A 62,579-nucleotide genomic window follows, 5' to 3' on the forward strand; every position below is an offset into this window, starting at 1 on the left:
AGGTGACTTAGTTTGGGGTAGTGTGTGATCTGTTTGTGTGTGAAGGTTACTTTAGAAGGAAACATGCTTGCTCCATAAACTCCAAGCCAGCTCTTATCCCTTTGTGTTTTTTTATTTCACTAGGCAAGTCAGCTAAGAACAAATTCTTATTTTCAATGACGGCCTACGAAATTCAAAAGGCACTGGCACATCTGAGCAATCTTATTGCAGGTGCATGGCAACAGTTGAAACAGGATGAAGGAAACCGCACACTGCTCTTGATAGTATCACTGATATTTAATCGGCCTTCGTCAGAGCTTTTGTGAATTTTCTGAAAACAGCACCTCTATGTAGACCTAGCCCCACCCACATCCGTTCCACACATGGAAAGGGTGGGGCTAGGTCTACATAGAGGTGCTGTTTTCACAAAAGCTCTGACGAAGGCCGTTAGGCCGATACGTAAGCTTATTAAATATCAGTGATATGAAATGTATGCATTCACTACTGTAAGTCGCTCTGGATAAAAGCGTCTGCTAAATTAATAAAATGTAAAATCAAGAGCAGTGTGCAGTTTCCTTTTTCCTTCATCCAATGACAGCCTATGAACAGTGGGTTAACTGCCTTGTTCAGGGGCAGAACGACAGAGTTTACCTTACCTCGGGGGATTCGATCTTGCAATCTTTCGGTTACTAGTCCAATGCTCTAACCACTAGGCTACCTGCCACCCCGTGTTTGCAGCTCTAAAGTAGTAGTAGTACTATAGTAAAGGATATGGTTTTCAGGCAGTTAAAATGTCAGCATATGGACATAAGTGGTCCAGTTGGTTCTGTTATCCATTACATGAGAGCTCCATGTGGGGGAAGTTTGTTGCCAGATCCAAATGGCTCCCTATACAGTGCACTACTCTAAACCAAGGCCATAGACGCTGGTCAAAAGTAGTGCCCTTTCAGATGCAGCCTTGTTTCATAGAGAAAGTGTTCTCCCCGTTTCCCCACACATCTGGCCCGCAGTAACTTCCTGGAACACTAAACTCCCAGGAATGCAGCTGCAGTGTCAAAGTGACTCAATCAACAGCACTGTCCTCCCTACTTCCCTAGAACTAGATTAGTATTCCCTAATCTCAACACCAGGCAGAGATGTCAACTATCTGCTTAGCAGCTGATCCTCTCCGGGGTTACAGAACATACCTTGGGCCCCTAAAGGACCACTGCATTAGGAGTTGAGGAAATAAGTTGCACCAATGTTACATGATGTTTCCAGCATTGTCAACCAGAGATGCCTTGCAAAAGGATGGTTAATCTCACTGTGGCTGGCTGGCTGCTGAAACTAACATCGTCCCCTCTTCAAGGCATCTCAGGTTGAAAACAATGTTCTTTGACTGCTTGACAAGGCGACAAACATTCCGTGTCTGTCTCTGGGAATGAGCCTTTACCAGTCTAGCAGAGAGCCAAAAATACACAGACAGAAGCGGTATGACACGGGACGAAGGTTTAAATTAATTTATATATATATATATAAAAAGAAAAAAAAAAAGCATTTTACTGAAGCCAAACATCTATCACTTGTTTTTCCTCATGGAAACATAGAATAACATCTGAACAGAACAGAAACAGCCATTGATGACGAGGGAAAGAAATAACTGAAATGAAGAGGGTAAGTGCAGCACTGTTCAGAATCATACAGTATAGCATTGATTCAGTCTTATTTTCTTCAGTTATCTGCTCATGTACATTCTCTAAATTCGGTAACATGCAAGCATTGATGAAGCATACAGTCAAACACGCATGGAAATATACTTTTATCTTATAGGATATTTTGTTAAAATATGAAAAATCTAGATGTACAGCGATAAAGAAACGTAAGAGTTTGACAACAGAAAAACAATTCACTCCATAGTGTTTTCTTGAAGGAAAAGTGGACTACATTCATTTCACTGAACAAAGAGTCCACGCCCCCCCAAAGAATACAGGATTCCACAATATCAGGCGACGTAAGATGTTTTTGACCCCACTTCTAGTTTTTAGTATGGTTATTACTAAATAAATGTGTGTGCCTTGGGAAACGGGTGGTACTCTCAAAGATCCTAGGATTCACGTGTACAACAAAATACGGTGTATCTAGTCACGACTGCATTAGATAGGTTGACATGAAGGCTAGCTGCCAGAGATATAGGGAATGGTTCCCCACACACACTTTCTTTTACAGAATACACTACTGTTAACTGTCTTTTAAGTAATTTCTTCCCAAAAATTAAGCGCTTGCCTATAATGCTGCCGGGATGATGCCATTGGCTACTTCCCTCTCTTGGGGTTGTGTCCTGTGTAAAAAAAGAAAAAGAAAAAAAGAGGAACTTTCCAATCAGCAGTGGAAGGCTTGGTGATTCTGGTGGTCAAAGTCCAGAGGTCTGTTTTGATCTCATTTACATTTGAACTTTATCAAGACTTACTGTGCTTCCCTTAAGGTTTAGTTGTCGTTTGTATCTCCAAAACAGGGTCACGTCTAACAACTTCTAATTTTCTAATTTTGTTGTTGCTTGTCCTTGTTTTGGTCTTTAAGTTTTGCATCATATTTTCTGCTTTTTATACCAATGGGTGGGTGGTGGTCTGTCTACTGCTCACACATACTGTAGTCCGGAGGTGGATCCATACCTCATTTTCTTTTGGCACCTTGGAGTAGAGGATTAACGTGGTTTCGAGTGGGAGTCAGGTCGTGGGGGTGAGAACAGAGGGGGCGGGATAGTAGAATAGTAGAGCTCATTGAGGAGAGGGGTCAGAACCTCTACTTATCGCCGGCCTTTTCACTAACCCCATTGTCCCCGTCTCCGCTTGTGCACGAGTTGGTTACAGCGGGGGCTATGCTCTCGCCCCCCTCAGTTTTGACCCTCTTGGGTTCGGGGTGGTCGGCCAGCTCCCCGTTTTGCCTCTTGGTGGGCAGCGATGCAGAGGCCGAGGCATGGGCTGCCAACAGGTGGAGGGGGTTCACCACTGCTGAGAGAGGGGATAGAGAGGGAGTTTCACTACTGGATTCCTGGCAGGCCTGACATAAACAAGCACTGCGGAGTGAAAAGGCTGGTAAAGTAATTCGAATCATCTGCCATTTTTAAAGCTTCATGGGTGTTGGGTGCCATTTTGAATGTGTCTCACCTGTGTTAGCAGCAGTAGTGATGGGGACCAGGTGAGTCCCGTTCTGTGTGATGGTCTTGATAGGAAGCCGATGCTGGCCCAGGGGAGGTTGTTGCACGATGGTAACTGTTGTTAGGGGTGTGGCCTGGGAGGTCTGGATTATGCGATTGGCCCCGCCTATAGAGGAAGTAGTGATGGCTGGGACCGACTCCACTTTGACTGGGAAAGAGCGACAAATACTTTGCAATATAAGACTTCAATTTTTCATTTACAAAAGGACTGTTACAGCAAAGAATGGAAAAATGTACTGTGAATCTATACGCCAAACTCAGTCTCCCCACCTTTGACCCCATTGTGGTCTCCCCCTCCGTTCTCCTGCGGTTCTGTTTTCAGCGTAACAACGGAGTTCTGTGTGGCAGCGACGGTAGCCATGGTGACCATCGGAATCTGTTGGAGTACGTGCACCGTCTGCATGATGGGGGCAGAGCTTACTGCTGTTGTCATGACGGGCGTTGCCATGGTGTAGGTAACAGACTTCATTGTCGTCTGGGGCAACTGTCGCTGCATGGCGATCAGCACCGGCTGGCTGTTCAGAGCGGAGCCTGTCAGAAACAAGTGTCAGAGGTCAGACAGGAAATGGAGTGGTTTACCACCCACCACCAGAGTTGAAAAAACTACTTCCAACATAACTCACCAGTAGCACTCTTAGCGAATTGGGCCTCCTGGATGACAGCTAGTTTGGGCTGTAGGGCAGTTGCCATGGTGGGAGCTGTGGCCCGAGCTGGCTCTGGGTCCATGGGGACAGGGGAGCCCTCCCTGGATAGGCTTTCTGGGGTCTGCACACCACTGGAGTGGGCCGACAGCCCTCCTGTGTGGCTAGGAGAGGCCGGGGCACTCCTGAAGGGAAGACAGCAGGAAGACTATTAGAATGATGCAAACGTGAAAGTGTGTGCTGTCATCTGTGTGCGCATACCAATAAGAAACATCCTCCCCAGAGCCCATTGACTCATTTAGAGCTCAGAAGCCTTTGCAGATTCCCAAAAAACCTGATGTTCTGGTTTTCAGGGGAAATGGAAAGAGCCTTGCGCTTTTGGAGTTAACAAGGCGACACTACATATTTTTGTAAGAGCTGGTTTCAAATGTTCATTTTACACCTGGTATGTTAGGTTAAGAGCTCAGTGTCCCAGACAAGACAAATCATTTAATCTACCTGCAGTGCCTAACTGAGCCCACAGGGGGCATGCCATTTCAAACTACAGTATATATACACAGTGCATTTGTAAAGTATTCAGAACCCTTGACTTTTTCCACATTTTGTTACATTACAGCGTTATTCTAAAATGGATTAAATAGTTTCCCCCCCTCAATCTACACACAATTCTTTAATGAGTCGGACGGGAAGGATATACTCAACACCCGAACAGGCCCTCATCCCCGTCATTCGCTGGAGAAAGAAACAGATTTCGCAGAAAGAGATCGGGGTGCCTTGTGAGGATCAGGCGATGAGTGGCTGTAGGGCAGTGGCCTTTACCATCCGTACTGTCAGCTAACATTCAATTGCTGGAAAATAAATGGGATGAACTGAAAGCGCGTATATCCTACCAACGGGACATCAACTGTAAATCTTTTATGTTTCACAGAGTCGTTGCTGAACGACGACATGAAGAACATACAGCTGGAGGGTTATACACTCCATCAGCAGGACAGAACTGCAGCCTCTGGTATATTTGTAAACAACTGCTGGTGCACGATATCTAAGGAAGTCTCGAGGTTTTGCTCACCTGAGGTAGAGTATCTCATGAAAGTGTGGTCTACAGCTTATCTACCTAGAGAGTTTATCTGTATTTTTCGTAGCTGTCTACATACCGATGCTGGCACTAAAACCGCACTCAATAAGCAAACAGGAAAATACTCATCCAGAGGCGGCGCTCCTAGTGGCTGGGGACTTTAAATACATTTTACCCAATTTCTATCAGCATGTTAAATGTGCAAGCAGAGGGGGGGAATATATAACCTCTAGACCACCTTTACTCCACACACAGAGACACGTACGAAGCTCTCCATCCGCCCTCCATTTGGCAAATCTGACCATAATTCTATCCTCCTGATTCCTGTTTACAAGCAAAAATTAAAGCAGGAAGCACCAGTGACTCGGTCTATAAAAAAAGTGGTCAGTCTATAAAAAAAAAAAGTGGTCAGATGAAGCAGATGCTAAACTACAGGACTGTTTTGCTAGCACAGACTGGAATATGTTCCAAGGTCTTCCGATGGCATTGAGGAGTACACCACGTCAGTCACTGGCTTCATCAATAAGTGCGTCGATGATCGTACGTACATATCCCAACCAGAAGCCATGTATTACAGGAAATAGTCGCACTGTGCTAAAAGGGTAGAGCTGCCGCTTTCAAGGAGCTTATAAGAAATCCCACTATAGCCTCCGACGAACCAAACAGGCAAAGCATTAATACAGGACCAAGATCGAATGGTACTACACCGGCTCCGACGCTCGTCGGATGTGGCAAACTGTTACAGACTACAAAGGGAAGCACAGCTAAGAGCTGCCCAGTGACATGAGCCTACCAGACGAGCAAAATAACTTCTATGCTCACTTCGAGGCAAGTAACACAGAAACATGCATGAGAGCATCAGCTGTTCCGGACGACTGTGATCACGTTCTCCGCAGCTGGTGTGAGTAAGACCTTTAAACAGGTCAACATTCACAAGGCCGCAGGGCCAGGCGGATTACCAGGACGTGTACTCCAAGCGGGTCTTCACTGACATTTGTAACCTCTCTCTGTCTGAGTCTAATACCAACATGTTTCAAACAGACCACCATTGTCCCTGTGCCCAAGAACACTAAGGTCACCTGCCTAAATGAGTACCAACCTGTAGCACTCACTTCTGTAGCCATGAAATGCTTTGAAAGGCTGGTTATGGCTCACATCAACAACATTATCCCAGAAACCCTAGACCCACTCCAATTTGCATACCGCCCCAACAGATCCACAGATGATGCAATCTCTATTGCACTCCACACTGCCCTTTCCCACCTGGACAAAAGGAACACCTATGTGAGAATGCTATACATTGACTACAGCTCAGCGTTCAACACCCTAGTGCCCCCAAAGCTAAGGACCCCGGGACTAAACACCTCCCTCTGCAACTGGATCCTATATGTCTTGACGTGCCACCCCCAGGTGGTAAGGGTAGGTAACAACACTCTGATCCTCAACACGGGGGTGCGTGCTCAGTCCCCTCCTGTACTCCCTGTTCACTCATTACTGCATGGCCAGGTACAACTCCAACACCATCATTAAGTTTGCCGATGACAACAGTGGTAGGCCTGAACACCGACAACGATGAGACAGCCTATAGGGAGGAGGTCAAAGACCTGACAGTGTGGTGCAAGGACAACAACCTCTCCCTCAACGTGATCAAGACAAAGGAGATGATTGTGGACTACAGGAAAACGAGGACAGAGCACGCCCCCATTCTCATTGACGGGGCTGTAGTGGAGCAGGTTGAGAGCTTCAAGTTCCTTGGCGTCCACATCACCAACAAACTAACATGGTCCAAGCACACCAAGACAGTCGTGAAGAGGGCACAACAAAACCTATTCCCCCTCAGGAGACTGAAAAGATTTGGCATGGGTCCTCAGAAGGTTTTACAGCTGCACCATTGAGAGCATCCTGACAGGTTGTATAAGTGGCTGGTATGCCTACGACTGACAGGCACTACAGAGGGTAGTGCGTACGGCCCAGTCCATCACCAGGGCCAGGCTTCCTAACATCCAGAACCTCTATACCAGGCGGTGTCAGAGGAAGGACCTAAACATTGTCAAAGACTCCAGCCACCCTAGACATAGACTGTTCTCTCTGCTACCGCACAGCAAGCGGTACCGGAGTGCCAAGTCCAGGTCCATGAGGCTTCTAAACAGCTTCTACCCCCAAGCCATTAGACTCCTGAACATCTAATCAAATGGCTACCCAAACTACTTGCATTACCACCCCCCCCTCTTCTACTCTCTTATTATCTATGCATAGTCACTTTAATAAACTACTTACATGTACAGTTGAAGTCGGAAGTTTACATACACCTCAGCCAAATACATTTAAACTCAGTTTTTCACAATTCCTGACATTTAATCCTAGTAAACATTCCCTGTCTTAGGTCAGTTAGGATCACCACTATTTTAAGAATGTGAAATGTCAGAATAATAGTAGAGAGAATGATTTATTTCAGATGTTATTTCTTTCATCACATTCCCAGTTGGTCAGAAGTTTACATACACTCAATTAGTATTTGGTAGCATTGCCTTTAAATTGTTTAACTTGGGTCAAATGTTTTGGGTAATCTTCCACAAGCTTCCCACAATAAGTTGGGTGAATTTTGTCCCATTCCTCATGACAGAGCTGGTGTCAGGTTTGTAGGCCTCCTTGCTCGCACACACTTTTTCAGTTGTGCTCACAAATGTTTTAGGACTGAGGTCATGGCTTTGGAATGGCCACTCCAATACCTTGACTTTGTTGTCCAAATGCCATTTTGCTACAACTTTGGAAGTATGCTTGGGGTCATTGTTCATTTGGAAGACCCATTAGCGACCAAGCTTTAACTTCCTGACTGATGTCTTGAGATTAGAGGTCGACCGATTAATCGGAATGGCTGATTTATTTAACTAGGTAAGTCAGTTAAGAACACATTCTTACTTTCAATGACGGCCTAGGAACGGTGGGTTAACTGCCTTGTTCAGGGGCAGAAGGACAGATTTTTACCATGTCAGCTCGGGGATTCAATCTTGCAACCTTACGGTTAACTAGTCCAACGCTCTAACCACCTGCTTTACATTGCACTCCACGAGGAGCCTGCCTGTTATGCGAATGCAGTAAGAAGCCAAGGTAAGTTGCTAGCTAGCATTAAACTTATCTTATAAAAAACAATCAATCATAAATCACTAGTTAACTACACATGGTTGATGATATTACTAGTTTATCTAGCCTGTCCTGCGTTGCATATAATCGCTTAGGTACACATTGCTCCAACCATAAACATCAATGCCTTTCTTAAAATCAATACACAAGTATATATTTTTTAAACCTGCATATTTAGTTAATATTGCCTGCTAACATGAATTTCTTTTAACTAGGGAAAATGTGTCACTTCTCTTGCAACAGAGTCAGGGTATATGCAGCAGTTTGGGCCGCCTGGCTCGTTGCGAACTGTGAAGACTATTTCTTCCTAACAAAGACTTCGCCAAACGGGGGATGATTTAACAAAAGCGCATTTGCGAAAAAAGCACAATCGTTGCACGACTGTACCTAACCTGTACCTAACCATAAACATCAATGCCTTAAAATCAATACACAGGAGTATATATTTTTAAACCTGCATATTTAGCTAAAAGAAATGAAGGTTAGCAGGCAATATTGAAATTGTGTCATTTCTCTTGCGTTCATTGCACGCAGAGTCAGGGTATATGCAACAGTTTGGGCCGTCTGGCTCGTTGCAAACTAATTTGCCAGAATTTTACGTAATTATGACATACCATTGAAGGTTGTGCAATGTAACAGGAATATTTAGACTTAGGGATGCCACCCGTTAGATAAAATACGGAACGGTTCCGTATTTCACTGAAAGGAAAAACGTTTTGTTTTCGAGATGATAGTTTCCGGATTCGACCATATTAATGACCAAAGGTTCGTATTTCTGTGTGTTATTATGTTATAATTAAGTCTATGATTTGATAGAGCAGTCTGACTGAGCGGTGGTAGGCGGCAGCAGCAGGCTCGTAAGCATTCATTCAAACAGCACTTTCGTGCATTTTGCCAGCAGCTCTTCGCTGTGCTTCAAGCATTGCGCTGTTTATGACTTCAAGCCTGTCAACTCCCAAGATTAGGCTGGTGTAACCGATGTGAAATGGCTAGCTAGTTAGCGGGTGCGCGCTAATAGCATTTCAAATGTCACTCGCTCTGAGACTTGGAGTAGTTGTTCCCCTTGCTCTGCATGGGTAACGCTGCTTCGAGGGTGGCTGTTGTCGATGTGTTCCTGGTTCGAGCCCAGGTAGGAGCGAGGAGAGGGACGTAAGCTATACTGTTACACTGGCAATAATAAAGTGCCTATAAGAACATCCAATAGTCAAAGGTATATGAAATACAAATCGTACAGAGAGAATTGGTCCTATAATTCCTATAATAACTACAACCTAAAACTTCTTACCTGGGAATATTGAAGACTCATGTTAAAAGGAACCACCAGCTTTCAAATGTTTCATGTTCTGAGCAAGGCACTTAAAATGTTAGCTTTCTTACATGGCACATATTGCACTTTTACTTTCTTCTCCAACACTTTGTTTTTGCATTATTTAAACCAAATTGAACATGTTTCATTTATTGATGTATTGTATTAAGTTAAAATATTTGTTAATTCAGTATTGTTGTAATTGTCATTATTACAAATAAATAAAATAAATATATATAAAAAAATATATATAATAAAAAAATACAAAAAATTAAAAATATTTTTAAAAATTCGGCCGATTAATCGGTATCGGCCCTCCAATAATCGGCATCGGTGTTATTTTTTTCCTTCTTTCATAAATCGGTCGACCTCTACTTAAGATGTTGCTTAAAAAAAAATCCACAATTTTCCTGCCTCATGATGCCATCTATTTTGTGAAGTGCACCAGTCCCTCCTGCAGCAAAGCACCCCAACAACATGATGCTGCCACCCAGGTGCTTCACGGTTGGGATGGTGTTCTTCGGCTTGCAAGCCAAAGAGTTGTATTTTTGTTTCATCAGACCAGAGGACATTTCTCCAAAAAGTACAATCTTTGTCCCCATGTGCAGTTGTAAACCGTAGTCAGGCTATTTTATGGTGGTTTTGGAGCAGTGGCTTCTTCCTTGCTGAGCGGCCTTTCAGGTTATGTAGATATAGGACTTGTTTTACTGTGGATATAGATACTTTTGTACCCGTTTCCTCCAGCCTCTTCACATGGTCCTTTGCTGTTGTTCTGGGATTGATTTGCATTTCTTGCACCAAAGTATGTTCATCTCTAGGGGACAGAACGCGTCTCCTTCCTGAGCTGTATGACGGCTGCGTGGTCCCATGGCGTTCATACTTGCGTACTATTGTTTGTACAGATGAACGTGGTATCTTCAGGCATTTGGAAATTGCTCCCAAGGATGAAGCAGACTTGTGAAGGTCTCCAATTTTTTTTTCTGAGGTCTTGGCTGATTTCTTTTGATTTTTCCATGATGTCAAGCAAAGAGGCACTGAGTTTGAAAGTAGGCCTTGAAATACATCCACAGGTACACCTCCAATTGACTGAAATGATGTCAATTAGCCTATCAGAAGCTTCTAAAGCCATGCAATCATTTTCTGGAAATTTCCAAGCTGTTTAAAGGCAGTCAACTTAGTGTATGTAAACTTCTGACCCACTGGAATTGTGATACAGTGAATTATAAGTTAAATAATCTGTCTGTAAACAACTGTTGGAAAAATTACTTGCGTCATGCACAAAGTAGATGTCCTAACCGACTTGCCAAAACTATAGTTTGTTAACAAGAAATTTGTGGAGTGGTTGAAAAACGAGTTTTGATGACTCCAACCTAAGTGTATGTAAACTTCCAACTTCAACTGTACATATTACCTCAATTACCTTGACACCGGTACCCCCTGTACATAGCCCCGCTATTGTTATTTACTGCTGCTCTTTAATTATTCGTTATTCTTCTTTTTTTAATAGGTATTTTCTTAACTACATTGTTGGTTAAGGGCTTGTAAGTAAACATTTCACTGAAATGTATACACCTGTTGTATTCATCGCATGTGACAAATCAAATTTGATTTGAAAATACCCCATAATGAGAAAGCAAAAACAGGTTTAGCCATTTTTGCAAATGTATAAAAAAAATAAAAGACCCTTTACTCAGTACTTTGCTGAAGCACCTTTGGCAGAGATTACAGCCTTGAGTCTTCTTGGGTATGATGCTACAAGCTTGGCATACCTGTATTTGGGGAGTTTCTCGCATTGTTCTCTGCAGATCCTCAAGCTCTGTCAGGTTGGATGGGGATCGTTGCTGTGCAGCTATTTTCAGGTCGCTGGAGCTCTGTCAAAGTGACCATTGGGTTCTTAGTTACCCCCTTCACCAAGGCCCTACTCCCCCGATTGCTCAGTTTGAGCAATATGCACAACTTCTTCCATTAAAGAATGATGGAGGCCTCTGTTCTTGGGGACCTTCAATGCTGTAGACATGTGTTGGTAACCTTCCCCAGATCTGTGCCTCGACTCAATCCTGTCTCAGGGCTCTACGGACAATTCCTTTGACCTCATGGCTTTTCTTTTTCTCTGACATGCACTGTCAACTGTGGGACATATAGACAGGTGTGTGCCTTTCCAAATCACGTCCAATCAAATGAATTTACCACAGGTGGACTCCAAGTTGTAAAAACATCTCAAAGATGATCAATGGAAACAGCATGCACCTGAGCTTAATTTCGAGTCTCATGGCAAAGGGTCTGAATACTTATGTAAATAAGGTATGTTTTTTTTATTTTTATATATAAATTTGCATACATTTCTAAAAACCTGGTTTTCGCTTTGTCATTACGGGGTATTGTATGTAGATTGAGGAAACATATATTTAATCCATTTTAGAATAACGCTGTAACGTAACAAAATGTGGAAAAAGTGAAGGGGTCTGAATACTTTCCGAATGCACTGTATGAGGGAAAAATACACAGTGTATAGAACATTAGGAACACCTTCCTAATATTGAGTTGCACCCCTTTTTGCCCTCAGAACAGCCTCAATGTCAGGGCATGGACTCTATAAGGTGTTGAAAGCATTCCACAGGGATGCTGGCCCATGTTGACTCGAATGCTTTCCACAGCTGTGTCCAGTTGGCTGGATGTCCTTTGGGTGGTGGACCATTCTTGATACACATGGGAAACTGTTGAGCGTGAAAAACCCAAATGCGCTGCAGTTCTTCACACTCAAAATGGTAGGCCTGGCACCTACTACCATACCCCATTTAAAGGCACTTAAATATTTTGTCTTGCTCATTCACCCTCTGAATGGCACATGTGCACTATCCATGTCTCAAGGCTTAAAAATCCTTCTTTAAACTTGTCTCCTTCCCTTCATCTACACTGTCTGAAGTGGATTTAACAGGTGACAATGAACAAGGGGTCATAGACTGACCAGGTGAAGGCAATGTCATGGAAAGAGCAGGTGTTCCTAATGTTTTGTACACTTAGTGTACATGGAAATATAGGAGTATCTGAGTTATAGTGAGTATTACCTAGATGAGAGGGGCCCTAGCGGGGTCCTGAAGCAGGGTACCCCCCTGGCCCTGCGTTTCCTGAACGCCTGTTCACACAACTTGCCCTCTGATGAGGGGTCGATCCTCCAGAACGATCCCTTACCCGGTTCCTCCTGAGACCGAGCCACTTTGATGAAGTAGCGGTTCAGAGACAAGTTGTGACGGATTGAGTTCTAGAACACAAAAGAGAGAGACAGTACTCATTACTATGGAAAGGTTATGGCGGATTGAGATTCTGGGACAAGACAGAAGGGAGAATGATGGAATTGTAGAACACCAGGAAGAGAGACAGAAAGGGGGGGGGGCAGGAGACAGAAGGGGGGAAGCGGGAGAAACAATGGATCAGTTTCTAGAACACAAGGGAGGAAGATGTAAGCAATAGAGTTCAGTTCAGAAACACATGAACGAAAGAATGTGATGGATAAAGTGAGACAGGATAACTTAAAAAGAAGCTGTTTACTTAGATGTCAGTTTGTCTCTCATTCTAAGAGAAATACCACAGCAGCATGAAATACAGCGTGGATTCACCAACCTGCCAGCCTTTGTCTGCGGTCCTGTAGTAGGGGTAGTTCTTGGTGATGTGTGTGTAAATCCCATTCAGAGTCAGCTGCTTGTCGGGGGCCATGGTGATGGCCTGGACTATTAGTTGGGCATAGGAATACGGTGGCTTGGAGTCATCCTGAGGACAGAACAAATGGCGAAATGGGCTTTATTTCATGCTACAGACATGGCAGCATTTAGATTGTCGCAATAATTGCATGTGCTTATCTGGGTCAAAAGAAAAAGAGAAAAAGAAAAGGGTTTGGTTTTGTGGGAACTTGTGTGAGGAACATGAAACTGAAAACATGTTGGAAAACAAGTAGAGCCCCACCCTCCCCCTATTTTACTAGCGTTCACCAGGGTTCCTCACTCAAGTTTATATTTCCCCAGAACGTTTCAACGGACTTCAATGAGTAACCCACCCCAGAGAACCAAAACAAATCCAATGTGTTCCGTCACCCTGGGCTCAGGGATGTATTCAACAGGGTGCAACAGAACGTTGAGACAGAAACGTATTGTGTCGAACAGATACCACTGTCTGTCAGATAGAACAGGGAATACTTGAGCTCTTTTAGTCTCATTTCTATTCGCAACGTTCTGAACGCTTCACTTTGCCGACTCACCCCAGGACTAGGAGTGCATTTCAACAGTCTACTGAGGAATCCTCTTCTCATATACTTTCCTTCATCTGTACTGGTCTGTCAGACGTGGCCTGGTCTCTCATTTAGCTTCCATTACACTACCTTGACTGAGCTCTTTTTCATATCAGTGTAAAGGAAAGGAGACAAGGAGAGGAAGCCACTTCAGATGCATCCCTGGGTTGCTGGTGTCTCACCTTGGGGCTGTCTCCTCCCGAGCCGTCCTTGTCGTCAGTTTGGGAGTTCTCGTTGACGAGGTCAGCGGTCAGCACGCGGCCCATCCTATAGCCAGACAGCCCCGCCCCTCGGGGACTTGACGGACAGGAGTTTGGACAGGAGTTGGCGGCACTGTGGGGGACGAGAAACAATTTAACAGTGGGAGAGAGCATGGTAATCCTGTGATGGCAAAAAAATTAAATTATATATATAAATACACACACACACACACACACACACACACACACACACACACACACACCAGGAGTATTCAAATCTAAGCCTGGGGGTCCGGCACTGCTGGTTCTGTTCTACCTGATAATTAATTGCACCCACCAAGTGAGAAAGGTCTAAATCCATCCCTGATTAAAGGGGAAGAATAAAAATCAGCATCGGAACTCGCTTCGAGGTCCAGATTTGAATAACCATGCTATCTACTCTGACCGTTTCATGGCTCCAACTTCACTCCAGTCTCACCTGATGGTGCCAGTGGGTGAGGGCAGCGGGCTTATGAGGTGGGCGATGTTGTCTGGAATGTTGATGGTCAGCGGCGCCATCTGGTGCTGGACGGGCTTGACCGGTGACTCCGACACGTTCCTACGCTCCTTCTTATCGCTGGACAGGGCTGTGAACGTGATCTTGATGTTGGTGCTGGGGAACCGGAAACAGCACCTAGAGAACAAAGAGAGGGAGGGAGTCAGATAATATTAGGACATGACAAGTGCAGGCCACCCAGACTCACTCAACAATTGTGAGAATGTCTCTTTCATTATGCATACTGACTGCTACACACCAGCAGTGTTGCTATGGGCATCTTTGCACATCGTCAAAACAAGCAGAGCAGCTCTAATAAAACAGTATGGGCCAGAAGAGTTAGCCATTAAACTGGGTTTATAAATGGATGGCCATCATGACACTTACATAACAGGTCTTATTATTACACGGGGGTATATTTGGACCATATCATCTGCTCTGGGACCAGCTGACTGGCCTGCTGTGACATAGGCCTATTTGATATTTCAGACCTCATAGAATCAGAGTTGTAAACAGGTCTACTAATCAAGACTATTTCCAACCCCGTACTTCTATTGGCCATTTCATACAGGTAACATTTGGAAAAGTTAGCAATTCCACTTGATCTACAAACCATGCTGACGATAAAGCACGGGGTAGGTTAGTTTGTTTCTACATGATGCTGCGCAAACATTGCAACACATCCGACTTAAAATAATGCTGAGATTGAGCCAAAGCACGGCCCATCACAAAAGTACATGCAACTACCTGAAGTGCCTTTAGAAAGTATTCAAACCCCTTGACTTATTCCTCATGGTGTTGTGTTACAGCTTGAATTCCAGATAGATTATTATCCATCTACACACAATACCCCATAATGGCAAAGTGAAAACATGTTTAGACATTTTTGAAAATTAAACAGATTTACATAAGTATTCACACCCCTTTGCTATGACACTAACTTGAGCTCAGGTTCAAGTCCACCTGTGGCCAATTCAATTGTTTGGACACGATTTAGAAAACAACACACCTGTCAATGTAAGGTCCCACAGTTGATAGTGCATGTCAGAGCAGAAAATATACCATTAAGTCCAAGGAACTGGCCGTAGAAAGATTTGTGATGTGGCATATATCTGGGGAAGGGTATAAAACTATTTATTGAGTGTTGAAAGTTTCCAAGAGCACAGTGGTCTCCATCATTGGGAAATGGAAAAAATATGGAACTACTCAGACTCTGCCTAGAGCTGGCTGTCTGACCAAACTGAGTAACCAGGCAAGAAGGACCTTGGTCAGGGAGGTGACCAAGAACTCAATGATCCCTCTGACAGAACTACAGAGTTCCTTGGTTGAGATGGGATAACCTGCCAGAAGGACAACTGTCTCTACAGCACTTTACCAATCTGGGCTTTATGGGAGAGTGGCCACTCCCAAGCTGAGAAAAAGGCACATGGCCGCATGTAATGGGTTTGCAAAAAGGTACGTGAAAGACTCAGAGCATAAGGCAAAAGATTCTGTGGTCTGATGAGACAAATGTAACGCTTTGGTCTGAATGCAAAGCTCTACATCTGGAGAAAAAAAACAGGCACAGCTCATCACCCATCTTACACCATCCCTCCCGTGAAGCATGGTGGTGGCGGCATCATGCTATGGGGATGCTTTTCAGCGGTATGGCCTGGGAGACTGGTAAGGATAGAAGGAACAATGAATGGAGCCAAACAAATGCATGTCCTTGATGAGAACCTGCATCAGTGCAAATTACATTTCACTGGGGTGAAGATTTACATTCCAACAGGACAGTGACCCCAAGCATACAGCTAAAGCAAAGCTAGAATGGCTTCAGAACAAGAATGTGTAAGTCCTTGAGTGGCCCAGCCAAAGCCCAGACTTTAATCCCATTAAATACGTTGAAAGACTTGACGATTGCTGTTCAAAACCACTCCCCATCTAATTTAACAGTGCTTGAGAACCTCTGCAAGAAAGAATGGGAGAAAATCCCCAAATCCAGATGCAAAGCTAATAGACATACCCAAGACGACTCAAAGCTGTAATCACCACCAAAGGTGCTTTTACAAAGCATTGACTCGGGGGTGTGAATACTTATGTACACGAGATATTTCACTTTCAATACATTTGAAAACATTTTCACTTTGTCATTATCGGGTATCTAGATGGGTGACGGAAAAAAATATTCATTTAATTCAGGATGTAACAACAATGTAGAATAAATCACGGGGTACGAATACGTTCTGAAGGCACGGTACATATTCCCCCAAACACTGTGCTAGCAAGAGATATTCACACACACATATGCACGCTTAGCAATTGTATTAATGTTAAATTACAACATTTTCAGGTTGTTTCGCGAAACCATTCTATGCAAAGAAAACAAGCGTTGCCAGTTAACATTAGCTAGCGGCTCACTAACGTTTGGTGGGGACAGGCGCTGTGTGTTGCTTGACACAACACGTGCGGCGGCCGGGGAACAAAACAATAACAAAGCGGAGGTCAGAATATAGTCACATTTACGTAAGCTAGCAGTTCTACCTCGACATAAAATGTAAAATACTACCCATCTTACATTCGTGGGAGCTGCAGAGGTGGAGCCCCTCGTCTCTGGAACACCCCATCCACAAACACCCCGTTTTTGCCGAGGCATCGGAGGTAGAATTCCCCGCTACCGGTGCCGTCTTCACCAGCGGTGAAAATTTCGAGGTGCCGGCGAGAGATGAAACTGGAGTGGCCCATGCTAACGTCCACCGAGCCCTGCGATGAGTTCCGTCCGATGGTCGCCGACCTCTTCTTCATCAGGTATTCGAATTCTCGGCCCTCAAGCCGGGCGACTGCCGACCCCATCGCCATCTTCTTGGGGGTTCTAATGTTGAGACTGTGTGCGGAAAAATAGAATTAGAGAGCACTTTAAATTTGGCAGAGTTGAGAATTTCAGAGATTTCGTAAAAGGGAATCCAATTTTAAACCGAGAATAATTTGGACAGGAACGTGCCAGATCGGGGACACAGCGGTTCCAACCCACCGCCGCGACAGAGAGAAAGAGAAGGGACAACAGCCAACCAAAGGAGGCCAAATGGGCGGAAAGGAGGTTACTGATGGCTCAACGATCCAATCACTTCAAAGATTGGCTAGGCAAATAAACCGTGCTTACCAATGACAATCACATATAAATACATGGTAAAAACAAGGTTGAATGCACTGTAGGCTGACACGCAAATCTATGGCTGAATGTAAACTATGGTATCCAAAAATTACGGAATGGACTGAAGTTTTGTAAATGGGTAGTTGATATACAGTATTGCTAAAACAAAAGTTATAATAAATTAATAAACGCCAAATTGAATTAAAAAACATATAGTTACAATAAATGATGTTTTAACAACTCAAAATATTGTGGCCACCGTGGATTTGAAATGTATATCCAATTTAACGAACCATTTCATGTCGGTGCTTTGAATTTGTCCTCTGGTGTGACTATCGCATCACTATAAATGTTAATATAAAGGTTTAATTATTCCCAAATAGAAAATACAAAATATTTTCACTCATTATTAGTTACTTCTGTATTTAAAATCGGTCTCACCTGCCCTCCAGGACACCAACAGCACCCAATGTCACAGGAAGGCCTAAAAGATCACCAAGGACAACAACCACTCGAGCCACTGCCTGTTCACCCCGCTACCATCCAGAAGGTGAGGTCAGTACAGGTGCATCAAAGCTGGGACCGAGAGACTGAAAAATAGCTTCTATCTTAAGGCCATCAGACTGTTAAACAGCCATCACTAACACAGAGAGGATGCTGCCTACATGAAGACTTGAAATCATTGGCCACTTTAATAACTGAATCACTAGTCACTTTAATAATGCCACTTTAATAATGTTTACATATTTTGCATTACTCATCCCATATGTACGCTACCATTCAAAAGTTTGGGGTCACTTAGAAATGTCCTTGTTTTTTAAATAAAATCACTTTTTTTGTCCATTAAAATAACATCAAATTGATCAGAAATATAGTGTCGACATTGTTAATGTTGTAAGTGACTATTGTAGCTGGAAATGGCATTTTAGATGGAATGTCTACATAGGCGTACAGAGGTCCATTATCAGCAACCATCACTCCTGTGTTCCAATGGCACGTTGTGTTAGCTAATCCAAGTTTATAATTTTAAAAGGCTAATTGGTCATTAGAAAACCCTTTTGTAATTATGTTAGCACAGCTGAAAACTGTTGTTCTGATTAAATAAGCAATAAAACTGACCTTCTTTAGACTAGTTGAGTATCTGGAGTATCAGCATTTGGGTTCGATTACAGGCTCAGTCTATTCTTGTTCTGAGAAATGAAAGATATTCCATGTGAGAAATTGTCAAGAAACTGAAGATGTCGTACAACGCTGTGTACTACTTCCTTCACAGAACAGAGCAAACTGGCTCTAACCAGAATAGAAAGAGGAGCTGGAGGCCCCAGTGCACAACTGAGCAAGAGGACAAGTGCATTAGAGTGTCTAGTTTGAGAAACAGACGTCTCACAAGTCCTCAACTGGCAGCTTCATTAAATAGTACCCGGAAAACACCAGTCTCAACGGCAACAGTGAAGAAGCGACTCCGGGATGCTGGCTTTATAGGCAGAGTTGCAAAGAAAAAGCCATATCTCAGACTGGCCAATTAAAAGAAAAGATTAAGATGAGCAAAAGAACACAGACACTGGACAGAGGAACTCTGCCTAGAAGGCCAGCTTCCCAAAGTTTCCTCTTAACTATTGATGTTGAGACTGGTGTTTTGCGGGTACTATTTAATGAAGCTGCCAGTTGAGGACTTGTGAGGCGTCTGTAATGTTTTTGTCCATTTGCTTTTCTTTCAAAAACAAGGACATTTCTAAGTGACTCCAAATTTTATACCATCTATTTCATCTTGCCTATGCCACTCGGTCATTGCTCATCCATATATTTATATATATATATTCTTATTCCATCCCTTTACTTAGATTTGTGTGTATTATGTTGTTGTGGAATTGTTAGATTACTTGTTAGATATTGCTGCACTGCTAACCATGTGTATGTGACCAATAAAATTTGATTTGATTTGTAATTTCAATTGAAAAACACATAATTCCCTTGTATGTTGATGATAACCAATTTTTTTATTTACTTGTGTATTATAATCATGTTACCTGCCTCATGCTTAACAATTATTTTTACATTTTGTCCAAGACAACACATTTTGTCCTTTCATTTAATAGCATCACCCCATAGGACATTATGTCACACCGTGGCACAGTACGTAGGCAGTAAAATGTTATGGTTAAAACATCAATTACAATATCAGAGGTTTCTGACCACTGTAAAATGCAACTTTTAAACATTAGCAATGGATCCTTGTCAAATAATTTAATGTGTACTCATTCCAATTACAGGGCCTCGAGAGTCCTGTTTTGTGATTTTTGGTATACCTCCCAGAGTTGGCAGTGGGTAATTTGCGCGCCTGCTGCCTTAATCCTTGTGTACGGTAGCCGTTTCTTAGGCTCCCTCTCCAGGATCAAACCCTGATTCCCCATTACCTGTGGTCACCATGGTAGACACAGAAAGTACCGTCGAAAGTTGATAGGGCATACATTCGAATGAGACATCACCGCCACAAAGGGCGCACAAATGGCTCGAGGTCATCAATGCTCATTAACATGTATTAGCTCTAAAATTGCCACAGTTATTTAGGTAACATTGGAGCGATCAAGGAACCATAACTGATGAGCCATTCACAGTTTCACTGTACTAGTCAATTGTACTTAGACTTGCATGGCCTAATCTTTGAGTCAAGCATATACTACTAGGAGGATCAACCAGGTAGCCCCCAACAACATTGCGGTTAACCTGGCTGCACAGCGAGGCGCAGGGGCACAGACCCCCAGTGGGCGGCACCGACCTACCTCCAGTTGAAGCTGCAGGAGCCGAGACGCCCTGCAAGAGGTGTTCTGTTTGAGAGTTGGTAAAGCAGTATACCACACTATGGAGCCAATGACTAGGTTTGGCAAACACAACATGTCTCTGACACCATGGCACTGCCTAGGCGTGCCATGCCCCGCACAGAAATACCATCGGAAGACGGGTCGACTGCATCTCACTCGGAGTGAGGTCAGCCGGGGTTATTGGAAAATTGCTAAATAATACAAATAGGTATCATGAGTGTTATTTGACGATAAATAAGCCGTAAAAGGAAATTCTAATAGTGTATTAATGGATTATGTCCCCCGGAGTGACAGCTATTTCCTCTGGTGTGACTCCTATATTAATCTTAGTCTGTTCAGACCATGTGCTCCATCAATGGCTTTTGTACTTCCCAGTGGCAACCCGTCATTCAGGGCAGGTGGGGGCAGAGCCCCACCTGTTTTGAGCCCCACCTTTTTAGCAAAAAAAACAAAAAACAATAACATATTTTTTAAACAATGTAAAAAATATATAAAAATCATTGAGTTAACAAAGCTGCATACAAACTTGGTCTCTGTTTTGCTTTCTTGGGTAAGTCAGCTCCAAAATGCAGGTGTTTCAGCCTAGCCTATTGGTTAACTATTTAACTAACTATTTAGCAGTCTTATAGCTTGGTGGTAGAAGCTGTTCAGGGTCCTGTTGGTTTCAGATTTGGTGCATCAGTACCGCTTGCCATGCGGTAGCAGAGAGAACCGTCTCTGACTTGGGTAGCTGGAGTCTTTGACAATCTTTAGGGCCTTCCTCTGACACTGCCTGGTATAGAGGTTCTGGATGGCAGGAGGCTTGGCCCCAGTGATGTACTGGGCCGCACGCAGTACCCTCTGTAGCGCCTTGCGGTCGGATGCCAAGCAGTTGCAATACCAAGCAGTGATGCAGCCAGTCAAGATATTCTCAATGGTGCAGCTGTAGAATTCCGTTCTGTGGGTGTGCCGTGATGCGGCTTGAAGTGACTGGTGACATATTTAATGGACAGCGGTGGATTTTGAACACACAACTCAACCCTTCCCCGTTTTTCCCAGTTTGGGTTTGGTAAAGTTGAATGGGGTGAGGTAGGTCCTGATCAAAGTGCTCCTTCTTGGAACGGGGGATTCTGTTGTTGGGTCACATGATTCAAATTCAAACAGTCCATCCTGCCGACAGTCGATCCTGCCGTGTCTTCTATGCAGCCGAGCAGCCTTTTAGTTTACAAATCGTAGTACCCACAATGCTCCAGGCGACTCGAAATGTTATGGAGGTCAAATACAAAGGTGTGGATATTAGAAATTAACTTCGATAGTCCATATTTAATAGCCTATTAATTCACAAGACGTGTAAATGGCCAACGTGACAAGGTGTCATCGTTGAATGTCCGGTGCTTAACTCTATGATTGCAACATGAACAAGCGTGGCGCATAGAGAACATTCCATGTGGCATGTATGCGCGTTCGTTTATCGATGACATCATCACATAGTGGAGTTGCATTCAAGATCAAATCTGTCTGAACGTTTTACTGAAATGTACAAGTTGGGGAAACCAGCTGACTACCTTCTTTTGAATTTCACCTTTAGAAATCTCTAGATAAACATGATGTGGAGTCGAGTCAGTTTGCCCTTTTTATGTCACTGAAAATATTTGTACACGGGTATATGTGTGTGCAGAGACTGGTACTTGTTCATGAATAATGACAGCTCACTGTTCACATTTCTCCATAATTGTCTCTGCACTGCTGTGATCAAGACTAGATAGCTTGGGGGTGCATGCATCTCAATAGTCTACTAAAGTAGTTGCTGTTTATAATCCCCTACTTCCTTTGCACTGATTTGAAAACAAAGGCGTGAAAGCAGAACGTTTGATGCTCTTTCAGTTCTGCGCAAGTGAAGGAAGGGTCATCAGGTGCAAGCAAGCAGCTAGATGTTGTTCATTGCAGCAACTTGTCTGTTTTAGAGACAACACTGCCATCTAGTGTTTATAATATATATATAGAGTAGTGCATGTGGTGTCACTAAAGTCTACTTTCTCTGAGGGCCAAACATGGAAAAAGACTGAACAAAGTATTTTATAGTGTGGAATAATTAACCCCTTATTTGTTAATATTATTCAGAACCATAAATTGTGTTTATAATGCAGTAAAGCATAAGCCAGGTGCTTGGCATGGATCAATGAAACGGCATCACCACAGGGGACACCAGAGGGCCACAGAAGTGTCAACTGTTGGCAGAGTGATGGGCTGTCTGTAGTCAGGTAGAACTGAATCCCAGCTTTCTTTGTTAACACGGACGTGCAACACGGTGTTAAGTTCTCTTGCCGCAGTGTGTTAGCACTTCATTCAGTGGTTGTTGGCACCGGATATTGGAAAGACTCTGCGGTATACACATGCTTGGTGTGAACTGGAAACTTAACCCCAGGGGAACAATAGAGGCATTTCAACACCCGAGTGACATGTCAACTGCAGCCTTGATTCTGTGTAACTAGCCTCCAGAGATGAATTAGTAAGGCATGCCTGACACATTTACAAATTGCAGTTCAGCTAAACACAATGACTAAGTGTCCTATGGCCATTATAAGCAAGCTGGGCCTTTATGGCACAGGATGTAGAGGTATGTTGTCTTTGGCACACTGTTAGGCTGAAGTGAAATACTTGTCTTTTTTTCTCTCTTTCAGATGACAATCCCAAATGCCCCCCAAAAATGGTAGGTGATTAGAAATGCTCTGCTTAATATCACCAAAGCAACATTTTCAATCATATAAAATAGCTGAAGGAAACTGAACTAAAAACGACTAGGCCTACATTATTTCCCCCTTTATTAGTTATCTTAAACAATTCCTCTGAGTTGTTGGCAGTGATCATAGGTATTTCTCCAGCCTCCATTGTTCATGTTCAGAGAGAGATTATCACCCAGCACATGGGTGTGTCTGTGTTTGCCACCCTAAACCAGTTGTGTCACATACTACAGTACACGGAAGGTTTACTTTGGTACATGGCTTGCAACATTTATCTGTCCATAAAATCTAGTAAATATTTGATCAGACCAAGGCAGAAGAACTTCCTTGTCATTGTGACTTTTCGTGGTGGGAAACTCCTTTGTTTAAAGGTCATTAGGAAACAGTTCATCCCTTTTTCCATTACACAGACCCATTCACTGCCCCAGTCCAGGCAACGTTACATTTTAGTAATTTAGCAGACGCTCTTATCCAGGGCGATTTACAATTACGGTTACGTGCCTTGCTCAAGGGCACATTGTCACATTTTTCACCTAATTGGCTCAGAAATTGGAACCAGCGACCTTGCGGTTACTGGCCCAACGCTCTTAACTGCTAGGCTACCTGCTACCCTCCTGACAAACTGGACATACCCAGTTGGTTTTTATTGGGCAGAGTAACTGAACTCTCAGATTTCACAATAGGAAAATCACAAGAACAACTTATTTCAAATGTAAAGTAACAGTGCTTTAAAAAAAACATTTATCTAAAAAGTCAAATGCGATTGTACAATTTAATTCAGTGTAATCTTTTTAAAAGTTGATAAACAAACAAAATGCACAGCCTCAAAAACAAAACCGCATCGACATTATACAAAGCGAGGAATCCCAGGAAACCAAAAAACAAGCTCATCTCTCACGTTTAGGTGAAAGTCTTCACCTTGTTGAGTCAGTGTAAACATCCCCTAATGATCCATTATTCAGTACTGCAGTTCCAGCAAAGAATGATCACTTGAAAGAGAACATAATACATTAAAGTATTGAAGTACTTACTCCAAAACAAATGTTTATACATTAAACCAAGAAGTCCTATCGAGATATATTAAGACAGACCTAAATATATTAAGACAGACCTGAGCAGAAGGAAACAGTTAGCAAATCTATAATTCTCTCTTTATGGAACAACAATGTCAGAATAACACACCTAGCTCTAGCAGAGATTGAGTAATTGATGTCCAGGGTGGATCTTCTGTCTTCAAAAGTGCTCTGTTGTAAATACTACATTTTCACTCCATGTCCATTTCTGCCCCACTGGCTAGAATCTCATCACCAGTCCACACCACCCCCACCACCGTCTCTCTCCAATCCCCAGAAGTAAGTCACTTGGGCAGAACGTCGTCCACATCAACCTCCAGGTTGCCTACGTACCAGAAGATCCAGAAGAACAGGCTGAGGAAGATGATGATGGGCCCAGAGAAGACCAAAAAGTCCCAGAAGCTGAAGGGTGCAAAGATGCCCAGGAAGAACAGGATGAGGCCCACAGCATCCAGGAAGATGGCGATGAAGAAGAAGAGAAGGCAGCGGCCCAAGTACTGAGTGTAGCCCATGGTGAAGAGAGTGTCTGTCGTGAAGGTGTTTCTCCTCCTACCACTATGTAAATACCACTTCTAATGATTCTATGGCTGCTAGCTATTTTCCCTTGCATTCACTGTAACAAGACTATTTCAATGTTTACACTAGGATAACTACTCATACATATATCCCTGTACTTTCTCTGCATTGTTCAGGTAATCTACCCTACAGTGCATCTGACTGAATGAGGAAGCAAGGAAGTGGTGTTAAGAAAAAGGCCCGTGTAGGCTACATTCCAGTGAGCTTGACCTATCACACTTCACATCTCACATAGTTCCCATAGCGGGACTGCTGCCAGGGGGAACGTGTGCGTTAGTCTCACTAACGATGACAAAAAGGTTAAATGTTCTTCCTCCAGCTCTGTTGTGGGGGTTTTGGACACGTTTCCAGTTCATAAAACATACCAACACTAGGGGTTGGTTGGGTGCTTATCCTATGCCCTACAGGTGGCTTCAAAAGGTTGGGGAATATTAATGTTTGATAGACATGAGAAACATCTTCGCAAACTAACACTCCAATAACTAACGGAGAGTTCATTTATTTTTTATAGGTAACAAGCCAGTACCCGAAAGGTTGCTAGATCGAATCCCCAAACTGACAAGGTAAAAATCTGTTGTTCTGGCCCTGAACAAGGCAGTTAACCCACTGTTCCTAGGCCGTCATTGTAAATAAGAATTTGTTCTTAGCCGACTTGCCTAGTTAAATAAAGGTTAAATTAAAAATTAAATATGGAATGGAGATGCAGCCCTTGTGCCAGTGTGTATTCCGCAAGGTTCAGAATGTTCCAGATAAAAAAAAAATTAAAAAATTGTTCTACACGATACATTCTCTATCGTCTCTCTCGCTCTCTGTGTGTGTGTGTGAGATATATATCTCACATACATACATACATACATACATACATATAGGGATCTATCAGTATAACCAGTGGCAGACAGCCAGCATAGTGCTATCAACACACCTGCTCTTACACAACACAAACAGAAGTCAAATAGCATATCAATACTACCTACCTAACCAGATACAAACATACACTATACATTAATAAATCATAGGATCTGAGCTTTGGAAGATGTGTTTTGATTTGTTTATGTCCCTCATGGATTTTGAAGTATAATGTTTTTGATGTCTAACTGTGAGCTATCCAGTCAATGATGTCTGATTAACAACTCAGAGATATGACGTTAGAAAAAATAAGAAACTTTATTTAAAGAAAATATCTTCAAAATGAACCATGTAAAATTTAGGACATAATACATTTAATTATTTCGCTAATTACAAGTAAAATTCTGCCATTTCTATCCTCAGTGTAGGGCCCGGCCATTGTGTCAGACGGCCTCTTCCTGAACGAAAATAGTATTCTCTATTGAAAAAGTGTCTTTGGTTCCTATAGGCTAAAAAGGTATTCAGTCGGTTGGGATTTGAAAAGCAGCGCTTGGGGTAGGCATACGTTTTTCAAACTGGAGAATCCGAGATCACCTGCAACAGAGGAAAAATGAGTGAGAATGACAACACCAAGATGACAAAAACATATGTGAGAAAATGTTTGACACCTTTTCTTTATTTCCTAGTATTGTGTTACTTCCACAACATCCTGTGTTGTTATGCAATGTGCTGCAAACTAGTTTCCCTTCTGAGACAATAACGATTTATTCATTGAAATGTTTTAGTCCCTAGAACACGACGTTATACCACATGGGCGGAGGGCATTTGTATTAATGAGCCTGCTATAGCAAGGAAAACCACATGATTTGATTCATCTGGTCTTTTGCAGAGAGAGAATCACAGCAAACCATCAAATCAAGCTTGATTTATACAGCATATTTCAGACATGGAATGCAACACAATGTCCTTCACATGAAAAAAACAAAAAACGAATAAAAACAATGAAAACAAAAGCTGAAATATTTACTACACAACAAACATAAGATAAAAAAAAAAAAGAAGACAGAATGACAAACTGAATGACTAAAAAGCACCCTAAGGAAAAGCAAAGCTAAGAAGATGACCACAGTGTCGGCCCCCCTCAGATTCACTGGCAGGCTATTCCAGACGCTGGGGGCATAATAACTAAAGGCTGCCTCTCCATGCCTCTTTGTCCTAGGCTTTGGGATTGTTAAAAGACCAGTGCCAGAGGACCTGAGGAACCTACTGGGTACATAACTTTAAACCATGTCTGACATGTATTGAGGTGCACAATTGTGGACTGATTTATAAACCAATAGAAGAATCTTAAAATGAATTCTAAAGCTCACAGGCAGCCAGTGCAGAGACCTTAAAACTGGTGTAATGTCTGGTCTTGGTCAGTACCTGTGCTGCAGCATTCTGTATGTTTCGCAGAACAATGGCTTTCCTGGGTAGACCAGACAGGAAAGCATTACAGTAGTCAAGCCTGCTTGTAATAAAAGCATAGATGAGTCTCTGAATCAGCCTGAGAGAGAAACAGCCGCACCTTGGCAATATTCCTCAGGTAGTAAAAAGCTGTGTTGGTCACAATGCCACAGATGTCCTCAAGTTGAGGGAGTGTACAATTGGCATGCTGACTCCAGGAATGTCCAGCAGAACTGTTGCCAGAAAATGTAGTGTTAATTTCTCTACCATAAGCTGCTTCCACATCATTTTAGAGAATTTAGCAGTACGTCCAACCGGCTTCCCAACCTCAGAACACGTGTAACCACGCCAGCCCAGGACCTCCACATCCGGCTCCTTCACCTGCGGGATCGTCTTGAGACCAGCCACCCGGACAGCTGATGAAACTGAAAAATCTTTCAGTACTGAAACGTACCGGACCCAAACATCAAACCTTGTGGAACGCCACATGTGATAGGTTCTCTGAGTTATGTTCACCAAGGGTGACAAAAAAACCTCAACCAGTTAAATAGGTCCTAAACCAATTTAGAAGTGGACCGGAGAGGCCAACCCACCTCTCCAGTCTGTCCAGAAGGACATCATGGTCAGCCGTGTTGAATGCAGCACTTCAATAAGAGTACAAGGACAGAGAGCTGTTTAGCATCTAAGATCATTTACCACTAACTAAGGCGGTCTCTGTGCAGTGGTGGGCACAAAAACCAGATTGGAATTTTTTCAAAATACAGTAGGCACTTTAAAAAATAATTTAGATGTTTGAAAACAAATTTCTCCAGAATTTTGCTTAAGAATAGAAGGTTGGAGATTGGCTGAAAATTGCCAAAAGCTGAAGAATCTAGATTACTTTTCTTTAGAAGGGATTTCACCATTGGTGTTTTTAGTGCAGTGGGGAAAGTGCCTGTGAACAGGGAGGGACTAACAATTGATTGCACTTAAAACTGTTTTGAAGAAGGTGGTGGGGATAGGATCGAGAAGGCAGGTAGAAGGCTTAAGTTGTGATATCCATTTCCCGAGGATGTCGAAGTCAACCGGGGAAAATAAATCCATATTAACGTTGCGTGGTAGGCTAGGGCACATATCAAACTTCTTGTCCGGTCTTGCATGACTGATAACCAACATTAAGCTGGGTATCTTATCCCTGAAATGTGGAGGAAACTTCACATACTGTATGTTTGAGGGGGTAGGATTTATCAGGCCATCAATGGTGGAGAAGAGCACTCTCAAATTATTCTGATTAATAGTAATCAAGTTATAAAAATAAGCCCGTCTGGCATTTCTAATTGCCTTCTTATATATGCCAAGTTCCTCTCTCAGAATACAGTGCATTCGGAAAGTATTCAGAACCCTTCACATTTTGTTATGTTACAGCCTTATTCTAAAATAGATTAAATACATTTTTACATCAATCTACACACAATACCCCATAATTACAAAGCAAAAACAGGTTTCTAGAAATGTTGGCAAACGTAAAAGTATTCAGACCCTTTGCTATGAGACTCAAAATTGAGCTCAGGTGCATCCTGTTCCCATTGATCATCCTTGAGATATTTCTACAACTTGATTCGAGTCCACCTGTGGTAAATTCAATTGATTGGACATGATTTGGAAAGGCACACACACAACCTGTCTATACCATGCCATGAGGTCGAAGGAATTGCCCGTAGAGCCCCGAGACAGGATTGTGTTGAGGCACAGATCTGGGGAAGGGTATCAAAACATTTCTGCAGCATTGAAGGTCCCTAAGAACACAGTGGCATCCATCATTCTTAAATGGATGAAGATTGGAACCACCAAGACTCTTCCTAGAGCTGGCTGCCAGGCCAAACTGAGCATTCAGGGGAGAAGGGTCTTGGTCAGGGAGGTGACCAAGAACCCGAGGGTCACTCTGATAGAGCGCCAGAGTTCCTCTATGGAGATAGGAGAACCTTCCAGACAGACAACCATCTCTGCAGCACTCCACCAATCAGGCCTTTATGTTAGAGTGGCCAGACAGAAGCCACACCTCAGTAAAAGGCACCAAAGTACAGAGAGATCCTTGATGAAAACCTGCTCCAGAGCACTCAGGACCTCAGAATGGGGTGAAGGTTCACCTTCCAATAGGACAATGACCTCAAGCACACAGCCAAGGCTTCGGGACAAGTCTCAATGTCCTTGAGTGGTCCAGACAGAGCCCGGACTTGAACCAGATCGAACATCTGTGAAGAGACCTAAAAAAATAATAATCTGTGCAGCGACGCTCCCCATCCAACCTGACAGAGCTTGAGAGGATCTGCAGAGAAGAATGGGAGAAACTCCACAAATACAGGTGTGCCAAGCTTGTAGCGTCATACCCAATAAGACTCAAGGCTGTAATCGCTGCCAAAGGTGCTTCAACAAAGTACTGAGTAAAGGGTCTGAATACTTACGTAATATTTCAGTTTTTAATTTTGTAATACATTTGCAAATATTTCTAAAAACCTGTTTTTGCTTTGTTATTTAGGGGTAGTGTGTGTAGATTGATGAGCGGGAAAAATGTAATCCATTTTAGAATAAGGCTGTAACATAACTCTTTGGGGGGAAAAAGTCAAGGGGTCTGAATGCACTGTATCATAATGGACCTGCAACTTTGACTTTCTCCACTTCCGCTCTGCCTTTCAGCAATTTCTCTTTAATTGATTAGTTTCCTCACTCATCCAAGGGGCGTTCCGTTTTGAGGTGGCCTATTTCAACTTTATTGGAGCTATGGCATCAATGGTTGCCCTTAATTTGCTATTAAAGTTATTAACTAAATCATCACAAGAAGAAGGCAGAATAGGTGATGGAGTATTGATCATACACAAAATCTGTAGCAACTTCAGAGGTAAGATAGTATTTTTTAATAATGCGTTCAGTATTACCTTGTGCAACAAGGTAGTAAAAAATACACAGTGGTGTGATCAGATAAAGCAACATCAACCATAGAGGATATGCCAATAGAAAGCCCCTTGGTAGTAACCTGGTCCAGAGTATGGCCGCAGTTATGGGTGGGCCCAGCAACATGTTGGATAATATTTAATTCAATGGCCTTAGAGCCACTTTGTCAACATGAATATTAAAATCATCCAACACAATGAGTTTATCATAGTTCTCAAGGACAACAGACAACAGTGAAATCAGTAAAGGAAGTGAGGCAGTGCTTTGGTGGCCTATACAGGGTTATGGCCAGCACTGGTGGCTGACATTTAAACAGTATAGCATGGTGCTCAAAAGAGCCCCTTTTCTGATAGATTATGAAAAGCTGTAGTCCTGGGGGGAGGCTTTTATAAAGAGCTGCACTACAGTCTGATGACTGCATGTTTCTCACTGAAATACAGCTATCAACTTTGAGCTCAGTAATGAGGTAATTCACAAGAAAGGTTTTCCTAGTGATTGCTCTAACATTTTAAAGTGCAATATTCAAATCAGCGTGGGCCACTCTGCCCCTGGGATATCTGCCTGGAGGTAACCAATGGAATAACAACCAAATTATTAACGTTACAACCATGTTTTCTGACAGTCTCCAATCTAACAGAATGGTAGATGACAGTTTGTATAAACTCACTAGAAGGTGGAATTAAAGGCACATAAATTAGGTTACTCACAATAACCATAGTGCCATTTCTACAGGAATTGATATGCTTTCCAAAGTCCTTTGTTGCTTATTCTGACAGGGAGAACTGGAACACTACCAGACCCTGTCCGTCAGTCTGTAAAACAGTTTGTGATGTTGCTGGAAATAATCCTGGAACCCCTGCGGTTAGGGTGAATCCAGTCTCTTTTAAAAAGTGCTGGTTGCTCACACAGAAAATCAAAGTTGTCACAAAAGGAGACATTCCTGCCGTTAAAAAGTTTATTTTCGGTACTCATTCAGGGCAACGAGTTGCCCAAAACTGTTCAAACCCCTTCTGTAGCACGGGAGAGGGCCAGAGATAATAATTCTCTTCCCTGTGCTAGCGAGGATCTTACATTTTTTTGAAGTCCTTCAGTTCCTTAGATCGCCTAAAACGTCAAAGTATACTAGTTTGATTAATGATAGTATGCACCTACATGACTGGTTTCCTAAAGCTACTATATTAAACACTATAGAATGGCAGTCTGCCTCAAAGTGATAAGGTAACAAGCCTAGACTCTCTGTTCCGCTATTCATCTAAGTGGCTAGGAGGATTGCATGAGAACATTTCAATAAAAATCAAGCCAACGTCACTGGATACATACACTGTTGGCAGGACAATGAATGAGACATACTGTGAAGTAATTGGCCCATTGGCAAACATTCCATAATCAAACCTAAAATTGGTTTCTATTGCTCAATACTGCCTGGAATCAGTGAACGTACACTGAGAAAATGGTGTTTGCTTAAAATATCAGCACTGTTATGTTATCCACAGCCAATATTTGTTCGTCATTTGCTGCCAAACATTATCAATAAAAGTCAAACTGTTGGTCATAATTGGTGTGCAACAGGTGGCTTGTTCAATAGCCATGTTGTCCCTTGGTGGTGGCCTGAATGTTCATTGGAGGAATGTATACACTGAGAAAAACAGTTAATCCCTAAAAGTCTAAATGGGATGGGGTGAGGGGGGGTTCCAATCTAACATATGTAATTGTTTTAAGATGGTCATACCAAAGATCATTTAGCTATTTGATTTAGAATTTTAGAACCCCTTTAGGGATCAAAAAAAGAATGTAAAAAAAAGTAGTTAATGAAACATTGAATTTGGCCTTAGTGCTGTTAGGCCATTAAAACACATTGGATAAGTTAATATATGGAATAAGAATTAAAATATATCAAAAGGAAGTTTAAAAACAAAGTGTCTGTCCTATATCTGAGAAATATAAGATCAGGAAATAATTATAATTTTGTACTAATATTTAACCCCTTTTTTTGGCACTAAACTACTTCCATATACAGTACACGGAGTATACAAAACATTAAGAACTCCTGCTCTTTCCATGACAGACTGACCAGGTGAATCCAGGGGGAAGCTAGGATCCCTTATTGATGTCACTTGTTAAATCCACTTAAAATCAGTGCAGATGAAGGGGAGGAGACATGTTAAAAAATGATTTTTAAACCCTGAGACAGATTGTGTGTGTGTGCCATTCAGAGGGTGAACGGGCAAGACAAAAGATTGAAGTGCCTTTTAACAGGGTATGGTAGTAGGTGCCAGGGGCACCGGTTTGTGTCAAGAACGTTTTTGTGAGAAGACCGATTTTCGGGATGTCTCCTGGTCTAACAAACACCCCTGTAGCTCCACCACCTTCCACCGCAGATGGTGGACGTGGTGGATTGAGACACAGATACTGTATCTCCATCTTAAAAACATACATACATATACACACACACACACATATATTTATTAAAAAAAATAATAATAATTTAAAGAAAAATAAAAAATAAAAAAAACGGGATTTTTTATTATGCAAATTTCATTTCAGTGGGAGCACGGACATCGACTCTAGGCATTAATGTTCATATCCTAAAAGTTTATATGAACAATTGTCATTTGTAAGGAATCATGTGACCAGTTCATGGCCTGTATGAGAGTACGACTTTAACATGAATGTTTTCTCTGTTGTCTGTTCAGTGCAATGCAGTTGATTGCCCAGAAAGATGACGATCCATCTCAAAAGTCCTATGGTTTTATATTGTCGCTTTTATTCTAAAATCAATCCCCTATTAGACCATTGAGATAAGATGGTTGTAGGAGTTAAACCGTATAATCTGCATCACGTAGGGTGAATGTACTACGATGGCGCCGGAGGGGAGGGGCTGCCGTCTTATCGGCTCTTAGCCAACCATGCTCTTTTGTTAGTTTTTTCACGTTAGTAATTTGTTTTGTTAATAATGTTGGTGCTACGTCTCTTAAGACCGAAAAGAGCTTCTGGACATCAGAACTGCGATTGCTCACCTCAAACTGGACGAAGAGTTCTTCTTCAATGAGTCGGATACGAGGGATGTACTACTACAGACACCCGACCAGGCCCAGATCCCCGTGATTTGCTGGAGAAGGAAACAGAGGTTTCGTGGAAAAATATCAGGGTGCCTTGTGAGGATCAGGCGACGAGTGGCTAATCTGTCCTTGCCTTCCGTTCTGCTAGCTAATGTTCAATCGCTGGAAAATAAATGGGACGAGCCGAAAGCACATATATCCTACCAACGGGACATTAAAAACTGTAAATCTTATGTTTCATAGAGTCATGGCTGAACGACGACATTAAGAACATACAGTTGGAGGGTTATACGCTCCATCAGCAGGACAGAACTGCAGCCTCTGGTAAGACACGGGGCAGGGACCTATGTATATTTGTAAACAACAGCTGGTGCACGATATCTAAGGAAGTCTCGAGGTTTTGCTCGCTTGAGGTAGAGTATCTCATGATAAGCTGTAGACCACACGATCTACCTAGAGAGTTTATCTGTATTTTTCGTAGCTGTCTACATACCACCACAGACCGATGCTGGCACTAAAACCGCGCTCAATGAGCTGTAAACCGCCATAAGCAAACAGGAAAACGCTCATACAGAGGCGGCGCTCCTAGTGGCCGGGAACTTTAATGCAGGGAAACTTAAATCAGTTTAACATAATTTCTATCAACATGTTAAATGTGCAACCAGTGGAAAAAATAAGAAATTGTATACCACCTTTACTCCACACAGAGATGCATACAAAGCTCTCCCTCACCCTCCATTTGGCAAATCTGACCATAATTCTATCCTCCTGATTTGTGCTTACAAGAAAAAATTTAAAGCAGGAAGCACCAGTGACTCGGTTTATAAAAAAAAGTGGTCAGAGGAAGCAGATGCTAAACTACAGGACGCTTTGCTAGCACAGACTGGAATATGTTACGGGATTCTTCCGATGGCATTGAGGAGTACACCACATCAGTCACCGGCTTTATCAATAAGTGCGTCGAGGACATCGTCTCCACAGTGACTGTACGTACATACCCCCAACCAGAAGCCATGGATTACAGGCAACAGTCGGCACTGAGCTAAAAAGGGTAGAGCTGCCGCTTTCAAGGAGCAGGACTCTAACCCGGATACTTATAAGAAATCCCGCTATGCCCTCCGACAAACCATCAAACAGGCAAAGCGATAATACAGGACTAAGATTGAATCGTACTACACCGGCTCCGACACTCGTCGGATGTGGCAGGGCTTGCAAACTATTAGACTACAAAAGGGATGCACAGCCGAGAGCTGCCCAGTGACACGAGCCTACCAGACGAGCTAAATAACTTTATGCTCGCTTCGAGGCAAGTAACACTGAAACATGCATGAGAGCATCAGCTGTTCTGGACAACTGTGTGATCACGATCTCCGCAGCCGATGTGAGTAAGACCTTCAAACAGGTCAACATTCACAAGGACACAGGGCCAGACGGATTACCAGCATGTGTACTCCGAGCATGAGCTGACCAACTGGCAAGTGTCTTTCACTGACATTTTTAACCTCTCCCTGTCTGAGTCTGTAATACCAACATGTTTCAAGCAGACCACCATAGTCCCTGTGCCCAAGAACACTAAGGTCACCTGCTTGAATGACTACCGACCCGTAGGACTCACATCTGTAGCCATGAAATGCTTTAAAAGGCTGGTCATGGCTCACATCAACACCATTATCCCAGAAACTCTAGACCCACTCCAATTTGCATACTGCACCAACAGATCTGCAGATGATGCAATCTCTATTACACTCCACACAGCCCTTTCCCACCTGGACAAAAGGAACACCTATGTGAGAATGCTATTCATTGACTACAGCTCAGCATTCAACATCCTAGTGCCCCCAAAGCTCATCACTAAGATAAGGACCCTGGGACTAAACACCTCCCTCTGCAACTGGATCCTGGACTTCCTGACGGGCCGCCCCCAGCTGGTAAGGGTAGGTAACAACACATCCGCCACGCTGATCCTCAACACGGGGGCCCCTCAGGGGTGCGTGCTCAGCCCCCTCGTGTACTCCCGGTTCACTGCACGGCCAGGCACAACTCAAACGCCATCATTAAGTTTGCTGATGACACAACAGTGGTAGGCCTGATCACCAACAACGATGAGACAGCCTATAGGGAGGGCAGAGACCTGACCGTGTGGTGCCAGGACAACAACCTCTCCCTCAACGTGATCAAGATTAAGGAGATGATTGTGGACTACAGGAAAAGGAGGACCGAGCACACCCCCATTCTCATTGACGGGGCTATAGTGGAGCAGGTTGAGAGCTTCAAGTTCCTTGGCGTACACATCACCAACAAACTAACATGGTCCAAGCACACCAAGACAGTTGTGAAGAGGGCACAACAAAACCTATTTCCCCTCAGGAGACTGAAAAGATTTGGCATGGGTCCTCAGATCCTCAAAAGGTTTAACAGCTGCACCATCGAGAGATTCCTGACGGGTTGCATCACTGCCTGGTATGGCAACTGCTCGGCCTCTGACCGCAGGGCACAACAGAGGGTAGCGTGTACGGCCCAGTACATCACTGGGGCCTAGCTTCCTGCCATCCAGGACCTCAATACCAGGCGGTGTCAGAGGAAGGCCCTAAAAATTGTCAAAGACTCCAGCCACCCTAGTCAGACGGCAAGCGGTCCCGGAGCCCCAAGTCTAGATCCAAGAGGCTCATAAATAGCTTCCACCCCCAAGCCATAAGACTCCTGAACAGCTAATCAAATTGCTACCAAGACTATTTGCATTGCCCCCCCCCCGAACATTGCTGCTACTCTGTTATTATCTTTGCAGTCACTTTAATAACTCTACCTACATGTACACATTACCTTAATTACCTCAACACCAGTGCCCCCGCACATTGACATTGACTCTGTACCCCCATATATAGCCCCGCTATTGTTATTTACTGCTGCTCTTTAATTTTGTTATTCTTCTCTCTTTTTTGGGGGGCATTTCTTAAAACTGCACTGTTGGTTAAAGGCTTGTAAGTAAACATTTCACTGTAAGGTCTACACCTGTTGTATTCGGCACATGTGACAAATAAAATGTTATTTGATGTAGAGAGTAGAGGTGATTTAAGGACTATCCAACTCCATCCAATATAATTAATAAGCATTACTGCTGGTGCTCTGAAGCCCATTAAGACGCATTGCAGGCTGCGCCCCCAAGGGTGTCTAGAGTAGACTGAAGCCTGTCCCACCCGCCATCCCTGTTAGAAGCACTGCTTTAAACTGCCAGGTAAAAAAAAGCCTATAAAATGTGAGGTTGTGAAGCGGAATAGGAATGGCTCTTTATATTGTAGCAGCCAGTATAGAAAGATAATTCCTTAGCAAAGTGAAGTGTGCAATCAGGTCATGATGGAGGGTTCTGTGAGGGGCATCTATTCTAAAGGACTGGACTTTACAACACTGGTTGTGTATTGCATCAATTAGATGTGACGTTTCATAGTCTTCTCCGAAAAGATAAACATCCATCTGAATACTATTGGAGTGGGAGACAGCAGAAATGGGTCAGTGTTGTTGACAATGTTGTAGCAGGGTTAACCTCATACCCACTGTAGGCTTTCCCAACTGATCATTAAAATGTGACATAATGAGGTTTCATAATCTCTTCAAGGCAAGAGGGCAGAAAGAATGTTTACATTAAAAAGAGATTCCTTGGTACATTTGTATTCTTTTAGCCAGTAGTTCTGAAAGTAGCGCTCACGAGACAATGGTGGTCCACGAAAAATTGCGTACTACGTCACATACTGTATGTGCACCCAAGCCATGCTTCTACACCTGCATTGCTTGCTGTTTGTGGTTTTAGGCTGGGTTTCTGTACAGCACTTTGTGACATCAGCTGATATAAGAAGGGCTTTATAAATACATTTGATTGATTGCGCTTGTTCTGCATTGCTCCTGCTCTGAAATGAGACCGTAATTCTGCTCATATTATGCATACATGAACTACACATTGACACATCCAGCTCTAACCTGGAGATTTAAAAAATAAAATGGCTGCCATTCAGATTTCCTGTTAGAAGGAAATAGGGTCAAATCATATCAAACAAATGTAAAAATGACTTTGTAATGTTATCCACCCACTAAATAAATCCCACAGATATAGTCAATAATTCTTGTGGACTTTGTGAAAGAGCCACCACATTTCACACAGCTGAGGCATGTCTAAATAAGTCGTTCTGGCTATATACATATATATAAAATTGAAATATTTTGTCCATTACCCCCCCTGGAAGTAATTTCTAATATGGCCACCAACCAGCTGCATGCGTCCATATTGGACTAGATTCATTTGGCCATATCTCCATAAATAATTGGTACATACAGCCCAATTATGGCTTAAAATTATTGAGAGAACACAATATAATGGCCCAGTAAGCCATATATACTGTATGTAACCTTTAAATATTTTGTAGAAAATGTTTGAAAAATCTACCAAAATTACTGATTCCTGAACATACATCCTCATTTTTATTATGTTACATTTACAGTGCATTTGGAAAGACCCCTTGACTTTTCCCACATTTTGTTTCGTTACAGCCTTATTATAAAATTGATTGATGAGGAAAAAAATAATCTACACACAATACACCATAATGACAAAGCAAAAACAGGTTTTTGGAAATATATTCAACATAAAATAACAGAAGTATCACATTTACATACATTTTCCCCTTGATCCTGACTCCCAGTCCCTCCCGATGAAAAATGCTGCCACCAACATTCTTCACTGTAGGGACGGTGCCAGGTGACTACCTCATGAAGTTGGTTGAGAGAATGCCAAAGGGTGGCTACTTTGAAGAATTTCCTAAACAAAATGAGGGATATTAGTAACAGAACTTTTCAGTCAGAAATGGCTGTAATTATGTTGCAGCTTCAGCAACACGGACAGCGCGATAAACACTGCTGATGTTCTGTAGTGGTCACTGCAGCAGAGAGGAGAGAGAGCCAACGGATGCTAGTCACAGTCACTCGCTGTCATTTTATTTTTGAACACAGTGCCGCAAGTTTGAGCCGGGCCCGGCACTCCGTCCGTCCGGCACTGTTGTCCGGACATCTGGCAGTCTCTATGGGGGTACCACAGGGTTCAATTCTCAGGCCGACTCTTTTTTCTGTATATATCAATGATGTCGCTCTTGCTCTTGCTGACACCATTCTCTATACATCTGGCCCTTCCTTGGACACTGTGCTAACAAACCTCCAAACGAGCTTCAATGCCATATAACACTCCTTCCGTGGCCTCCAACTGTTCTTAAACGCTAGTAAAACCAAATGCCCGCCCAGCTAGCATCACCACCCTGGACGATTCCGACCTAGAATATGTGGACAACTATAAATACCTAGGTGTCTGGTTAGACTGTAAACGCTCCTTCCAGACTCATATTAAACATCTCCAATCCAAAATCAAATCTAGAATCGGATTTCTATTTCGCAACAAAGCCTCCTTCATTCACGCCGCCAAACTTACCCTAGTAAAAATGACTATCCTACCGATCCTCGACTTCGGGCGATGTCGTCTACAACATAGCTTCCATTACTCAACTCAGCAAACTGGATGCAGTCTATCACAGTGCCATCCGTTTTGTTACCAAATCACCTTATACCACCCACCACTGCGACCTGTATGCTCTAGTCGGCTGGCCCTCGCTACATATTCGTCGCCAGACCCACTGGCTCCAGGTCATCTATAAGTCTATGCTAGGTAAAGCTCCGCCTTATCTCAGTTCACTGTTCACGATAACACTCACCCATAGCACACGTTCCAGCAGGTATATCTCACTGATCATCCCCAAAGCCAACACCTAATTTGGCCACCTTTCCTTCCAGTTCTCTGCTGCCAGTGACCGGAACGAATTGCCAAAAAACCCCAATAAATAAATAAATAAATTAAAAATTAAAAAAAATATATATATATAATTTTTTTTGCTTAAGTTGGAGACTTATTTCCCTCACCAACTTTAAACATCAGCTACCTGAGCTGCTAACCGATCGCTGCAGCTGTACATAGTCCATCTGTAAATTGCCCACCCAATCTACCTACCTCATCCCCATACTGTTTTTATTTTATTTACTTTTCTGCTCTTTTGCACAGCAGTATTTCTACTTGCACATCATCATATGCTCATTTATCACTCGTGTTAATCTGCTAAATTATAATTATTCGCTCCTATGGCCTATTTATTGTCTACCTCCTCATGCCTTTTGCACACACTGTATATAGACTTTCTTTTTTCTACTGTGTCATTGACTTGTTTATTGTGTTATTGGCTTGTTTATTGTTTACTCCATGTGTAACTCTGTGTTGTTGTCTGTGTCGCACTGCTTTGCTTTATCTTGGCCAGGTCGCAGTTGTAAATGAGAACTTGTTCTCAACTGGCCTACCTGGTTAAATAAAGGTTAAAAAAAGACAAAAATCAATTGCAATTGGACTCCCTCTAGTCATTTGTGTGTCTGAATGATTTCATCGAACAGTGTGCTTAAACCATCAGACAAGCTCAATGCATGTGGTTGATTTGATTAAAACACATTGGATGTGTCTATATATTGACAAATACACATTTAACACATTTTGTCCCCCACGTAGCCATCAGACTATGGTCAAAATTACCTCAATACAACCCCTATTAAAAGGTCTCAATAGTACTTTATGATCAGAATTATTATCTATATTATCTGTGGGGTTTATTTAGTGGGTAGATAATGTTAGTCCTGTTTATATTGTTTGGAATTACTTAACCCTATTTTCTTCTGACAGGAAATCCGGATGGCAGCCATTTTATTAGAATGTCCACCCCGGTTGACTGACAGGCAGCACTCCCAGACTGCCTCCAATCGTTAAAATGTTCCTCAAGGCATCTGGAATTAGTGTACCAAGTTCAATCCTTGTATCATAAAATGGAACAATGATTTCACCTATCTGCTGGACTATTGGGAGAATAGAGTTTCCACCCAGAGCCAAATTGACAGCTTTACAGTCCCCCCAAAAATTGACATGATCCAATAGGGAGGATTGTCTACTGTTGGTGTCAAATTTTGGCTAGTTAGAAATTAGTGGGTTTAAGTAAATATTATGACAATATTTGACAATCACTACTTGAGGCATGACCTACAACAGATTGAGATGCTGTGGAGGAGAATATAGGTTGAGGAAATGGAGCAGGGTGGGAAAATCTGATCTAACAATAGAATGAGCCCACAATTAGAGCGGATGTTCACCTAAATAGAGCCACAGGTAAATTAGTTATTGCTTTTGAGAAACACCTACCAGCTCTGTCAGAGAAGCCTCTCCGCTTTGCTATCCACAACGCTTTGCAATAACACTTCAGACTTCTTCAGAATCCCCAGCTCGACCGTTTTCTCCGTCGGCGGGTTGTCAAAACGTCGGTCGTATCCTCCATTGTCGTGTCCTGTCACGCTGATGCTGTGCTCCCACGTAATTCGTGATGGAGCGTGAACAGGCACTGTCCTGTTGACCGATTCCTTCCTATTCACCATGCACTTCTCCCCGGCTTCCAGAGTTTTTATCCCGCTCTTCGAGAGCCGCTCCGAAAACTTTCTCGCCCAGTGCGCAAAGTTGTCCAGGGTGCTTTTCTCAAAGTCCTCGGAGGAAACCTTTATGTTGCCCGTGTACCACAAAATCCACCAACCCAGACTTAGGAAGATGATGAGTGTACCCGTGTAGATGAGGAAATCACCGTAGAAGTGACCGTCCAACTTTAGATCCGCGAAAATACCAACTAAAAGCAATGTCAAACCGCCGACGTCAAAAGCGATGGCTAGGAAAAATAACGGCGCACAGTTCCCCAGGCAGTTTAGAGCCATGCCTAAGCTGTGATGAGGTCAAATAACTTCAGTGAAGAGTTGAACTTGTTTTTCAAGAAGCACCATTTTCATTTCCTCGCCATCACCTGTGGAGAACACCTGTGCGCGCGGAGAGCCGCCTTCCTGTGACGTCAATGTAAACTAGAGGGTTTTAAAGCCATACCCTATCCTTGGTATACCTCTCAGGTTAAGTTCCCTTATGCACAGATCTGGGACCACTTTACAGAACACCACATTTATAGCCTTTATCGTTTGTGAGAGAAACGCAAAACTGATGTTAGATCAGTGTCATTTGTAAAAACAGCGAGTAATGAAAGAAACAAATAAATACACAAATACGATGTGTTACAAAATGCGCTTGATTTCAGCATTCCTCCACACCCACCCAGGTCATGTCACACTTCCAAGTGTTTTTGTTGGTTGTAACCTGAGAATTGGCTCAGAAACCCATGCTGGCTTTGGGAGGAATATCTATCTTGCAGCTTTTTTTTGTTTTGAGATTAACAGACATACAGTATGTCGAACAAGAGCATAGAGTCACATTGTAGGCTATCATCACACAGGCAGTATTTTGGTGGGTGGGTTGATCAAAGGTTGAATATGATTCTCATGTTTTAAATTCTATGATTGCTTGTTTTAATTGCTAAAAGCAAGGTTGGCCAACCCTCCTGGAGAACTGTACTACTACTGCAGTGGCTAGATTTCTCTGGAGAGAACCATCAAGCACCAATTTAGAAGAAACTATAGAGCAGTTGTTCCCAAAACGTATTCTGTGACGCCCATCAAAGACACCAGTTTCTGGCCACATCAACCCAAAACTATTCAGCCTGAGCCGTTCCCGACCATCAATAGCGAAACACCCGTTTATGCAACGTGGCCTCAGAGCATTTCATATTATTCTTTACGTTCATTTGAGACACTCCATTTAGTATGATACACTACATGACCAAAAGTATGTGGACACCTGCTCGTTGAACATCTCATTCCAAAATCATTGGCATTAATATGGAGTTGCCTCCCCCTTCCCCTTTGCTGCTATAACAGCCTCCACTCTTCTGGGAAGGCTTTCCACTAGATGTTGGAACATTGCTGTGCAGCCACAAGAGCATTAGTGAGGTTGGGCTCTTATATTGGGCGATTAGGCCTGGCTCGCAGTCAGCGTTCCAATTCATCGCAAAGGTGTTCGATCGAGTTGAGGTCAGGGCTGTGCAGAACAGTCAAGTTCTTCCACACCGATCTCAACAAACCATTTCTCAATGGACCTCGCTTTGTGCATGGGGGCATTGTCATGCTGAAACAGGAAAGGGCCTTCCCCAAACTGTTGCCACAAAGTTAGAAGCACAGAATCGTCTAGAATGTCATTGTATGCTGTAGCATTAAGATTTCCCTTCACTGGGCCTAGACCGAACCATGAAAAACAACCTCAGATCATTATTCCTCCTCCACTAAACTTTTCAGTTGGCACTATGCATTCCAGCAGGTAGCGTTCACCTGGCATCTGCCAAACCCAGATTAGTCCATCGGACTGCCAGATGGTGAAGCATGATTCATCACTCAAGAGAGCGCATTTCCACTGCTCCAGTCCAATGACGGCAAGCTTTACACCCCTCCAGCCGGTGCTTGGCATTGCGTATGGTGATCTTAAGCTTGTGTGCGTCTGCTCAGCCATGGAAACCTATTTCATGAAGCCCCCAAAAAATAGTTATTGTGCTGACATTGCTTCCAGAGGCAGTTTGGAACTCGGTAGTGAGTGTTGCAAACGAGGACAGATGATTTTTACTCTCTACGCACTTCAGCACTCGGTGGTCCCATTCTGTGAGCTTGTGTAGCCTACCACTTCGCGGCTGAGCCGTTGTTGCTTCTAGATGTTTCCACTTCACAATAACAGCACTTACAGTTGACCAGGGCAACTCTAGCAGGGCAGACATTTTGACAAACTGACTTGTTGGAAAGGTGGCATCCTATGACGGTATAACGGTGAAAGTCACTGAGCTCTTCAGTGAGGGCATTCTCCTGCCAATGTTTGTCTATGGAGATTGCATGGCTGTGTGCTTGATTTTATACACGTTAGCAACTGGTGTGGCTGAAATAGCCGAATCCACAAATTTGAAGGGGTGGCCATATACTTTTGTATATATAGTGTATGTAACTTTTTTTATGTTATGTAATAATTTGTGGATGTCCATCATCCATTTTGTATATGTTACGAATTGCAATTTGTACAATATGTTACGAAGTAGCTAAATGTACAATATGATTCGAATTTGCTAAACCTATGATATGTTACGAATTCCAAGCTAGCAGGCTAACGTTAGCTAGGTAATGCGTTAGAGGTTAATGTTAGGAGTTAGGTGGAGGGTTAGGGGAAGGGTTAGCTAACATGATAAGTAGTTGCAAAGTAGCTAAAAATGTGTAAGTACTTGCAAAGTTGCTAATGAACTAAAATGCTAAAGTTGTAATGAGATTCGAAGACGTAACGTTTGGGTTGCTAGACGGTCACGTTATACAAAACCTAACATATCATTCTAACTTCAGTGTCTATGAGACCAGTCTGGTTTATGGACACTATAAAGTTGTTTTCAGTAGCTTCACCATCGGGCAGTCCGAAGGACGAATCTGGTTTTGGCTCCCGAGTGGCGCAGTGGTCTAAGGACCTCATCTCAGTGCTAGAGGCATCACTACAGACACCCTGGTTGGAATCCAGGCTGTATTACAACCGGCCGTGATTGGGAGTCCATAGGGCGGCGCACAATTGGCCCAGCGTCGTCCGGGTTTGGCCGGTGTAGGCTGTCATTGTAAATAAGAATTTGTTCTTAACTGACTTGCCTAGTTAAATAAAGGTTAAATAAAAAAATAAAAGGTTTATGAAGGCTTCATTCAAGTGTTTGTTTAAAAGGGGACCATCATTTCTCCAATTGATATAAATACTGTATGTGCTTCCGCTTGGATGTTCAAAGCTAATGCTGAGTAATTGGTCTGCAGCAATAATCATGAATCTTTTTTATCTTTACATTTAGAATTTTTACCGAATAGAAACGTTGAGCTGTTGTTTCTCCATTCGGCTGCTAGAGGGCACCAAACCCCTTTGCATCAGGCCCACGCCACGAACCCTGCTGCAGGAACTCACTCACTGCCTGTATAACGCCTGGGTTGCCAAGTAAGTGGCGTGCGTGTGTGTGTGTGTGTGTGTGTGTGTGTGTGTGTGTGTGTGTGTGTGTGTGTGTGTGTGTGTGTGTGTGTGTGCGTATTTTGTGTTATTCAGAGCAAAGCTTGAAGGAGGGCGATAACATCCTTTCAAACTGTGTCTTAGGGATGAAGTGTGTTCACAAAGACTGTGTTCATGAGCCAGCCCATTATGCACTTTGAGGTGAGATTTGGGTTGAGATTTCTGTCTTTCAACACACTGCATTGCATAAACATTAGGGGTTGGGAAGACAACAAGCTCACCCCAAGTCTCAACTCAAAGTGAGGGCGATACCTGATACCCTCCAGTGTTGGCAGCTTCTGGACACATATCTAAACTGCCCACCAAGTTACGCCCCTGCATTCATACGGTACACTGCATTGCAGGGTTCCGGCCTGCCCAGTATATTCTCTTATAAAGAGGCTTTTCTACAGACTACCTGGTAGATACCTGCAGTCAGAGTGAGCAGGCTGACTCTCCATCTTTCACTGAATACAGATTAGTCTTATCCCCCAGCGAGGCTGAGACGAAGGGAGGCAAGAGGCTCAAGCCCAGAGAAGACTCACACTCTGTCCTATCATTAGGAGATAAGGCAGGAGGAGATTTCCGGTGTTCAGGCATAACAAGGTTTCGCATTTCCATAAACTAGCTCTGCGACAAGGGATTTGTGAAACGCATTGTTACGGCCACTACTTTTAATTGGAATTGACTACTATGTTTAGAATGTGAGGATATTAGAAGAGCCTGGTGTTATTAGTGGTTATGTATAGTTAAAGCGACTGGTTAACCTATTCAACACAGAGATATAATGGCTGAGATAGGTAGGATATACTCTTAAGCCCAATAGAGTGATTTACAAATCATGACATTGTATGCATTGTGGAGAATGAAATGGACATCACTCCCAAAGTATAAACATATATCTGTACACAAATGCGGGGCGATACATTCATTACTTAAGATTATCCTATGGAGTGCTATTCATTCCATTATCTACAGATTTTATGTAACAAGACTGCAGCAGCCGCGCAACACTTAACCATTTTCGAATAATTATTTAAAAGTGCATTATTTCATAGAATGTAGTATGAAAATCAAACCTAATGTGCTTTGGCACGTAGATACTTTGTCTTGCAAAACTCCACTTTAGATCAATCTGAGTGAGTGAGTTTGGAGTTTAACCTTCTTCGTGTCTCTTTGAACAACTTCTAGAGAGAGCGATAGATAGAAGCCTTATTAAATAATTGAGCGTGGGAAGGTAATTGAAGGCATAGATCAATAATATCTAGGGGTTTGTTCTCATTATAGCCATCCTCGGACACTTCCAGAGCTATAGCTCAATGAGAAAGTTGGCAAGAGAGCCGAGAGAGAGAGAGAGAATTGAGATCTAAAACCGTAACAAATGAGGCCCGTTTCACCACTCTCTGTCCTGTCTCTCTCATCAGGGTTACATGAAGCTTGGATGCGGCAGGTGGTTTGGCAACTCCACATTTCAGTAGGATGTCAGATGTTAGAAGTGTTAGAAGTCCGGGATGTTTCCGGGAGGCTGGCGGTTTCCCGGCCCCTGATTTCCCAGAGGTTCAGCAGTCTCGACACGCATGAACGTCCCAGAGCGCTTAAGCAGGCAGACCACCCTTAAAAGTGTGTGTATCTGTGTGTGTGCGTATGTGTGCTTGTAGACCCATCGTAGACTCTACCACTTCACTGTCACTTTTCTCTTCTTCTATTAAGCTCAGTTCATTTCTGGCCTGTCACCTTTTAGAGGTGCAGAGGGATTTGCTAACTTTCTAAACTTACTCTTTGATTATATAATAGAATGATGGATACAAGTTACAGAATAGATTTGTTATGCAGTTTGTCAGAATGTGGGCACAGCTCAAAGGCTGATGTCAGGATTGGTTTAACAATGAAGGAGCAGATTTATCAATATATCAGTCATATAGGCTTCAAATCTGGCATTTCTAGAAGGATGGTGACATGAGTTTAGGCTTCAAATCTGGCATTTCTAGAAGAATGGTGACAATTCTCCTTTGTTCAGGTCCAATATCAGGAGCATCTTAACTGAAGGGCTGTAATTTTAGAGAGACAGTGTTTATCCCAGAGGGGCTGACACACACACACACACACACACACACACACACACACACACACACACACACACACACTTCTTGATGGAGGTCAAAAGGCACTTCTCATCAGCTATCGTCCAGAAAAAGATTGTCCCACCAAGGACAGTAGCGGCTATTTATAGTACCAGACCATGATGTCCCGACTCCCTCACACCCATCTTTAACAGGGCTGGGGGACAGACAGGGGGAGGCATGATGTCACCAATGAAATCTCTCCTCCTTTCTCCTCTTCTGCCGCTCTCCCTTCTTCTCTAAGTAGCCATTACCTTCTCTCCTGGGCATATAAATCAGGATGGGTAGAGAAAGAGGGTGGGAAAGAGAGGGAGGGATGGAGAGAAAACAGGTGTTATGGCCAAGCTGTCCTATTGAAGGTCGTCATGGTGAATGGGATGGTGAGTGGAAGATGCAACCCAGTAGATTGGATGACAGGGCTGTGATGTGTGTGTGTGTGTGTAACACCCTGGTATTAGACTCTGGTCCAGAGGGCGACAGTTGACTTCTCAGCTCCTGAAGCTATGACTTCGCTGTGTCCTATGTGTGATTCTGCTGGTACACTGTTTTTGCATTTAGTGTGTATGTGTGTGTGTGTGTGCATCTATTTAGTGTATGCGTGTGTGTGTGTCTCCATATAGATGATTGATTGTAAGTGACAGCTAGCTAATGGCTGTCACTCCCTCTCTGGTTTCATCAGTGTTAGAGGAGGTGTGATCTCACACTATAGTATAAACAGACACGTGTGATATATTCCCTGTTTGATCCAGCCAGCTAGGGCAGTCATACCGCGGGTTGAATATACACCGCATTACTTACAGTAAGGAATCTTCCTTCCTCTTGTCAACTGACTACTAATTTCCCCTGGAGGTGTAACATTTAAACGTTGAGAGGTATTCAACTTAGATTTCAGAACATTCTGTGCTGCTGAGGTAAGGACGAGTCCTGGGAGCTGGGGAGGATCTGATATTTGAGTAGCCTTTAGCCCAGACAGCCTCAGGATAGCTGGAGAAGCTGCCCTGGCCAACCACAACTTCTACAGCTGAGGCTCTGTGTAGGGACTGGAGGAGGAGGGAGAAAGAAAGCTGGATGAGAGAGAGAGAGAGAGAGAGAGAGAGAGAAATATAGAGAGATAGAGACACACACACAGAAGGCCTAGAGCTGAAGAGGAATAAGAGAAAGATAGATTCTTCTTATCAGTCAGTGCAGCTCCGTGGTGGATTATTATCTTGGCCAAAAGATACAACATGTGAAGTTCAATTTATCTTCCCTTTGACTGATTAGCTATTTGTCAACATCTCTCAGTCCTTATTTCTAAAGTCCACGGGATATGTTTGAATATCGACTTCCTCCTCCTGATTCCGACCTAAAACGATTTGAACCTCTCTCCAAGGCTAAAGATGCCACTAGAGCTTAAAGTATTTTTGGTTTTAAACAAATCAGGTATTTAATCATTGACTTGGCCTAATTGTGGCATAGTGCTACTGTGGTGTTTACTTGCTGTTTCTTGTAATATCCCCCAGGAAATATAGCTACCCTATTAAAAATATATATACTGTATACTCTAAGGAGTTAAGTAATGGGCCATGTCAGCCAGGGATTTGTCAAAGCACCTAGATTCATTATTTTTCACTTATCGACCACAAATACCACCCTTGCATCCTACTTAATCCCAAATATCTGAATTGTTTAATTTAAAAAGCCGCAAATGAGTTAAATGCACCTATGTAATTAAAAAACGATCAGTTGAATTCATGGCAGCCGCCAGATTGTGTAATTGGATTACTAATGGGGAACAATACATTAATGAATGAATCCTGGGGTTTCGGATGCAGTGGCATTATTGTGACAGAGGAAAATAAGTGCTATAAATCAATGTCATTGTCGTAGAAGTACGGAGTCATTAAATTTCTCAAATTAGTGAATTTTAGATAACCCTGCGCTCAACTCCTTTGGAACCAAGTCGAGGACAATAAGGCAATGTCTCATTAATTGGATGAAATAAATGATTTTTCCTGTGGGAAGGTGATGATGGGAATGTTAAGTGTTTGGTAGACGCCCTGATATCGAGTCATGCATAACAACTACCGTAGCATGACTTCCATACTGTCTTGTATATAGATCACCATCGCTCATATTCCCTAGCTACTTAGTTCAATCAATGAATTGTATTTATTTTAATTTGTATTGTTTTTTTCAATACAAATCACAAAAACAAGAGAGGGCTGTAGACAAAACAAGACAAAACAACTTTCTACACAAAACATCACATTTCAATCCAACAGTTCTTTTTGGTTCATTCCACAGACCAACTCGGTCCACTAAAAGTTGTTATTGTGTTCTGTTGTTCTCCTCCAAAGATCCAAAGTGTACTTTGTCAGACAGTACTTTACATAGAAAATACTGGTTCAGCCACCACAGGGGAGCTGGGTATCCCCTCTCGCAGTATATTCTCATATCATCTGTTCTTTACTTGTTGTTTCTTGTTCTTAGCCGTTTGATTCACTATATGTTTGTGTTTGTATGTGTGTTTTTGTGTCAATGCATGTGTATGTGTGTATTTCTGTGTGGTTCATTATTCCCATGCCTCACAAGCAACAAAATAGCTTTTTCAATCTCACTCGTTTCAATTTTTTTCCATCACTCGTTCTATCAGGCTGCAAGACATTTAAGTGCATTTTTGATTCATCTCTCTCCTGTCGTAATTCACGCTGCAGAGACGAGACAAACAGACGATGAGACGATGAGACGTTGAGACCACTAGCAGGCTGATGAAGAGAGAGAGAGCGACAGGGGCCACTGACACACACTGGATGAGACTGTCACGTTAGTAGCTGAGTGACTGTCATGTCAGTAGTTGAGTAACTATCACGTCAGTAGCTGAGTAACTGTCACATCAGTAGTTGAGTAACTGTCACGTCAGTAGCTAAGTAACTGTCACGTCAGTAGCTGAGTAACTGTCACGTCAGTAGTTGAGTAACTGTCACGTCAGTAGCTGAGTAACTGTCACGTCAGTAGCTGAGTGACTGTCACGTCTGTAGCTGAGTAACTGTCACGTCAGTAGCTGAGTAACTGTCACGTCAGTAGTTGAGTAACTGTCACGTCAGTAGCTGAGTAACTGTCACGTCAGTAGCTGAGTAACTGTCACGTCAGTAGCTGAGTAACTGTCACGTCAGTAGTTGAGTAACTGTCACGTCAGTAGTTGAGTAACTCACATCAGTAGCCGAGTAACTGTCACGTCAGTAGCCGAGTAACTGTCACGTCAGTAGCCGAGTAACTGTCACGTCAGTAGCCGAGTAACTGTCACGTCAGTAGTTGAGTAACTGTCACGTCAGTAGCTGAGTAACTGTCACGTCAGTAGCTGAGTAACTGTCACGTCAGTAGCTGAGTAACTGTCACGTCAGTTGCTGAGTAACTGTCACGTCAGTAGCCGAGTAACTGTCACGTCAGTAGCCGAGTAACTGTCACGTCAGTCGCCGAGTAACTGTCACGTCAGTCGCCGAGTAACTGTCACGTCAGTAGCTGAGTAACTGTCACGTCAGTAGCCGAGTAACTGTCACGTCAGTAGCTGAGTAACTGTCACGTCAGTAGTTGAGTAACTGACATCAGTAGCCGAGTAACTGTCACGTCAGTAGCCGAGTGACTGTCACGTCAGTAGTTGAGTAACTGTCACGTTAGTAGCTGAGTAACTGTCACGTCAGTAGCTGAGTAACTGTCACGTCAGTCACTGAGTAACTGTCACGTCAGTAGTTGAGTAACTGTCACGTTAGTAGCTGAGTAACTGTCACGTCAGTAGCTGAGTAACTGTCACGCCAGTATTTGAGTTTTGGTGCTGTCTATTAAGACAATAGGATCTAATTGTCTTTCTGTGTGAGCATAAGAACACGTAATGGGTAGATGTGAGGAGAGACAAAAAGACAAGCACGTCTGGCACTGGGCTGCACTTCTGAAAAGCAATAGGTCTCTGATGTTTCTTATCTATGCTATTGAGCATTATGTTGTGTTTCTGTGTTTTTCTGACTCCAGGACAGGTGACAGGGATCCAGGATCTTGGCATTAGGCTGTCACTACAGACATACTATATAGGGTGTATGCATAGTGAGCAGTCTTGCAGGTGCATCTCAATAGTCTAAAGTGGTTTCCTTTCCTCATCTCCTTCCCTTCATCTGGACTGAACTGAAAACACAGAGAAAAAGAGGCTACTCTAGGCTATTGAGATGCACTCTTTTTATTGGCATCCAGACCCCTGCTATGACATGAATTTCACTAGATGGCAATGTTTGTTGTCAAAGAGAAAAGCTGCTGCAACAAACCATGAGTGCTGAACCACAGGGAAAAAGGGTCTTATATGATCAATTCAAATCCATCCTCAAACATCACTTCATTGCTAGACTCTGATACGTCCTCAAACATCACTTCATTGCTAGACTCTGGTACAGCCATTTTATGTCCAGTATAGCACCCAGTCCCTATTGCACATGTGTTGTTTTTAAGTGGATTTAACTGTGTTTAATTGGGTTCCATTGATTGATAATTTCGATTGATGACCAACACACAGAAACCCTGTGGTAGCAAATTGAGTTACACTGAGATTGTTTGATCATTTTGACATAGTAGAGTTAAAAGTATTTATAGTGCATTCATAGAAAGATACAGGTAACTGCCAAACTAAAGGAAACACTTAAGTAAATGAGGGATGCATAGTATATTGAAGGCAGGTGTGGTTTCTGAGTTAATTAAGCAATTAACATCCCATCATGCTCAGGTTCATGTATAACAATGCCCAGTTGGCCATTATTTTGACTCTCATGGCTAGAATAGAGGGGTCTCAAAGGAGCATAGGGTGTTTTAAGGCTGTGCGTGTGTCTCTGTCTCACTAATTGAACACTTATGGGAAATTCTGGACTGGTGCCTGAGACAGCGTTTTCCACCACCATCAACAAAACACCAAATTATGGAATTTCTTGTGGAAGAATGGTGTTGCATCCCTCCAATAGAGTTCCAGACACTTGAAACAGTTCTGGTGGATCGTGGTGGCCCAAAGCCCTATTAATACACTTTATGTCGGTGTTTCCTTTATTTTGGCAGTTACCTGTAGATGGGTAGATGGCGGGGGAGTAGCGACAGTCAGTATTGGGCTTGCCAAGTTCACTGGACCATCGATAAGCTATTGCCTGGCAACACTGGGTCTGCGTCACAAAGTGAGAATTGGATTGCAGGGTTCTGAGTGTGTGTGTGTGTATGTGGGGAGGGGTTAGAGGGGATGAGGGGACATTATAATTGCAGTTTGTTGTCAGATTCTCTGTACTCCTGAGGGGTAGCTAACAGCTATAGTGTGTATTTGGTCATTGGGTTATAGAAGAGTCATATACTTACAGTATCTAATAGAATCCACAGCAGTAACAGAATGCAAGTTCTCCATTGTTAGGGGCTGTACATTGCTATGTCTTCTTAGTCAATGGGAAAAATTGGATCAGTCTTGAATCAGATTCTTCAAAAGCAAATGGAATGGTTTGGCTGCAGAGAAGGTCATTTAATTCCAGTGTGTATGTGTGTGCTCATGTTTGCCTGTGTGCGATTGTGTGCTGTCTATGCATTTGTGTACCCATGTTTGCCTGGGTGTGCTCACGTGTGTGTGCGTGCCGTGTGTGTGTTCGTGAGTACATATGTGTGTGAAAACGCACGTGTGTGTGACAGATATGGTTTGGCGTGTCAAAGACAGGCCTGTGAGGTGAGAGCCCCCATCATACCCAGTGACAGGGGTCTGGGATAATGAGGCCCCTAAGCAGAACACCAAGACCCCTCTGTCACACAATCACACGTGGTGTCAGGGCAAGCACACACACTGGTGGTTCATTTCTTTACTATCAAACAAGGAGAGGCAAACGTGTCACACAAGTCAGAGTTATACTTCAACTAAATCTTGAATCACTTATTAATAAGGGAGCAGGTCAATACAACGCACACATATAAAGTGAATAAATTGAGTGCTCTACGATAATGATAACTTGTTGACGAATCACCCTCGGATGATTTGTTGAGAGCCCAGAGACAAAAGTACAAAGGTATTTTATAGCCAAGATACACCCCTTTCAACCTACATGACCAACAACAGATGTATAGAATGGGTCACAAGGTTAAGATATGTATGAAAGATACATATAATTCACAGCAGACAGTATCTGCTGTTAAAACAGTTCTCTATCCCTGGTACCATACAGAACAGAAACATTAACTCATGCTCTGGAATGCGGTCTCTTTAGGTTTTATCACCCAAAAGACATCGTAAATCTCCTGTCAGTGTTATCTCCCAGAGGCCCATCCTCAGTAGAACACACTGTTACATCTGCTCCTGCCACGCCCTCTAGTGCTCATCCTGTGTCTCCTTGACCTGCCACCACTCCCCCAGTACTCTCTTCCTCTCTCTCTCTCTCTCTCTCTCTCTGTGTGTGTATGTGTGTGATTGTGTGGACGGAGACAGGTGTGCTGGAGTCAGAGCAGATCCCCACCAGCTGCAACCTGTTCCATAATCAAGACCTCTACATATACTCAGTCCTGCCTCTTCCACACTGCCAGATCGTAATCTCTGCTCAGTCAGTCCATGTTCCTGTTTAGATCCTGTTGTGCCTGTTTTCCCTGCCTGACGCTGTTTTCCTCTCCGCTACAGTTCTGCCCACTCTGACTCTGGACCCTGTCTCCAGTCCAACTTCTCGTCAGTCCTGCTACTCTGTCCTGGTTTCCCCACTCTACGGCTCCCTTGGATTCCCCTCCGGAGCTGCTTACCCTGTCCCAACACCTCTCGCTCTCGCACCTGGTTTCCGGCAACCCGCCCGAGCTTCCCCTGACCTACACTCCATCTTCCCCCTGTGTTCCAATAAATACCTTGCTTATTTCATCCCAGTCTTCTCGTCTGAGTCTGCTCTTGGGTTCACCTGTTCCACGTGACACACACACACACACAGATGAGCGTTTAACAACCCCATATTCTGTTGCATAAAACAACCATTTGATGCAATAATAGCATTATAACATAATCTCGTAATTTCCACCATAACACACACAGAGGGTTGAGTGATTGTTGAATAAACATTAATGGTGAAACTGTAATATTAGTCATCCTGTCTCTCTCAGAATTGGCACAGGGTGCTGTATGACAAGTAGACAGATTTGTCTCCAACCCTCCTCACCCCTGCTTCAAGTCACAGACAGAGACAGGGCTGTGTCACACACGGTTATGTCAGTGAGACACTATTTGTGTCACCTTGTGTGTGTGTGACCTCTGCTTCGTGTCAGAGATAAAGACAGGGCTGTGTGTATGTGTTACCTCATTCACAAAGTGTCGTTCTACTGCCACTCCTCTCCCTGCTCAGTGTCATTACAACCCAACCCTCCCTGCTCAGTGACTGGGGACAGAGGTTTGAGAGCCACAGCTACACAGGCAATAAATCTAACTGATGGAAGGAGGAAAGGAGAGAGAGAAAGAGGGGGGGGATCTCCACCTCTCTGCTCCATCCCAGTCTCTGCCACCTCTGTATGCCATGTCATCATCGGCGCATTGTATGAAGCAAGGTTATTATAGTAAACGAAAAACTGTAACAAATGAAAACTAATCATGAAAAACTATTTAGTTAACTGAAATTAAATCATTAACAAACCTGTTTGAAAAACAAACTATACGGAAACTATTATCTTTGAAGTAAAAAATAAAATATGTTCAGTTTTGGTTTTTGGGGTACACAAATCAAATGTGGTTTTCAAACTTTTTTTCCGAATGGGGTTTTCAAGCATCTGAATTTGGTGGGTCACATTGAGATTGACCTTATAATTTCCACGAGCAGCCATGAGATATTGAGTGGTATGGCTAAAGTAACCGACTGTAGAAAGTATTCACACCCCTTAGCCTTTTCCACATTTTGTTGTGTTACAGCCTGAATTTAAAATGTATTAAATCAACAACAAAAAATTGTCACTGGCCTACACACAATACCCCATAATATCAAAGTGGAAATATGTTTTCTTTTTCTTAAAAATATAAAGCTGAAATGTTTTGAGTCAATAAGTATTCAACCCCTTCGTTATTGAAGCCTAAATAAGTTCAGGAATAAAATTTGCTTAACAAGTCACATAATAAGTTGCATGGACTGTGTGCAATAATAGTGGTTAAAAATGAAAAAGCAGACATTGAATATCCCTTTGAGCATGGTGAAGATATTTATTACACAATTAACAAAGTTATTAATTACACAAGACATTAAACAAGTCATACTGCAAAAAAATGTGTCAAAGTAATTCACTTTTTGTTCTGAAAAAAAGGTCATTTTTGGGGCAAATCCAATACATCACTGAATACCGCTCTCCATATTTTCAAGCATAGTTGTGGCCGCATCATGTTATGGGTACGCTTGTAATCGTTAAGGACAGGGGAGTTTTTCAGGATAAAAAGAAACTGAATGGAGCTAAGCACGGGCAAAATCCTAGAGGAAAACCTGGTTGTCTGCTTTCCACCAGACACTGGGAGATGAATTCACCTTTCAGCAGGACAATAACCTAAAACACAAGGCCAAATCTACACTGGAGTTGCTTACCAAGAAGACAGTTCCTGGAGGGGCACAGTGTCAGCTTTCCATTCTTCAAATCAAATGTTATTCGACACAGGTGTGGACTAACAGTGAAATGCTTACTTATGGGCCCTTCCCTTTCAATTAGTTTCCAATTTCAACCTGAAAAACCAGGTGTGTTGACTTCCCAGCCAATCAATGACCTTATTTGATAAATTAAGTGGCAGGGAGGAATGAGAACCTGCTGCAGACACTGCGGCCCTCCAGGGATTGAGTTTGACATGTGGTTTAAAGGCTCCAGTCATTCACAAAACGCTTTCTGTTATTCTACTGTATTTGTTCTGTGTTTTACACTTCTTATTGACTTTCCTCATTGGGGAAATGTCATTTTCACAGCTTATGGCAATACAGAACAATAAGATGACACAAACAACTCCCACCGTGGAATACAATACATCTATATAAACATCACCCTGCATCCGGCATGTCTCTAAACAGAGTAGGCCAAAATCTGTTCATTTGGTGAAACAGAATCAGATGTTGGTAGGTTAGTGATCATGGGAGGGAGTGGTACTTTTTGTATTGCATCCTAGTGGAACAGAGCCTGTCTGGGTTCAAAGTCATTACAATGGATGACAGGTGAGACATAAAATATTATTATGAGCAATGTAATTTGATTACTTTCTCCATTCCTCCCCTTTTCCCCTCTCTCACTCCTCTTGTATTAGATTCCCTCCCGTCCGCTCTCTCTCATCAAGCCGTAAATGCAACTAATATAGCTGCAAGCTGCAATGAACAGGGTTCACTGGATGACAGAAACGACACAAGATCAGTTGGATAAAGTAAGCACTCCATCATGTAGAAACTAACTTCCTTTATGTCACTAAATACAAAATCTGGCATTCATGACGAAAAGATGATTTTGAGCGTTAGTGTTAGATATCCAAAGAATGAGTTGTTAATGGTTTCCTTGTTTTTTGAGATATCAATACCAAATTCATTGTCTATGATAGCGATGACATATTTCAAGTTGATAGGTCACTGTGGAGCGGATTTACAGTGGCTTAAAAGGACAAGCAAAATCACATTTGTTATTGTCACTAACTCAGCCATGTTTTGACCAATCCCTTAGCTTTTCTCAAACTAAGTTAAGACATGTACAGTACCATGGGCCTACTTTCCAAATGGTGTCATTTGTTCCTATGGTTCATGAGAAGATTGAAGTATTTCTAGCATATTTTAGCATATTAGCATATGTGCTAATATGCATCGATCCAAATACCACATTTGGAGCGAATCAGATTTTTTTTGTCCATAACAAGATTTCCTTTGATTATTGTAAGCATTAATAGTTTCCTTATTGTTTATGATATCAATGCCAAACTTAACATGGTTCATCATGGTAATGTCTTTGATGATCCTAAAATGTTTCAAGTTGATAGGCCGTTGTGGATGTAACGTGTACGCTGAGAGTCGGGAAGCAAGGACAGGGAGTGAATCATTTAATTAATAAATGACCATAGAACAAAACAAGAAACACGGGCAGCGTACAGAAATGAAACACAAACAGAGTCAATAACGCCTGGGGAAGGAACCAAAGGGAGTGACAGATATAGGGAAGGTAATCAGGAAGAAGACGGAGTCCAGGTGAGTCTGATGAGGCGAGTAACGATGGTGACAGGTGTGCATAATATTGAGCAGCCTGGTGACCTAGAGCGCCGGAGAGGGAGTATACGTGACAGTACCGGCTCCAGCCGCAGCACGCCGACGATCCCGGGGACCAGGAGCGGACCGGTGGCCTCTGCTGAGGCGCGGGAGCCTGCCGAGTCTACCGAGTCTTGTGAACCTGGCGAGCCAGCTAAAGCATGGAAGCCTGACGAGCTAGTTGAGAAATCCTCGGTAGACTCGGCAACAGACGCTTGACTGGCCAACCGAGTCTTGTGAACCTGATGTGCCGGCTGAGGGTGGACCCGACGTCACCTACCAACACAAAAAACACTCCCTGATGCTCCCCTTTGGGGAGGCGTTATTCTGTAACGTGTACGTTGAGAGTCAGGAAGCAAGGACAGGGAGTGAATAATTTAATTAATAAATGACCATAGAACAAAACAAGAAACACGGGTAGCGTACAGAAATGAAACACAAACAGAGTCAATAACGCCTGGGGAAGGAACCAAAGGAAGTGACAGATATAGGGAAGGTAATCAAGGAGGTGATGAAGTCCAGGTGAGTCTGATGAGGCACGTAACGATGGTGACAGGTGTGTATAATAATGAGCAGCCTGGTGACCTAGAGCGCCGCAGAGGGAGTATACTTGACAGTGGAGTGTACTTTCAAAGGATTCCAAAATGGACACGTAAAATCTGATTTATCAATAATTCAGCCATCTCTTAACCAAAGTTAAGAGATATACATACAATGGACCTACATACTGAATTTGGTGTTATTTTGACTCATGGTTTCTGAGAAGTTTTTCAAAAGTAAAAAAAAATGTCAAAGATGGAGGAAAATCAATCCTGACAGACCTTATGGGTCCATGAGGCAAATTTGTACTACAATAGGATAAACACCAACATACAAAGTTTCAAGTCTCTTGGTCAAACGGGGCAGCAGATATGAGGGTTTAAGTGAGATTGCTTGCTTTTTGGGGTTTTAGGCTGGGTTTCTGTATAACCACTTTGTGACATCTGCTGATGTGAAAAGGGCTTTGTAAATACATTTGATTTGACTGCATATAACAGCACCATCTATAGGCCAACCGGTGCCATTCTTTTTGACAGAGTTAGTCATGGCCTCTAGTTTCTGTGTACCAAATTTGTAAAAAGTTAGCAAACTGTGCTTGACTTATTTGACCATGTCCCAAAAAATGTATCTAAGAATAAAAGGTTTACAACTAATTACAGGTGAGCTGTGAACCCCTAATTACAGGTGAGCTGTGAACCCATAATTACAGGTGAGATGTGAACCCCTAATTACAGGAGAGCTGTGAACCCCTAATTACAGGTGAGTTGTGAACCCATAATTACAGGTGAGTTGTGAACCCCTAATTACAGGTGAGCTGTGAACCCATAATTACAGGTGAGCTGTGAACCCATACTTACAGGTGAGATGTGAACCCCTAATTACAGGTGAGCTGTGAACCCCTAATTACAGGTGAGATGTGAACCCCTAATTACAGGTGAGATGTGAACCCCTAATTACAGGTGAGATGTGAACCCCTAATTACAGGTGAGCTGTGAACCCCTAATTACAGGTGAGCTGTGAACCCCTAATTACAGGTGAGCTGTGAACCCCTAATTACAGGTGAGATGTGAACCCCTAATTACAGGTGAGCTGTGAACCCATAATTACAGGTGAGATGTGAACCCCTAATTACAGGTGAGCTGTGAACCCCTAATTACAGGTGAGATGTGAACCCCTAATTACAGGTGAGATGTGAACCCCTAATTACAGGTGAGCTGTGAACCCCTAATTACAGGTGAGATGTGAACCCCTAATTACAGGTGAGATGTGAACCCCTAATTACAGGTGAGATGTGAACGCATCATTACAGGTGAGCTGTGAACCCCTAATTACAGGTGAGCTGTGAACCCATAATTACAGGTGAGATGTGAACCCCTAATTACAGGTGAGATGTGAACCCATAATTACAGGTGAGCTGTGAACCCATAAATAGGGACTGTGTCAACTCTGTTAGCAGAAAGTTTGCCAAATCTGCCAATTGCAACAATTGATTTCCTTCCAGAAATGCTTTATTGAAGACTTAGCTTTCCACTCATGTTCCAGGTAATTCGGGGGGATTGCATCCATTGCCATGGGCTTCAGTTATCGCTGCGATCCCATCTTAGGCTGCATGAAAGGGCACGTCGAACCAGGAATAATAATGAATAAGGCCGAGTGCCATTCAGTCTAGGTCCACAGGGGCCTAGCGGTATACAGGCTCCACAGCCATGTCTTCTCCCCCTATCTGACACTCAGAGTGACATGACTATATCTCATTATCTCCACTGTAAGGCCTGTGAAATATATCAGGATACATGTTATGTCTTTGATACATGCAGCTTTAAAAATTCTATTTGTTCTGTCTTTGTAAGAGTTCATGCACCTGTTGGCTGGAGCTGCGAAGGCACAGTAGCCTAGTGGTTCAGAACGGTAGAGTTAGTGTTATAACACCAACCCAAACGTTGCTGGTTCAAATCCCTAAGCTGACTAGGTGAGAATCTGTCAATGTACCCTTGAGCAAGACACATCTTGATCCACTCTGGCTAGTTGCTCTGGATAAGAGTGTATGTAGTGAATGTTTTAGTTTAGAATTTATTGGTGTCCCTTTGCTGCTTGAAAAGTCTTTGGCAAAGAAGTTCAACTTAGTACAGTGTGATTTGCATGTGAATGTCAAAGAGACCAAGCTCAGTAGAACTGAAAGAATGGATACGAGGAGAAGTAGGAGAAGCAGTGGAGTAATAGAGGAAAGCAATGGAGCAAGCCCACTGCTTGGCTTGCTTTAAACTGTTCAGCTGCCTAGTTGTCATTATATTAATTTAGATGAAGGAAATGAAACAAGGAGAGGAAGCTACTTTAGACTATTTAATTCAGCTCATAAAATGACACAGCCTAAATACTTCCCAGCACATAGTCTATCTCTCTCCTGCTCTCCATCTCTCTGTCGATCTCTTTCTCTGTCCATCTCTCTCTCTGTCCATCTCTTTCTCTGTACATCTCTCTCTGTCCATCTCTTTCTCTGTCCATCTCACTCTCTTTCCATCTCTTTCTCTGTCCATCTCTCTCTCTGTCCATCTCTTTCTCTGTCCATCTCTCTCTGTCCATCTCTTTCTCTGTCCATCTCTCTCTGTCCATCTCTTTCTCTGTCCATCTTTCTCTGTCCATCTCTCTCTCTGTCCATCTCTTTCTCTGTCCATCTCTCTCTGTCCATCTCTTTCTCTGTCCATCTCTCTCCCTGTCCATCTCTTTCTCTGTCCATCTCTTTCTCTGTCCATCTTTCTCTGTCCATCTCTCTCTATCTCTCTCTCTGTCCATCTCTCTCTCTGTCCATCTCTCTCTCTGTCTGTCTCTCTCTCTGTCCATCTCTCTCTGTCCATCTCTTTCTCTGTCCATCTTTCCCTGTCCATCTCTTTCTCTGTCCATCTCTTTCTCTGTCCATCTCTTTCTCTGTCCATCTCTCTCTCTGTCCATCTCTCTCTCTGTCCATCTCTCTCTGTCCATCTCTCTCTCTGTCCATCTCTTTCTCTGTTCATCTCTCTCCCTGTCCATCTCTCTCTCTGTCCATCTCTTTGTCTGTCCATCTCTCTCTCTGTCCATCTTTCTCTGTCCATCTCTCTCTCTGTCCATCTCTTTCTCTGTCCATCTCTCTCTCTGTCCATCTTTCTCTGTCCATCTCTCTCTCTGTCCATCTCTTTCTCTGTCCATCTCTCTCTCTGTCCATCTTTCTCTGTCCATCTCTCTCTCTGTCATCTCTTTCTCTGTCCATCTCTCTGTCCATCTTTTTCTCTGTCCATCTCTTTCTCAGTCCATCTCTTTCTCTGTCCATCTTTCTCTGTCCATCTCTCTCTCTGTCCATCTCCCTCTCTGTCCATCTCCCTCTCTGTCCATCTCTTTCTCTGTCCATCTTTCTCTGTCCATCTCTCTCTCTCTCTGTCCATCTCTTTCTCTGTCCATCTCTCTCTCTGTCCATCTTTCTCTGTCCATCTCTCTCTCTGTCCATCTCTTCCCTGTCCATCTCTCTCCTGCTCTCCATCTTTCTCTGTCCATCTTTCTCTGTCCATCTCTCTCTCCTGCCCTCCACATATTGCCAAAGCTTACTTTTGATATTTACAATATCAAAATAGCAATAACAATAACAGTAGCAATAAGCATACAGTAGAGGACATGTGCAGGTTGATTGGTCTGTCAGACACTGTCAATCATCTTATGGCAGGCAGCAATGTAGTGCTCTCTCTCTCTGTCTCTCTCTCTCTGTCCGTCTCTCTCTCTTTCTTTGTCTCTCTCTCTCTCTCTCTCTCTCTCTCTCTCTCTCTCTCTCTCTGTCTATCTCTCTTTCTCTCTCTGTCTGTCTGTCTCTGTCTCTCTCTCTCTCTGTCCATTTCTCTCTCGCTCTCTCGCTCTCTCTCTCTCTCTCTCTCTCTCTCTCTCTCTCTCTCTCTCTCTCTCTCTCTCTCTTTCTCTCTCAATCTGTCCGTCTCTCTCTCTTTCTCTCTCAATCTGTCCGTCTCTCTCTCTCTCTCTCTCTCTCTCCAATTCAAGGGGCATGGGAAACATATGTTAACATTTCCAAAGCAAGTGAAGTAGATAATATACAAAAGTGAAATAAACAAGAAAAATGAACAGTAAACATCACACTCACAGAAGATCCAAAAGAATAAAGACGTTACAAATGTCATATTATGTATATATACTGTGTTGTAACGATGTACAAATGGTTAAACTGCAAAAGGGAAAATAAATAAAATAAATAAGCATAAATATGGGTTGTATTTACAATGGTGTTTGTTCTTCACTAGTTGACCTTTTCTTGTGGCACAGGTCACAAATATTGCTGCTGTGATGGCACACTGTGGTATTTCACCCAATAGATATGAGAATTTACCAAAATCGGGTTTCTTTTCAAATTCTTTGTGGGTCTGTGTAATCTGAGGGAAATATGTGTCTCTAATATTGTCATACATTTTGCAGGAGGTTAGGAAGTGCAGCGCAGTTTCCACCTAATTTTTTTGGGCAGTGTGGACATAGCCTGTCTTCTCTTGAGAGCCATGTCTGCCTACAGTGGCCTTTCTCGATAGCAAGGCTATGCTCACTGGAGTCTGTACATAGTCAAAGCTTTCCTTAAGTTTGGGTCAGTCACAGTGGTCAGGTATTCTGCCACTGTGTACTCTCTGTTTAGGGCCAAACAGCATTCTAGTTTGCTCTGTTTTTTTGTTAATTCTTTCCAATGTGTCCAGTAGTTACCTTTTTGTTTTCTCATGATTTGGTTGGGTCTAATTGTGTTGCTGTCCTGGGGCTCTGTGGGGTGTGTTGTGTTTGTGAACAGAGCCCCAGGACCAGCTTGCTTAGGGGACTCTTTGCCAGGTTCATCTCTCTGTAGGTGATATGGTGGCAAAATTGCAAGATTATGTTATAATACTTTTATTGCATGAAATGGTTGTGTTATGCAACAGAATAGAGTATTCTGTTAACTATTGTGTGTGTGTTCTACTGAGGATGGGCCACTGGGAGATAACACTGACAGAGGAGATTTATGAGGTCTTTTGGGTGATAAAACCTAAAGAGCATTCCAGAGCATGAGTTAATGTTTCTGTTCTATACCGTACCAGGGAGAGATGGTTCCAGTTTGGAGTCAGAGGGACAGACTCTGGTCTATACAATGAAAACTGTTGACACAGCAGATACTGTATGCTATGTATTATAGGTATCTTTCATCCAGATCTTAACCTTGTGACCCATTCTATATATCTGTTGTTGGTCATGTAGGTTGAAAGGGGGGTATCTTGGCTATAAAAGACATGGTGTATCGTCGACCAGCCATTGTTATTGCAAAGCTCTCACTAATAAAGATTCAGTTTAACTATAACTCTGACTTGTGTGATAAGTTTGTCTCTCCTCATTTGATAATACAGAAATTAACCACCACAGTGATTGCTTTGTTATGGAAGGTTTGGGAATCGCTTCCTTTTAGGTGGTTGTAGAATTTAACGGCTCTTTTCTGGATTTTGATAATTAGCGGGAATCGGCCTAATTCTGCTCTGCATGCATTATTTGGTGTTCTACATTGTACACAGAGGATATTTTTGCAGAATTATGCATGCAGAGTCTCAATTTTTGGGTTTGTTCCATTTTGTGAATTCTTGGTTGGTGAGCGGACCACAGACCTCACAACCATAAAAGGAAATGGGTTCTATATCTGATTCAAGTATTTTTAGTCAGATCCTAATTTGGTTTGTC

At 42.9% G+C, this 62,579-nt stretch overlaps 1 protein-coding gene and 1 long non-coding RNA gene across 3 annotated transcripts; both read right to left on the bottom strand.

Annotated features, from left to right (window-relative positions):
- Positions 1-1,463: 1,463 nt before the first annotated feature.
- LOC106589480 (forkhead box protein K2) lies at positions 1,464-17,386 on the bottom strand. 2 transcript variants are annotated; one of them, XM_045710391.1, is made up of 9 exons: positions 16,907-17,386; positions 14,293-14,487; positions 13,797-13,947; positions 12,954-13,100; positions 12,401-12,594; positions 3,796-3,998; positions 3,443-3,703; positions 3,123-3,320; positions 1,464-2,963 (listed from the first exon to the last, which is right to left on the bottom strand). In XM_045710391.1, exons 1-9 carry the CDS (start codon positions 17,185-17,187, stop codon positions 2,758-2,760), a joined length of 1,836 nt encoding a protein of 611 aa, XP_045566347.1. In that variant the 5' UTR covers positions 17,188-17,386; the 3' UTR covers positions 1,464-2,757. The 2 variants fall into 2 exon arrangements, with proteins under 2 accessions (XP_045566347.1, XP_045566346.1); XM_045710390.1 differs by having other exon boundaries at positions 1,464-2,966; positions 16,907-17,385.
- Positions 17,387-23,722: 6,336 nt separating this feature from the next.
- Positions 23,723-41,060, bottom strand: LOC106589482 (uncharacterized). The gene is made up of 2 exons (XR_006762569.1): positions 40,208-41,060; positions 23,723-26,107 (listed from the first exon to the last, which is right to left on the bottom strand). It is a non-coding gene; the product is annotated as an uncharacterized lncRNA (long non-coding RNA).
- Between the last annotated feature and the right edge of the window lie 21,519 nt (positions 41,061-62,579).

Source organism: Salmo salar, chromosome ssa28, assembly GCF_905237065.1.
Source record: "Salmo salar chromosome ssa28, Ssal_v3.1, whole genome shotgun sequence".
Taxonomy (NCBI): Eukaryota; Metazoa; Chordata; class Actinopteri; order Salmoniformes; family Salmonidae; genus Salmo; species Salmo salar.

What these genes read in the sequence shown, in the direction of transcription:
- LOC106589480 (XM_045710390.1), bottom strand. Translation starts at nt 17,187, where the DNA reads ATGGCGATGGGGTCGGCAGTCGCCCGGCTTGAGGGCCGAGAATTCGAA. An exon ending in CTAGGGCCCCTCTCATCTAG is followed by an intron (nt 3,999 to 12,400) that starts GTAATACTCACT and finishes TCTTCCCTTCAG; the next exon opens with GAGTGCCCCGGCCTCTCCTA. An exon ending in ATTCGCTAAGAGTGCTACTG is followed by an intron (nt 3,704 to 3,795) that starts GTGAGTTATGTT and finishes TGTTTCTGACAG; the next exon opens with GCTCCGCTCTGAACAGCCAG.